The sequence below is a fragment of the Carassius carassius genome, chromosome 42, assembly GCF_963082965.1.
Source record: "Carassius carassius chromosome 42, fCarCar2.1, whole genome shotgun sequence".
NCBI classification, from domain to species: Eukaryota; Metazoa; Chordata; class Actinopteri; order Cypriniformes; family Cyprinidae; genus Carassius; species Carassius carassius.
This window is the reverse complement of record NC_081796.1, coordinates 13,845,405-13,917,493: the sequence shown is the minus strand read 5'-3', so window position 1 is coordinate 13,917,493 and position 72,089 is coordinate 13,845,405. Positions and strand designations below refer to the sequence as shown.

The following is a 72,089-nucleotide window of genomic DNA, read 5'->3' as shown; positions in this document are numbered from 1 at the left end:
AATGAAAATTCATGTAGTTTTATGAAAAGTCAGGGAGCAGCAAGGCTTTGTGATTTATTTAGACAAAGTTATTGACTATGCAAATTTCAAAACGGTCAAAATGATGCCTTGTTTATTCTAGTGTTAAAGATAATTACCATAAGTTTAAATGTTGTGGTTAAAATGACTGCTGGTCGTCGTTCTAGTGTTAAAAGTGCATGATAAGGGAACTCAATTTTCTCCCCATGTTAGGTCAAGAAAACGCTGGAAAAAATAACAATACACAGTTTTAGTTAAACATTCAATGTAGTCAAACCCACTTTGTCAAAATCATGCCTCATTCCAAACAGAGTCAAATGAACCAGCAGCAGCAACTGGTCCGGCTGTCTCCCAACCCCTAACTCCAGCATCCCCTGAATCAGCCTCTGCGCTCCCACATGAAGAAGAAGGTGAGCGGCTATTAATATTGGTTTAATGGCAACACATTAATGTCTGAAAGTGATACACACAAAATATAAGAGGCATCTGTAGAGTGGAAAAGATTGGCTATAGGAAATGCTATATACTTTGTCAGTTCCAGGACCCTCTTCCTGTTTGTCAGGGAGAACTGAGGAAGTGGAGGAAGAGATGGAAGAGGGTACAGATGCAAGTGAGAGACAGATGGCAGAGAGTGAAGATGGAGATGAGAATTCAGATGCCGAGGATGGACTGAATGTTGAGGGATTTGAAAGGGAAGAAAATATTGTGACAAACGACCCTGGTTTGTGGCCAGCAGTTTGTACTGATCAGGATAGGGAGGACATAGTCAGAAAATTGGCTGTGACCATGAGAGAAAAGAAAGTGGAAATGCCATGCGATTCAGGGGGGAAGCCGTTCCCTGAATACTTGAATTATACAAAGTCAGCCAATAAGAGAGAAAAAATTAAGAGAGACTGGCTTACTTTTAGTCAAAGCAATCAGTCACTTTATTCAGTACACTCCAATATACAGAAAAAGCCTTCCTGTAGTGCACTGGCCAGTCAAAATGGGTTTAAAATGTGTCATGTGAAGTGGCGTCACATGAACAATAAACTCCCAATCCATGAGAGGAGTGATGCACACAGAGACTGCTACTTAAGATGGAAAAATCTGCAAAGATCTGTTTTACAAGATAAAGGTCTGTTAAACAGGGAGTTCCAAACAGAAATTGAGAAAAATAGGGCCATCCTGGAGAGACTGTTAGATGTTACCCTACATCTGGCCTCAAGAAACCTGCCTTTCAGAGGCAAATCAAGCGACTTAGATGACGTTCATAATGGCAATTTCCTAGGCACACTGGAGCTTTTGTCACATTATGATCCTCTGCTGAAAGAGCACTTTCAAAAAATCAGGGACAACAAACAAAAACAAAAAGAAGGAAAACAAACCAGGCTAACACATTATCTTAGCTCTGAAAGTCAAAATGAGTTCATCAATTTATGTGGCAGACGAGTTCTGAAAAGAATTCTACAGGAAAGGGAGGATGCCATCTATTATGCAGTCATCGCCGATGCCACACCAGACATTTACCATACAGAGCAAAACGTGGTGGTACTACGGTATGTCAAATATGACAAAGAAAAAGACGAGTGGGAGATCACTGAGAGGTTCCTTGAATACAAGGATTTTTACAAAAAGACAGGGAGTGAGATAGCAAAGATGATTGAGTCTTAGATGTTCTTTGTGAGCATGGGATTGACATCAGTGATTGCAGAGGACAGGGATATGACAATGGGGCAAATATGTCAGGGAAGGTAAAGGGAGTCCAAGCTGAAATACTGAGGAAAAACAAGCTAGCTACTTATTCCCCTTATGCCTCTCATACATTAAATCTTGTCGGCGTACATGCTGCACAATCAAGTCCAGATGTATCCACCTTTTTTGGCTGCATAAACCGCCTGTACACATTTGTAAGTAGTAGCCCAGAGCGCTGGGCAATCTACAAAGAGCGAACAGGTTGCTCATTGCATCAGCTATCTGATACCCGCTGGAGTGCAAGGATTGAGGCTGTTAAACCTGTGGCAAAGCACCTACCTTCTGTCATTAATGCACTTGATAGCATACTAATGACTTGCAGTCTCACCAATGAAGCAAGATTAGATGCTAATGGTCTCAGAAAATACTTCATGTCATTTGATGCTATTCTTCTTCTCACCATCTGGCTGAAAGTACTGCAAAGCATTGATGACAGGAATGTTATTCTCCAGTCAGGGAAAATCTCACTTGACATAGAGACAGCCAATATCAGAGCCTTGACAGAAGAGATGCAGTCTCTGAGAGATGCATGGGGGTCTCTCCTAGCTGAGGCAAAGTTGATAGCTAGAGAAGCTCATGTTACTCCTCAGTTAAGCAAGGAGTGCAGTCGCAAGAAGAAAAGAAAGAGATTCCATGATGAAACCTGTGAAGAGGAGACAACTCAGGAAGATTCAGAAACAGAGTTTCGGAATACTGTGTTTTACACTGCTATGGATAGTATCATCAGTGACTTAGACACTAGGTTCCAGAGAATTGCTGATATTGTGAACGAGTTTTATGCGGTTCTGAAAGTTGGGCAGATTAGTGAGGACAAAATCTCTTCTGTGTGCCAACCACTGATCACTAAGTATTCCAGTGATCTAACTCCTGATTTTGAAAATCAAGTAAGACACCTTAACCGTGTATATGCTTCCAACTTCCCCCCTAACCTGTCACCTCTTGAACTCCTAAATGCTATTTGTAAGCTGCAGCTGCAAAGCATCTTTGGAGAAGTGTGCATTGCTTTGCGTTTATTTAGCACACTGCCAGTGACTGTTGCTGGTGGGGAGAGGGCATTCAGCAAATTAAAACTGATAAAAAACTACTCGAGGTCTACAATGTCTCAAGAAAGGCTTTGCAGTCTTGCTATGCTTTCCATTGAGAGCGAGTTGGCTAGAGAGCTCGACTTCAAAGATCTGATTAATGATTTTGCAGCTGAAAAGGTCAGACGTTGGACTTTTGTTTAGAAATGTTGAGCAAGTACAAGAGATTAGAAATGATGTGTAAAGAGTAACTCAGACTCATCTATGTTATACCTTGGCCATTCTTTGATATAGTATATTATGCAAGTTCTGCTTAAATTATTAGAAATTTTATATGGCCATTTTGTTTTATGGTGGTGTTTTCTTGCTGAGATTTTTTTTCCTGTTTTTTTTTAAATTGAAGAGTTTTTTTTTTTAAATTTCAGTATCAGTGTTGAAGCAAATAAATATAAATACATTTCATTGTATTAAGAGTGCTCAGTATTTCAGTTACATTTAAACTGTCATGTTAAAAATATTAGGTTAGATTAGATTAACTTTATTGTCATTGCCAGTGTACAGTACAAATATGGACAGTACATTCATACAAATATAAATATATGTGAATACACTATATGACACATGTACAGCTATGCACAGTATATACATTATACAGTACTGAAGTAGTGCAGTATTACAGAGGACAAATTACGGGTGTGGACATGGGATGGAGTTCAATTGTCTGATTGACTTAAATATATGAGAATGATAGTCAAAATACCATAAAAGCGCATGATTTTATGTAAATTAATATGAAAAAACTCTCAGCTGTGTTGGGGGCCCTGTCAAGATTCTTTTCATGGGGCCCAAAATCCTTAGCAGCGCCCCTGGCTATATAGTTTCAAACTGCATTTGTAATAAAAATAAAGAAGGCAAATTAGGTAATAAACTTTAACCATAACTTTAAGTCTTTTAAATCATTAAAAGTGGATGGTGAAATCGTCTAAAGGAATTAGGGCATAGGGTCGATAACTCTGAATAGAACATAGCCCAGGTGCGGCGCAATCAACGACGTCGACATCGCAAACTAACACTGAACTCTGCCTCTAACCACAGGTGGAGGGCTGTAACACAAGTTTGCGATGCAATTTGCGAATGTTCGTTTGAACTATGGTTTCGGGAAACACCAAATCGTTGAACTAGGTTGGTAACGACGGAACTTGCGACCATAGTTGGCTAACGATGCTTTCGGGAAACGCACCCCAGTATTATTATTTGCTAAAACTAAAACTATTAAACTGGTTTTCAGTCATTGAAATAAAGCTGAAATCAAAGAAAGCATAAATATTAGAATGAAACTAGATGGATGAAACTTTTTAAACTTAAAAAAAAACGCAATAAAAATGTGAAAATAACAAGTAATACAAATAAAATTAGATGGAGGACTAAAATTAATGAAATAAAAAATAAAGATAAATATACAAAGCACATAGCACATAACAAAATTACTAAAACTTATAATTATCAAAGAATGATAACTTTAAAGATAGTTATAACGATAACTATATTAGCGTCCACATCATAGCACAGTAACGTTCTGTTAAGTGTGTGCACAGTTTTGTCGTCTGCTGCTTTTTTTAAAGTCGGTGGATTTTGATTGACTTTATTGTATATCATCAATGTTTTTACCATTCATCATTCCAAAAATATTGTTCCTTTGTTTAGTTTATAACAATAATAGTTTATAATTCTATAATAATATATATAGATAATACTATAATAACACTGTTGTGTGTTTTACAATCATGAAACCTGCTTTTTAAAGGTCCTGCCCCAAATGGTTAACATTATGTGAACTCTGTCTCAGACTGAAGGTCTGGAATTCATGGCAGCTTTCAACCGACATGTCAAACAACCAATCACAGTTCGTTTTGTTCATCGTCATGTTTTGAGGGATGGAAGGAAATGTCACCACAATATAAGACCAGTGTGTAAAACTCTTAAACATATTTTGAAGAATCTATGCCATGTACTATTTAAATATTTCACATGCTTTTGAAAATCCAGAGTTTAGTTGATCCTAGTCTCGGGTAGGAATTCTTGACAGCTTTCACTGGCCAAGGCCCGCCCATGAGGCCGTTTGACCGACATGTCCTACAACCAATCACAGTTCGTTTCGTTCATCATCACGTTTCAAGGCGTGAAAATTTCGCCACAATAACAGACCAGTGTGTAAAGATTCTATGCCGCGAACTTTAAATATTTCACATACTTTTGAAAATCCAGTGTTTAGTTGATCCTGATAAGCGCTCGTCGTCACAGTTGTAAACTTGACTGCTTTCTTCTTTCATGGGGGGGTTTGGCGCCACAGTATCTTTGTTTCCTGGCAGAATGTTAAAGAACGCGGCAGAGACGTCTTGCGGAAATCCTGTAGAATGCTACCAATCCGATGACGACTTCGACACTCCTGAAGTGTTTCCACTTTTGTGCCCCATATGCATCAGATGTTAAGTCAACTGTTCATGGGCGTGATGTCTGAGGCTGAGACTAGAGCTGGGATAACCCTTGTGTACACATGTCTGTGAAGTCCATAAGTGTGTTCCATTTATTATTTTCTGATTTTGAAAGGTGTTCATGAGTGCTGGCTATCTTCCATTTTGCAAAGCTCACACGGATAGTGACTCTACAGAACATTACATTCCCAAAGTGTGGACTCGAAAGGAGGACTGTGAGGACCTTGGCAGCATTTAGAAGTGGATCAAAAGGTCATTCTGTAGGTCATGGCACCGGATGTAACAGAAAATGATAAAGCATTTTGTATTTACATGAAATGAGTTTGACACTGACATTAGAGTGCAGAAATCATCTTATCTACAGTATATGATTTGAACTTTAAAGTCAATGCTTGTGCATTATTTTCAAAAGCCTTAATTATTGCATAAATTGGATGTTGAGTTCGCATTTGCATGTTTAAGTATCTACTCGGGCATGAGATGGCTTGAGCCACTATAGATCAAAAGCTGTTAGATACTGATGGTCTTGGCATATTTGTCCAGCAAACACATCAGTATTCACAGGCTGGTGAGAGGAGACACAGAAACCTAACTGGAGCATGAGACCAGAAGCACTGGCTTGGCTCAAAGCAGACTCACAATACACAGATTTGAGAGCATTTAAAAAAAAGAATGTCCATCCTACCAGACAAAAACTGGTCTATCATATGAGAGACTATTTTTTACACAATACACTATTATGGTATTATTTTTTACACTTTTTAAAACAAAACAATAATTCACTATACAATGAAACAATACAACGTACAAAACCCTTGTAGTTCCTTCACAAACCCTTAGGGTCATTTTCTTGCCACTGTTTAGTCACATGACTAACCCTTAGGGTCAGTTTCTTGCCACTGTTTAGTCACATGACTAAATTTATGGCTCATGTGATTGGTTCAAAAACACTTTTAAAAAAAAGTGTCCATAAGATTTCTAGTAGGCCTACATTATATGTGGTTATACTCTCATTTAAATGGGAAAATATGTTTTATATGTTAATGGTTTCATTTTTTTTTAAATATCTCGACATTTAAAATATGTAGTATTTCATTGTTTGTGACAGTTTGGACCAAAGCTGTCCAATTCCCAGCTGTGGTTATATTAAGAATTTTGACTCATGTCAACAAGAAAGGACAAAAGCCTGAATATCTACCAACAATGATATGTGGTCCCAAATATATGCTTTATATAACATTTAATTTTCATTATAAAAAAGAACTGGTATTTTAAAACATTGAGGCGGGATCATACAGTCCAAACTGAAGCAATGCTTTTTTTGCAGTGGAGGCAACAAGTTCATTTCTGCACATTCAGAAAATTAATTAAGGGTGTAAAATAAGTTGGTATGCTTCACTTGGCTCAGACAATCTCAGTATGTAGGCTTTACAGTGCAGAGAGCCAGCAGCGATGCCTTGGCTCTCCGGGTATTGCTTGTATTCATGCAGTGCTTGTTTAAACATTTGAGGAGCACATGAACAGATGGATGACTGGTTTCATCAGGAAGTTACGATGTTCAAACTTGCAGGGGGGCCATTCTAACACTCGTGTCAACAGCCCAGGATCCAAGCAGACCAATCAGTCAATATCATAAAGCAGACCCTGAAAGACATTTCGGGAAGGCAGGCTGTTTTCTGAGAATGGCTTTTGATGGGCCAACACATTTGATAGGAATGGTCTTTCTCCTTGAGGATGAGGAGAATGTGTAATGACACCAAACATGACTGCAAAATAATTAATGTGGATAAACAGAGAAAAAGAATCATCAGTTTGATCATCAAAAACATTCCATTAATATAAAAAAAAACAAATTGCAACATTCAATTTAACAATAACACTGATAATTAAATTATGAATTGTACAATTATTACCCCCCCCCCCCTCCCATTATATATTGGCCTTATATAAATTTCTCACTTTGATGGAAGAGGGCGGTGCTAAACCGTCAATCATTTTCCCAGATGTTACCGTTATTATTAAACAACATGACAATCCAATACATTCAAATACAATAAAGTGCAATTAAAATATAATTAAATAATCATTATATAATCACATATTAAAATGTATTCAACTAAACAATTATATAATCTCATATGTAACATTTTAAATACAATGAAAAATATTATTATATAATCGCATATAAAAAATTTAAAAATACAATTAAAAATATAATTGTATAATTTCATGTTAAACAATTTAAATACAAAAATGCATTAATTGCTCGATTGAATATTGCATTTTTAATTTATCTGTTTTTATTAATTGTATTAATGGATTTTTTTTAATATCTTTTTTTATCTAATTAATTGGCTTACTGATTTCTCAGCCCGATTTACTGATTTATCAAATTAAGTATTGTGTGGCTCTTATGGGCCATCATAACACACTGCAATATCAGGAGGCTTTAGTTATTAGTGCACATTAATGATGCTGCAACCATGGCACTGGCAGAAAGAATTACAAAAAAGAGAAGCCAAGTGTTGACAAGGTCACTCTTATGACCTCAGTGTGATACTAATCACCCTTTGGTCTTGGTACATTTGCAAAAGCACTTGGGCAGAAAGTCAGTGCAGTGGTTTGGCCAAAAAGTCCGATTTCACACTAACCGTATGAAAGCCATGACTTAAACACCTGACATCATATTCTGAAAATAGCAGTGGAGAAGGGTGCTGAACGGTGAGTCTATGGTTAGAGCATCAAGCATATATTCATGTGCCAATAACAGACAACAGCCAGAGCCACATAAAGCAATATTTCTAAGGATCTTGCGAAGCACTAAGGAGTGTATATCACACGTGTCCATGGAAACTGGATTTTCTGCCCACCTCTGGTCTGTCTTTTCTTGCACGACACTTGGTCCGCAAATGGACTGAGAAAAAGCACCTTGGAAGTTTCCATCCACCCCACCCATTTGGAGACCGGGATTGCTGGCACTCCACATTGAGCTGTGTGGGACGATATTTATCTTATACCCCAGGCCAAAATCCTCCCTTTCTCCTCCTCAGTTCTCTTTCGTCTAATTACAGTCTGTCTGATCAGAGTTTTTCCTTCTTTGAGGGCAGGGCAAGCTTTTGCTCCTCCTTTAAGATAAGCAGGAGAGATGTTTCAGACATGTCCTGGGCAGTCTATGGAATCAATGTGGCCAAATATTAACCATATTCAGAGATATTTATGAAGCCATTGCAGTCTTGATTACAAGTTTATGAGTCTGGAGTGAATATAAACCACACACATGGTCAGTTCCATGAAAATGATGCCATTTTCAACCTGGTTTACCCGTATAAATTCAACAGTGCTCTAGTATTATGCTTACTTAAAAGCAACTGTTGTGTGAGCAACACAATAGTTCATACAAATTATAGTCAAACAAGTCAAGTGTGTTGTGACACTAAAGAAGTGGTGTTGGATTTCAATGTTGAGATGAAACTAGTCTTGGAATATACACTTAGAATGGGAAATGGTTCAAACAAGCACACCACGTCAGCAAATGTGGCATGCACAAAGCCTGGAGCTTATAAAATACTTGCTAAGACATTTTGTGTATTCATAAACGAGATTCTGCTTTTCCAGATTCATTTGTTTTATGACAACCTAATGGGCCTCAGTGTAAATGTGAACTCTATGAAGTGTGAATCATCCCAATATATCTTACATTTGGCCAGAACACATTAATATGACATCTGTGATATTTATAAGACAGAACCACACCCGACACCAAGTGATTTTAATACCTGAAGAACTGCACTCGAAAGTCATGTCTTAAAGGGGTCATATGATGTTGCTAAAAAGAACAATATTTTGTGTATTTGGTGTAATGCAATGTGTCTATTCAGTTTAAGGTTAAAAAACATTATTTTCCACATACTGTACATTATTGTTGCTCTTCTATACACCGTCTTTCTGAAACAAGTTGTTTTTTACAAAGCTCATCGTTCTGAAAAGCGAGGTTTGCTCTGATTGGCCAGCTATCCAGTGCGTTGTGATTGGCTGAATACCTCAAGCGTGTGACGGAAATGTTATGACCTTACCATACTGTGATGCAGTGTCTCCGTGCGACAAGACAAAACCAATAAAACCCATTACAAACAAGGCATTTGTTGCATCCATTGGGGACATTATTACTGATTATTACTTATACTGTCTTTTTACATGTTGCGTGATACACAGTTTTATGGTTTTATAAGGAAACATAAAACCATGTCTGAATTTGTGATTGGAGAAACGACAAACAACAAGCACTACTCTAGACTGCTCAAAACTTGAGTTTGAATCATCAGTGGCAAATTATTTAAGTAAACGTACTTACAGACTATGAGTCAGAGGCGCCAGACTATCCCTGCAAAGTTGCAGTTGCCCCACTTTATAGAAACAGCCTTTGTGCACAGATGGCATTGTGGTCTACTCTCCCAGGTTCAGGAAACAGTGCTACGAAAAAAGTGCTGCACACATCTGAATATTTGGGTTGAACTGTTCTGGAACAGTGTTGTAAATACAACATAATCACTGATTTCTAGTTGTGTCCTCTTTTAAAAGGCCAAAGTAGTTTTGCTTTCAAAACGAAACACACAGTGTCTCCATGACATGGCAGTCAGCGGCAGCAACAATTCTACAATGAGAATAAAAGTTAAGCTTCTTTCTTTGCGTAAACATTTGGAGCGGCATTATGCGAATCTTCCCACACAGTGACGTAGAGATGTGGTGGCGTGTTTGAATGAGCCGTTTTAGGAGGGCATGGAAGATTCTTAACTTTCATAAAGAACATCTCTTTGGGTTTGAGATTTTAGTCTTTGCAACTTTAGGGATCTTATCTATGCACAGACAGCTTGTAACACTCCAAAGAGAAAGGAAAACTTGAAATTGCATCATAAGACCCCTTTAAATTTTGGAAGAAGATGAAAACTTCATTCAGTAACTGAAAGACACCTGCTGAGATTTAAACAGCTGTAGCAAGATGTCAAGTCCAATCAGATGAGGAATAGCCTTGGGTTACAGTAATATATTTCTTCAGCTTTATCTCAGTCCACTTAGAGGTCACCTTTAACTTCTTATTCTTAAGAGTTACAGAGCAATACTGCCACCTCATGGTAATTGTGGTTCTACACAAAATGCATCAATGACACCATACTTTTTTCAATGCAGAAAGTTTTCTGTCAGGGGTAGGTTTAGAGTTAGGGTTAGGGTAAGTGGATAGAAAATACAGTGTGGAGAGTAAAAAAAAAAAAACATTACGCCAATGGAGAGTCCCCACAAGGATAGCAAAGGATAGTTTGAGTGTTTGTGTGTACATGTTTTTCTATACTGGTGGGGACTGACAACTGAATACACCAACTCATGGGGACTAAATTGAGGTCTCCATGTGTACAAAGGCTTCATCGGGCTTCAAATCATACAGAATGAGGTTTTTTTTGGGGGGGGGGGTTGGGTTGGGTTGAGATTGTAAAAAATGTGTGATGTTGGGGACATCCTCATTCATAAAACTGGTTTAAAATAAAGTTTTTAAACTGTAAAAATGCAGAACGTTTTCTGTAAGGGGTAGGTTTATGTGTAGGGTTGGTGTAAGGCAATAGCACATACAGTTTGTACAAAATAAAAACCATTACACCTATGGAATGTCCCCTTTTAGATAGCTAAGTCACAGATTGATATATAAAACTAGTTATTTAAAGTATATAAGTTGATTTAGTTTGTATTCTAATGTTCCTATAGGCCACTATAGGATAAAGAAATGTATGTAAAAAAAAAAGAAGTATAAAAACTGAATTAAAGTAACTAAATAATAGTCTTAGACACACATTTCTATTACTTTTTCATTAAATCTTAACATACAAAAATATAGAAATACCAAAATAATCTTTCATGATTCTGTTGAAACAATCTGATACAATGCAGTTCAACATCAGTTCAAACTAATTTACTTCAACAATATGAATCTTCCGGACTGCATCATACTTCACTGTTTTGGGAAGATTATTAGCATTGCTGAGATATTTAGTTGGCAGCATCGGTGAAATTGAAACATCGCAGCATATCACATTAAATAGGGGCTATTTCTTCCACAGAAAGTCTGCCTGAAAATATAACATACAGTTTTTAGTATATAATAAAAACAACAAGCCAGTGACCATATTGCTGTTCCCTACCAGCAGAGAGCACTTACGGCAAAAACCTTGACCGAAATATCATTCACACAGGATTCGTTTTTAGGATATGTGTATTTAAATTTATTGACATTCCAAATGTTATCTGTAATGTTTATGGTCTTGTCAGGCAGGATAAGCAAAATATTGAAAAAACTTTTAAGGTTGGTATGTGCTGCACACTGCTGACAAAGTAATTGATCCTACACAAAACGTATGTACAGTAGCCAACGTAATTATGCAGGAAATATGTTAAATCAGTTATTATAGTAAATATTACAAAACAATAAGCCTATGTTAGTATATTACACTATATTGTATTGAAATTCAAAGTTTACCATGCAGGGTTTTGGAAATAAGCTTCATGTCCTTACTGTCTGTAGTTAGTATTATTTCTCTAAATGCATCTCTTTGTGGTTATGAAGATATGAGCAAAAATGTCAAAGTACTTATTATAGCGCCATCTATTGTCCGATCGGGGTGTGCGTCTGCAACTGAGTAGAAGGGGAGATTTGGGACCATCCTGTCAAATTTGATGTTTTTAGTACCTATTGTACGGTTTTGCCTGGGCAGACACATTTAGAGCAGAAAAAGAATCAGAAAATCAGTACAAATAAATTAGGGTTTCAGCACCTTTAATGCTTGGACTCCTAATAAGCAGAGGAATTCCCAACATTAAACAAATAACCATTTACATGCTTAGGACATTTGCATTGTAAGAATGTACAGTGAGACTTAAGATTTAAAAATGTTGACATGTTAGTTGATGGTTTCTCCTTAAAAATTTACAATTTCCTTTAACTCAAAGTTATTCACCGTAGCCTTCTGGGTGGGACAGCGAGCAATGGACCAAAAGCGCAACTCTATGCATTGCACACCTTTGTGAGTGGGACACAGGGCACAGCCTATGTGGCAAAAACAACTTAATATTTTTTGGGAAAGAAAATCCAACCAGTTTGATAAGAAATACAAATGTGAAATTATTGTATTAACTAACTAAAGAAATTAATACATTTGGTTGTTTGTTTAAAAATACAATTAAGATAATAATATCTTATATCATAATAGCAGATACATTTTTTTATGGCAAAATTAATGCACAGATAAATTTTTTATTATAATTGATCAAAAAAAAAAAGAAAAAAAAATCTTTGGCAAATTGGTATTCATTTTGGATTGGGTTCCTAGTTCTGGTGCAGAACTCTGGGCGGGACAGACCACCTATTTGTCCATAGTGCAGTCTGTTATACAGAAATGAGATATTTCGTGAGGTGCCTTCATGTAAAAAAACGCCGCCTGCAAAGTCATTGCCTGATACGACAGCGAGGCAGCAAGTCACCTGTCTAAGTTTTCGGATGCAGGCAGCACTTGTGGAACTGACTCCCTTTTGCAGCCAGCCTCAAGCGTCCAGTCAATGAATTGCAGTTTTAATCACTTCCTTATTGGCCTCACGAGAGAGAGCGGGAGGTTGGCGCTCGCAAAAAATCCATGGTGATTGTGACGAGTGGGGCGGGGCCGGTGGAGTGATTGGGAAATGAGAGACAATTAACGTTTGAAAAAAACAAATTTTGCCTTTATATCAGATTGGTTCCTAGCCCTGGTGCAACACTCTAAATGGGACTGACAAGCTCTATTCCCATAATGCAGTCTTTCAAAGTCTGCATCCAAGAAACCTGTGACTTCCTGCACATTTAGGGCAAGGCTGTCCATTTAATGCACAGAAGCATGGAAGCTCTGGGGTGGGCTGTCTAGCAAAAGACTAAGAGCGCACTCTACACATTGTGCAAGTTGACCACATGAAAAATATGGACAAGGTTGCCAATTCACCCCAAGAAAACACTTGGTATTAGGATCAGTGGTGGACAGTAGCAAAATACTGTACCTAAGTGTAATTTTCAAGTATCTAAATTTTTTATCTGAGTATTTTAATTTCAAGAAACTTTTACTTTACCACATTGTATTGTACTTTTTACTCCACTACATTTCTTAAAATCATGATGTTCCTTGTTATTTTGAACTGAGGAAATTATCTTCCGCTCTGAGACACGATACCGATGTCCAATTCATAAACAAGACAGGCTGCGTTTCTCAAAAGCTCTGTAAGCTTGTCACGCTGTCTGGTCTGTTTCCCTGAGTCTCCACTAGTGGTCTCACTTCCCCATACGCACCTCACCGTAGGCACTACAATTCCCACAAAGCCTTGTCCCTTCATCACAGTAATTGCACTCCTGTTAATTGCACTCTGGTGTCTTCACTTGTTAGTCATTATCCTCCCTATATTAACCAGTCCTTTTCTGTTTGTCTGCATGGAGTCCTTTCTTTCCGTCACCGAGACCGGTGGTGGGTCGCAGGTGTAGCTCATCTCCAATCACTCCACCGGCCTCACTCCTCGTTCCCACGTCCCTCGGCCCCGCCCCACTCGTCACAGACTCCATCAATGTCGAGATCCAGCGGTGTAGGACTTCATACCCGTTCCCCAGCCAGTATGGTGGGACGAAGGGCACGCCAAGTCAAATTGACCACCCTCCGCCAAGAGGGGATTGAGGTGGGTGCTATGGCACAAATGTTCTGGACCCTAGCTGAGGGTATGGGATATAATGATGCGGCCCTAAAGGACACTTTCAACACCGGACTGGATGACCCAGTTCCTCGAAATGAAATGGAGCAGTTGGATGCTTATTTCTGGGAGTTTGTATTCTATTTACGACATCGGTCTCCATGGAATACCCCAGCCACACCTGTCTCAATACCAGAATTGAGCCTAACCAGAATTGCTCTCCTGTTAATTCGATTCCACTGTGGTGGTCTTCTGCACCGCCCGGGTGGGCTCCTGTCTCGACCGCATGGATGGGGTGGTCTTCTGCGCTGCCCGGGTGGGCTTCTGTCTTGACCGGACGGAGGTGGTGGTCTTCTGTCTCGACCGCACAGATGGGGTGGTCTTCTGCGCCGCCCTGGGGGGCTTCTGTCTCGACCGCAGGGCTCCAATTCCACCTTGCTCCTCTCTGGATTCCTGCCCTGTCGGTTCGGCCCTGGGACACTGAACGTTATGTCCTTCCTGGACTTGTGTTTTGTTGTTGTTTTGTTTTTTGCTCCTCTTCTCTCTGTTTCCATCTATGGACCTGGCCCTCCGTCCCTCCCCCTGATCCTCCGCCGGTCCACCTCCCTCCTGGGCTCCTTGTTTTTGTTTTTCTCTCTGTTCCCTCTATGGACCTGGCCCTCCGTCCCTCCCGCTGATCCTCCGCCAGTCCACCTCCATCCTGGGTTCCTTGTTTTTGTTTTTCTCTCTGTTTCCCTCTATGGACATGGCCCTCCGTCCCTCCCCCTGATCCTCCGCTGGTCCACCTCCCTCCTGGGCTCCTTGTTTTTTTGTTTTCTGCACTTCTTGTCTCTGTTTCCCCATTTTACCTGGCCCTCCGTCCCTCCCCCTGGTCCTCCGCCGCTCCACCTCCCTCCTGGTCTCTGTGTTCCTTGGTCTCTTCTTGGGTTCGGGTGGAGCATCTGGTAGCTGCTCTGTGGAGGAGGGGGTAATGTCACACTGTCTGGTCTGTTTCCCTGAGTCTCCACTAGTGGTCTCACTTCCCCATAGGCACCTCACCGTAGGCACTACAATTCCCACAAAGCCTTGTCCCTTCATCACAGTAATTGCACTCCTGTTAATTGCATGCAGGTGTCTTCACTTGTTAGTCATTATCCTCCCTATATTAACCAGTCCTTTTCTGTTTGTCTGCATGGAGTCCTTTTCTTTCCGTCACCCAGTTTCCTCGCCTTCCGGGTTCCTCGTCTTCCGAGTTCCTGTTCCCGTTCCTGTTCCTTCCCTGTTTGTTATTTGTTGGATGGATTTATGGTTTTGACCCCTGCTTGTTGATTTCTCTTTGGATTACCCATTAAAACCCATACTGCGATTGGATCTCTCAGCTCCTGTGTTTCCCTGGGTCTCCGATCGTAACAAAGCTAAGCTGATCCTTGAGACCATTAGTTGCAATGGGTCTATGATCTACTTGGGCTCACGGTGCTTTTGGGAAATCAACATCAGTCTAGGTTTTAGGTAAAAATGAAACATGACTTTAAATCAAATTTGGCGTGATGGCTTCATAGACACAAATCTTTTGACAGTCTGATAATCTCTACTCAGTTGTTTGTAAAATATTTTTTCCTTCCCATATTGCATGTGAACTGTGACTTATTAAAGTGAAATAACCTCAAGTAGGTTTTCCATTTACCCAAGAAGACCTGGCAAACTTCTTAACAAACCTGTCTGAGATTGATACCAGTTTTCTAAAAGATATGAAAACACACACACACAACTATGTAATTACTTGCATCACTGAGAAATATGCTTTATTATATTTAACTTTTATGTGGAGAAATAACTGATGCTTATACAGTAGTGTTGTATATCCTTTGACTTATTGAGTGTCTGAACTGATACATACTAATGTAGAACAGACAAATTCTCATCCTACATGAACATTGTTGTGTTCATGAACTTACGTTGGATTATACAAAATTGATTTAATGAAATCAGAGTTTTGTTTCTGTAATTGATTCTACTGCAATTGTGATCAAACATTAATACAGACATTTTAGCACAAGACAGACTGGTCATAAAGGACCTAGAGCATGAACTGAAGACATTTAGGTTGGTTTAATGACCTTATCAATGAAAAGATGCACTGTGTCGGTTTCTCAAACTGCTTTGCTTCTTATTATGGAAAAAAAGTGCTTCTTGTGCAACAATCATAAAACTGTTACAGTGTATATGAGCCAAATGTGATAATAAACATACCTTATGACCTTATGTTGAGACAGTCCTAACAGCTGTCTCAAGACACGAGAAGTCTCCTTTTAAAATAACTGAAAGCCAGGTAAGTGGCGCCCCCTATCAAGCCAATCAATAAAGAGGCACCAACAAAGGCTGGAGCCTTTTTCTTTGCCACCCTGAATGCTGTGGGCAGCACAGCAGATATTAGGATGTTATTGACATGTCCAAGCACTCTGCGGAAAGTCGGGCGGTTCAGGACACGCTCATAATACGTCTCCAGGTTGACCCGGGTCCCATTTCCCCAGTACCGACGGGACAAACCCAAGAACTTGAGGCGGTGAAGAGTGACAGCGAGAGAGACATCAGCAATGCTAAAGAAGTCGCCACAGAGCCAAGCCTGCTGACTGCCCTCTTCTGGAAAGATGAAAAGATTCCAAAATTTTATTTTGTATAAAACCAGTTATGTTCCAACATCTAACACATTTTACTTGAAAACACTTGAAAACACTTGTACAATGCACCATAAAAAATAAAATGTAGATAAATGTTAAAAATCCAAAGCTAGTTTTAAGGTTCTCTCAAATATTGTTTTATTAATTGAACTAAGTGACCTACTTTTTTTTTGGCAATTTCAATTTGTTCGTTCCTTAAATGCGATATGCCTCATTCAGCCAATACGTGCGTCAACACAACTAATGATTTCTTGCTCCGTAAATTTTCATTTAGTAACAATAAATTAATTTATTTTTTGATAGTGGTTAAGGACATCCAGGATATACTTTTAAATAGTTGAACATACTGTAAGCTTCAATGGTGACAATCAACAAATGTAAAAAGATGAACTCTTTACATATACACTACACTAGTTATTTAAGTTCTGTTGGTCTGTCATGGCTGTTTATGTAGTTTCTAGAAAGTTGTCTTAGTATTTAGGTTTTGTAAATTGTAAAATATGTAGTTGCTTTAAATTAGTGCTGTCAATCGATTAAAAACTTTAACTAGATTAATCACACATTTTTTCTGTGATTAATCGCAATTAATCGCAATAAAAAAAGAAATGTTTTTGTACGTTTTTAATATATTTTTTAATGTAATAATTTCACAGTTAATCAAATTAATGTAGAAACAACATAAAGACAGTATATTTTAAATACTTGTTTAAATGGCATCTTTTTATGAATGAAGGCCAGTATTACTGATATTAATACAGCTACTGATTTTTTTCTATTTTTTTACATTTATTATTAGGCTTCAAAAATATAAAAGTTTTTAATTTAAGTAAACTTAAAACAATGCTAACATAAACCCATAATAAATGTCATGTTTACTCCTGCCCTTCCTGTCTTAACAGTTAGGAAATATACAGAAATTTAATAAAGTTATCAAAGTTATATGCAGTCTGCACTGCATAAACTATAAATTAAATAGTTAATCCTTATTAAAGCTACAAAAGTTATTTAGTCAAGAGCAGCGAGTCATTTTCTCTGTTCCCTTTGTTCTTTAACTTTACTGACAGGAAGCTTTATTGGCTGCTGTCCCTTTAAGAGCAGACAGACACGCGGATCTCACCGTTTATATACTGTCTATGGATCTCGCCTCATTCTCTCACAACTCTTTTTGTTCATTTTAGACTTTATATAAATCATTTAAGATCGCTCCTATGAGGATAATCGACAAAACTGGCACTTTGGGATGTTTATTGTTAGTTCAAGCACTTAAGAGAACTGGATTCTGGAGCCCTGTCTATGCATTGTGTGTGTGTGTGTGTGTGTGTGTGTGTGTGTGTGTGTGTCACATAAGGGCATTCACAGACAGCGCATTCTCTTTTGTCTTGCCGCGCTTGAAATGTTTAAAAGCATTTAAATGAATAAGAGCGTGATCATATAATGTAAAGCTAGCCAACGGATGGCAGAAAATAAAAACAGATACGGATGCTGCGTTAATTGCCTTAAATATTTTGACACGTTAAACCAGACAAAAATTAATCGCATGCGTTAACGCGTTAACGTTGACAGCACTACTTTAAATATATATATTACACAGTATATACATATATATATATATATATATATATATACACACAATTTACTGTTTAACAAAAATTTGTGATGGTCCTCACTGCAGAACACAAGATCCAGGGGGCATGGATGGTTCCAGATCCAACTCCTCCCACCTTACATATACCTAAACCTACCCATCTTAACCCACCTGATCCCAACACCCACCCATCTCCACCCCTAGATGTGGATCCAACCACATCCTCTGGACCTTTGTTCAGCAGTAAGGGGCTACTGAAAAATTCTCCCACCTGGTGTCTCCTCAATCCTCCTCTGCAGCTCGGTCTCAACCTGATCTAGAACATTCTCCAGTTCATCCAGGAGTTTCTTCAGGTATTTCATGTTATAATGGTCAAACAATTTACTCTAGAGAGATTCAAACAAATAATGTTTTGTGACATTTAGCAATCACTTTCTTGGTATTGTAAACAAGCCTGTAATCTAAATGAAGTGCACATACCGGTATTCAGTGAGATCAACTGTGGCCTTAGGTAATGTGCTACAAAGAGCAGATGCCCAGAAGGGTAATAATACAAATAGCTGAAACTGAACACTGCATGAATGTTTACTTACTTTCAGACGCCTCTGTTTTGCAATATAAGCATCTTTAAGATCGGGATTCTCTGCTGCTAGTTTCTTAAGCTCAGATTCCGTGTTTAAAATCTGTGCTATAAGACAGAAATAAGACGCTGTTAAAGGAATAGTTCACCCAAAATTATTATTCTCATAATTTACTCACCCTCAGGCCAGGGGTGTCCAATTCTGCTCTAGGAGGGCCACTGTCCTGCAGAGTTTAGCCCTCCAAGACTGAGTTTAGACAACCCTGCCTTTAGGCCAAACAGGAAGAGTTTGTTTCTTCTTCAGAACAGCTGCATCACTTGCTCACCAATGGATCCTCTGCAGTGAATGGGTGCTGTCTAAACAGTTGATAAAAACATCACAATAATCCACAAGACTCCAATCCATCAATTAGCCTCCTATGTGGTGAAAAGCTGCATATTTTTATCCATAATTATATCCACAATACATCAAAACGTTTTTAATATGCGAATCCTCTATCCATTATATTGCTTTCTCCAATGAAAAAAGCTTTCCCTTTTGAATTGGGAGAGAAATATACAAAAATCAATCACAGTTTACAAGCATAAACAGTCCAAAACATTTGTAAACAAATATGTCTGTAGATTTTGTTCTGAGAGGACTAAAGGAGACTTTGGAAGTCACTGGAGGAAGTGATATTATGGATTATGGACTGGCATTTAGGCCAGAAGGAATATTTTAGAGTTAAAATGCCTGAATGATTTGTTTCTTGTAAACACGCCGCTTTTTTTACTTCACAAGATGTTAATTGATGGAATGGAGTCATGTGGATTACTTGTGGGTTTTTATCAGCTGTTTGGACTTTCATTCTGACGGCACCCACTCACTGCTATGGATCCATTGGTGAGCAAGTGATGTAATGCTAATTTGCTTCAAATCTGTTCTAATGAAAAAAAAAACATCTTAGATGGCTTCAGGGTGAGTACATTTTAAATTTTGTTTCGAGTTATTTAACGCTATTCCTTTAATTCATGGTATTCACAATAAATGTAAGGCTCATTTTAAGTTATTTTGCTCAGTCCCCTTCTTACTGCGAATGTGGGTGGTGGCGTAAGCTGGGATTTGGGAATCTACGGTGATCTCTGGGTGGAGGATGCAGCCATGAGTGTATGCATCCATCTGCAGTGAGTCCAGCAGTTCTCTGTAATGCTGAACTCGATGATAATACGTGCTTCCCTCTTCTGGAATCAGCTTTGGGGTATGCTCTGATTCAAAGAAGGGAACAAAGCACATATACAATATGCATTATAACCCAAAAATGTAGCTGCAATATACATGTGCTGCTCTCCAGGGCAAATATCTTATTTTGACTCACCCTTCTGTGCCTCTCAAGCTATCCAAATTTCTGCACAGACATGCATAACGTAAAATGGTAACAATGGTAACAAATGCAACAAAATGAAAAGAAGATAACAAATGCACTGAAGACAGCAAAAAAAAAAAAAAAAAAAACATAAGCCTGCAGTATCAAATAATTACAGCTATTAACACATTGGAAATCAGCTGAAATCTAATACAGACATCATGAAAATGGAGTGCTGTAAATGCATTTATTAAATGTGTATTCAGGTGCAGGAGTTAATTTGTTTAGTCATGCATTTATTGAACCGTCTGATGCATAATTGTTTAATATTTTTGATAGAAGCCTCTTATACCCTCAATGCTGCATTTATTAGACCAAAAATACAGAAAAAAACAATAATATCATGTTATTTAAGAGAACTGTTTCTTATTTTTATGTATTTAAAAATGGAATTTATTTATGTGACTGTAAAATTTGATTTTTAGCAGCCAATATGCCAGTCTTTTGTGTCACATGGTCCTCCAAAAATCATTCTCATATGCTGTTTTGCTGTGCAATAATATTAATTATTTTTGGCGCTCAGCTATTAATAATGGTTCTTATTATTATCAGTTTTTGCTGCTTCATATGTTTAAAACATGATACTGTGATTTTTTTTTTTCAAAGACTTTTTGATCCATTTGATGCATCCTTGCTGAATAAAAGTATTATTGCAGCAAATCAGCATATTAAAATGATTTCTAAAAGATCACGTGACATTGAAGACTGGAGTAATGACTGTTGAAAATTCTGACATCAGAGGAATAAATTAAATTTTATTTTACATTATAATAATATTTTATAATATTACTGTTTACTGTATTTTGATCAAATAAATACAGCCTTGGTGAGACATTTTCACTAACATTACAAAAATCTTAATTATTTCAAACTTTTGACTGGTAGTCTAGAGATACTTGGTAAGCCATGTTGAACTAACTAAATAAATAAACACAATGACATATACAGTTAAAGGGAAACTTTAAATATATTATTATTATTATTATTATTATTATTGTATGTGACATCACACCGTGAAAGATTAAAAGGATTTGAAAGAAATGTGGTGAATGCCATGCATTAGAGGGTTCATCAACATTATATGCCCTTCAGTACTCTTGTATCTATAGCATTTTACACTGCAGTTCATGCATCCTGTAGTGTAAATATACTGTTTTACACATGACATTAAACCCAAATCCTAAGTGTTTACCATCACAGAAGTTCTGCTCCAAATAGTCCATGATTTGTGTAGGGTCACAGATGACATTGTCATTGTGAACCAGCACAGGAACCTCTCCGGTGGGGTTCAGGCGCATAAACCAGGGCTCATTGTGTTCACTCAGAGGCAGACTCACATCATTCTCATCACACTGAAGACCTTTCTCAGCTATTGCCAGTCTCACCTATGACAGAAACACAACATTCCTTTGTTTGGGTGTTTCATTAGAACATTATACCAAAGAAAGACTGAGACAGCAGTTATTTTGCACTCGTACTCTCATATCGTTTAAGAAAACAACAGCAGGCCATGCTATGTTTTACAATTTTATTATACCGTTGTAATTAAGGCATCTGTGTTATGATTAGAGAAATTCAACACAGCCTGCACGCTTGCATAATTACGCATCATTAATAATGCATAATTTATGAATAATTAACATGCATGCTGTCAATCAGCAATTGTTTCATTGAGACTCCCATATGAAAAGGAATAATCAAAATATCGTATATGTAAATATCACAATCAAAACAAAAGATCAGATGCTGCATCCACCCTGATGCTCTTGGCCTGCCTACACCAGAAATGTTGAATTAAGGGATCTCTTACCTTCTGGGAGCTGAATGACTGAGTCCAGTGATACAAAATCAGTTTAGACTCTTTGTTTTTTGTTCTCTCGTCAACCTCACCGCTGTCCTGTGACAGTGCATCCTTCTTAATAAGGATTTCCTTCTCATCCTGAGATTCACCGATGTTTTCCTCCGCCATTTTATCAGTCAGTGGCTGACTGTCTCTCAAATCTAGTCGCCTTCGACGCCTTCAGTGTATGTTACGCGCGTGCAGCATTCTTGCGCATCAAACGCGCTTGCAGTGTTTATTGAAATGACGGACGCGTGCCCGTGGATATCACTGCGCCTTGAAACTGGTAGTTACACACGTATATGATTTCCACAAATGCTGTCTAGGTAGTCAGCGCACTAGGTTTTGATACACAGCCAGTGTGTTGTACAGCGCAGCCTCCAGTGGTGGTACCAAGGACACACATCCACATTGATAATCACGAAATGTAATATAAATACAAATTAAATATGTATGTTTAGATTTTTTTTTCTATTTCAATAAAGAAAAAAATCTAATTATTATTTTAATAATAGGCTGATATAAAAACAACTGTTTTTTTAATATTAGAAATCAGAAGCGCACTTATTAAATGAGCCAACAGATGTCTCTGTAGTCTTTCTTCTCTATCAAATTACATTACGCCGTTGATTACAAACTGGTGTAACAGGTTGAGATTTGTTTTTGTTTTTTTCTGTTGAAAATTTAGATTATTTAAAAATACCTTTTTTTGCCTAATTTCATAAATACTATAGTATTTTATTAACTATCGACATGTTAAATACACGTAGCCTAAATTATAATTTTATTTATATATTTATAATATTTCTATATTTTATTATGTTATGGTCTTAAAGCCCCCTGTTGTCCAAGAAAATATCCAAAGCTGTTAATATAACTACTCACAATTAGTTTTGTGATTAGAAACATTTATTTAATGGGACACATTAAAATTAGAACAACATTAAATTAACAAATACAATGTCATGTTGTACCTCATAGCAGTTTGTTGCGTTTTAATTAAACGTTAGATTGTTGTCATTTATTATAAAGAAATCTAAATTATCTTTTAGACCCCTTGGAAGAATGCTGAGGCCCCCAAGTGGCCCATGGAGTCTCTCTGTAGAAGAACATAGCCTGATGTCACTAGTTTTAAAATTGAATGGCAGGCAAATCGTCGGAGAGTTGGGAAATTTCAACAATCCATGCAATAACGTTACCTGTATCCTTTTATCACGTCTGCATCCTTTTCAACAACCTGCCAAAGCCTTCAATGCCACACGAACAAGAGGATTTAACACAGCCACATCATTAACAACATAGCTGCCAATAAATTAATAATAATAATAATAATTTTAAAAAAGTTTTCAGCAGTTTTTGTTTTTAGTTTGTTCTGAAAGGTTTGTGTAAAAATACAAACACGCATTTCTATCAAACAGCCATGTTTCCTTTTAATGGGTTTCCAGATCCTTCCAGAATGATCAAATATAAAAACAATGATAAAACAAATGTGAAATTGTTCTTTGACTAGTCCACCAAATTCCCAACTATCCTATATAAAATTAAGTTTAGATCTTTCCAAAACATGTTGAGCTGGATAAATCTTAGTATTTTGTAGGACACTTCTTTTAATTTGGTTATTAATACACAATTTGTTTAGCATTTTCCATGCTTAATTAAAAAAAAAAAAAAAAGACAACCAAAATCCTTCTGTAAAGGAAGAGAGAATTAGAGTAACCTGTGAACTTGCGCCCTCGGTGAGGGTAAAGAAGGCGGGGCTGTGGCGATGACGCGCGACGGTTGTCAGCGTCGTTCTGTGCCGCGCCGCGCCGCGGTCTGCTTGTGTCTGCTCTGCGCAGCGCAGCGCCTGCGAGCGGAGGGAGTCGGCGAAACGTAGCGGCGGTTCCAGCGGGTGCGACTTCGGTAATGATGCACTAAACCTGCCTGCTCATTCATACTCTCACAACCCAAGCAGAAATACCAAACAACAACATCTCCATTGCGATTAATTCTGCCCTGTTTAACCGTCGCGGCTGAACTCGGCTTAGAAAAGAAGGTTTAATGAAAGAGAAAGACAAGAAGAAGCGCACGGCAACGTTACGACTGTTTATATTTTCATCCCATTCTGAATGACGGGCGGACGGTTCGACTTCGACGATGGAGGCACTTTCTGTGGCGGATGGGAGGAAGGGAAAGCCCACGGACACGGCATCTGCACGGGACCCAAGGGTCAAGGCGAGTACGCCGGGTCCTGGTCGCACGGTTTTGAGATAGTCGGGGTGTACACCTGGCCCAGCGGGAATACGTACCAGGGCTACTGGTCGCAGGGCAAACGCCACGGGCTGGGTGTTGAGACCAAGGGAAAATGGGTTTATCGTGGGGAGTGGAGTCACGGGTTCAAGGGTCGCTATGGAGTTCGACAGAGCACCAATACACCTGCTAGATACGACGGGACGTGGAGCAATGGACTACAGGACGGCTATGGAGTCGAAACCTATGGGGATGGTGGTGAGTGCCACTGCAAATGTCATTTGTATGTTTAGGGATGAGAATCGTAAGCAGTTTGATTCCTGTTGTCGATTCCTTAAATTATTTTATTGTTTTTGAGGAAGAAATGTTTGAAATAAGAAATTATGTGATTTAGCCTATCAAATGATCATTATTACAGCCAGGTTTAACAAATCAGGAATAGGCTACATTTTATTCTGTGTTTACATATATTATAATTGCAAGCCTAAACATACCAAAATATGGTAACGTGTTTGGTATTTCATGAATCAATTCATACATACAGCAAAACTCATATATTTGACTACAACGCTTCATATGAACAACCAGTCAGTTACGACGCTGATTTAAGCCTTAAGTACAACAACACTGTAACAGCTGTTGCTTCGTTTCGATTCGGACATGACGAAAGTAATGATTTACGGTTCAGCGAGTCAGATTAAATTCAGTAACCGCTCCGACTGATTCACAATCGTTTTTGATTCACTAATAAGAGCCGACTCATTCGAGTCATTCCTTCGGGAGTCGGACACACTTTGAAAGGACTGAATGTTTTTGATACGCTAAAAAGAATCGGATCAAACGTGTCATTCGTCTGAAAATTTGTATGCTTATAAATACATCTCTGAGAACTTTCTGGACCTGTGACATAAACTAGTCGCATGGGTTTTAGTTTTTTTAAATTCCATTTAAAATAGCCTACTTTGATGGTATGATTGTGTACATAGCTACATGCCAAGCAGTATACACACAAATAATGACAAGAAAATTGAATTTACATTATTATAATGACAACAAAAATAGGATTAAAATAAAGTGATACGTATTGAATAAAATACAATAAAAATAAATCTCTCTTCTGCTCTGTATGTCTATATATATATATATATATATATATAGTATATATATATATATATATATATATACAGTACAGACCAAAAGTTTGGAAACATTACTATTTTTAATGTTTTTGAAAGAAGTTTCTTCTGCTCATCAAGGCTGCATTTATTTGATCAAAAATACAGTATAAATGTAATATTGTGATATATTATTACAATTTAAAATAATTGTTTTTACATTTATTATACTTTAAATCATCATTTATTTCTGTGATGCAAAGCTGAATTTTTATTCAGAAATTATTCTAATATGATGATTCATTATCAAAGTTGGAAACAGTTCTGTTTTTAATATTTTTTTAGAACATGTGATACTTTTTTAGGATACTTTGATGAATAGAAAGTTAAAAAAAGAAAGAAAAAAAAAAGCTATGTTTTTAAAATATAAATATTTTGTAATAACAATATACACAACTGGTCAGTAATTTGGGGTCAGTCATTTTTTTCTTTCTTTTTTTAAATAAAATCAATACTTTTATTCAGCAAGGATGTGTTAAATTGATAAAAAGTGATAGTAAAGAGAATATATTATTAGAATATATATTATTAGAATTTTTTTTTATTTTGAATAAATGCAGTTCTTTTTAACCTTTTATTTATCAAATATATTAGACAGCAGAACTGTTTCCAACACTCATAATAAATCAGAATATTAGAATGATTTCTAAATGATCATGTGATAGACTGGATGTTACATGTGTAATATATATATATATATATATATATATATATCAAAACATTGAGAACAAAAAATACTGTAATAGGAAATGTGTATAGGTAGTTTATGGATATGTTTATTATATATTCTTTAAAAAATAACCCGATCATGAGAGTAATTCACCTCAAGAACTGTACACACACCAGTCTCACTGCATGTTTTTGGTTCACTAATAAGAACAAGCTCATGAGAATCACTTGTTCGGGAATCAGACTGCACTGAACAATGTATGTGTAAAGTTCTTCCCACTGAATACTAGGATTCAATTCCATAAGAATTCAATTTTGAGAATCTTTAACCTAATAGAATGTCATAAAAAAAGGCCACAGGTCATTGCCATTGGGTGTAAATAAATCCCAATCTTTTCAAAGTACACTGAAGAATTGCTGGTGGCATGAGAATGAATATTTGTATTTGTATTTTTTTTGTACATAAATAAACAATATATAATAATTTACACATGATATAATTTGTCCAAGGTTGTTAATTAAACGTTTACCACAGTTTAATCTATGCCTTATGGCATTGCAATGTGACATCCAACATTTACCTTATATTTTACATTTTGGAGCCTACATTAGTTTCCAAATTAGTTTCAGGGTCTGTGTCATTTGTGTCAGTGATTTTAGATTAGGCTGATTCTGATGAACACTGTGAACCTAAAACACATTTGTCATGCATCACTGAAGGGGCGAGAGAATTTAATTATCCTATGTTCATCAGTTTCTCACCGCTGTTTGCTTACTTGATTTACATGAGTTTAATGTTCCTTTCTGTTTCTTAAGGCACGTATCAAGGCCAGTGGATGGGGGGCATGAGGCATGGCTATGGTGTGCGTCAGAGCGTGCCTTATGGAATGGCCACCATCATCCGTTCTCCGCTTCGCACCTCCCTGGCCTCCCTAAGAAGTGTGCAAAGCAATGGCGCTGTTCTGCAGGATGCGGTACCCGATACACCAGTTGGAAGCCGTGGTGGTTTCGTGCTGAATTTTCACAGCGACACCGAAGTCGTCACCGGGAAGAAGAAGGGCCTGTTCCGCCGCGGGTCCCTCTTCGGCAGTCTCCGCCAGCTACGTAAATCTGACTCCAAAACGTCCATCTCTAGCAAACGGAGCACGGCGCGTAGCGACGCCACCATGAGTCGCATCAGCTCCAGCGACGCCAACTCCACCATCAGCTATGGAGACGGAGAGGTGCCTGATGAGTACACCCCCATGGAGGACCATGTGGACGCCACCACCACAGAGTCCTATATGGGCGAGTGGAAGAATGACAAACGCAATGGGTTTGGAGTCAGTGAGCGATCCAATGGGCTGAAGTACGAAGGGGAATGGATGAACAACAAGAGGCATGGATACGGATGCACAATATTCCCAGATGGAACCAAAGAGGAGGGGAAGTATAAAAATAATGTGTTGGTGCGTGGGATAAGGAAGCAGCTTATTCCTCTTAAAAACCATAAAACGAAAGAAAAAGTGGACAGGGCTGTGGAGGGGGCTCGGAGGGCGTCAGCTATCGCCAGGACTAAAGTGGAAATAGCAGTGTCAAGGTAGGGCACCTTCTTTGCTGTAAATTCTTTTGGAAAGCCAAAAAATAATCACTTGATTGAACTCATTTGATTTTCTTCTTCAGTGGAACATAAAAACATAAAAAACATACCAAGTCTTCTGAAGCCAAATTTCAAATCTTCCCCTGTAAATGCAGTGTTTGCCTAAAACTAAAATTATACAAAAAATGTTTGTTGATTAAATAAAACTTGTACAGTATGTACCGTATTATACTCACAAATATTCAGTAAAAAAAAACTTGCCTTTGCGGCTGACTAAAATAAAATAAAAATAAATAAAAGCTAATTAAATAATGAAGAAAAAAATCACTTAAGCACATAACTGACTAAAACTTAAACTAAAAAACAAAAATAAAAGCTATTTCGAAATATTATTAAATACTCATCATATTAAATTAACACTGCTCCACTGTAGCTTTTATATCTCAGTTGCTCTTCCATATTGATATAAATATATAAATACATTCAATACAGAAAGATTTTTGGTCACATTTTGGTCTGCTATCATTTGGTTTTAAAAGATTTTGTTTGTACTTAATGCAGTCATGACTGCTTTCATGATACTTTAATAGTGTGGAGTCTAACAGCATGGATCATATGGCCAGTTCATTCTTCTCCTTTTGTAATCCATGTAAAAAAAAAAGTCAAATGTGTGTTGGAACGAAATGAAGGTGAGTAAATGATGACAGACATAACAAGAATATATGACTCACAACTGTAGAATCATCACAATTTAGTAATATCAGTCATGAGAGGTTGACTTGAAACTGCTGTGATCAAGTGCACCAGCCACATCAAGGCTTCTGTAACATTCCAGAGATTGTTACTGCTTGTACTGTTAAGCTGTGATGTCTGCATGATTCAGTATGGCGTATGGGGCATTTATTTAGATGTCATTTATTAACCATATGTCATATTTTAAGTTGTCTTCCTCAAATAGAGTTCCAAAAGGTTGTGCAAGCAACCTTTTTGAGGATTGGTGTCTATTATTTGGCCATAGCTCAGCTGCACAAGGAGCAGTCATGGGGTCATGCATCTCATGTACTGTACACTATTTTGATGTTTGTTCCCTTGCCAAGAGCCATACTTGACAGACACTTTAATGGATGTGTTCTGTAAACCATTTATTCAAGGCACACAAATTCATAACATCCTTAACAGGTCTTGGGAAACTCATATGCTCATGTTCCTTCCGTTGACCAACCAAACAGATACTTTGCCAAACGTCTTAAATCTTCTTCAGTCTTCAATAGACCAAATTATGTGTGAATATAAACACACACACACGCTGTATGAATATAATCAGTGGACTGGAGATGTTACTTGCAGAAACTTTCAATTAGTGAGTCAATGAAGGATTTTAATATAGTGAAAGCTGGCTGTCCTTATGTGTTCCCACTCTAATGTTGAACCCACTGGATAAGCAAGACCAAGTTCACTTATTATTGGGCTTGCAACTTCTTAATGGGCTTTAATTAGAATTTTGGAAAACATATTTTTCAATTACATAGTAGAATTAAAAGTCAAAATAGCTTTTGCTTAGAAGCAACACTGAATATGATGTGAAGACTTTTCATACAGTTGATTGTATCTTGAATGTTAGTGTATTTTGTCAATGCACTGGCAGATTTTTCTTCAACTTGTTTTTAACTGGTTTATGTTTTTAAAAAGGGGGGTAAATCTTGCAGTGTAGCAAGCCAAAATAGTATGGGGTTTTGCTTAAGTAAATTAAATGTTTGTGATATTCTAAATATTTGAAAAATACTGCAGTATTGCAGAGTATGTCCAGCTCAGGTGATCAGATACAGTGAAATGAATGAGTTTTCATGTATAATAGATAAAAAAAAAAAAAAAAAAAAACTTTTATTGAACAAGGACACCTAAATTGATCAAAAGTGAATATAATTCTATTTCAAATAAATGCTGAAATATTCTAAAACAAATAAATCCTGATTAAAACCCTATTTTCGACGTTGGTAATAATAAGAAATGTTTCTTGATCACCAAATCAGCATATTAGAATGATTTCTGAAGGATCATGTGACACTGAAGACCAGAGTAATGATGCTGAAAATTCAGCTTTGCATCACAGGAATAAATTACGTTTTAATATATTTAAATAGAAAATGTGTATTTTAAATTGTAATAATATATCATTTCACAATATTACAATTTTTACTAGCCTATTTCAAATAAATGAAACCTTTGTGAGCAATGCATAAGATACTTCTTTTCCAATAACATTAAAAATCTTACAGACCACAAATTTTTGAATGGTTCTGCAAATAATTTCTACATTTTCAGTCCGAATGGAAGACAACATAGAAACTAGGTGATCAGTATAAAGTAACAGAGCATGGATTCTTAGTTCCTGTGTCTCTCAAACTTGGGACTGAACCTGTTTGTGACCTTTAACCCTACCAGGCCCCGGTTGATATATTATTTTATGGCCACCAATAGAAGTGAATGATTGTTGGTATGTGTATATGTGCACGTCTGCCTCATATGTCTGATGACCCTGATGTTCTGACCTCATGTTAGTGATCAGCCAATCAATAAATAAATAACATGACGCAGAATATAGGCTGCACTTTTCTGCTAGTGTTCAAAGGGGTCATACAGGTTATACAGTTGGTTTGAGTGACTCTTTCAGGCTATTTACAGTTTCTTTATTTATTTTAACATGGAGTAAGCCACATACCACATGCTGGGCACCATTAGCCGAGTATCTGGCATTTGTCCCTCTCAGGAGTGGTCTGTCTTCTGTGGTTACCTCTCCCTCAGCGAGCAGTGGGTCATGGTTACAAGACTTACACTCCAGGGTCATTACCAGTGCTATGAAATTAAAGTAAAGCCATTCTTACTATGCATTACTTGCATTTCGTTACAGCTGAGTAAGAGTATTAGATGGCTAGCAGTGCATTAAAAGATTGATATAGTAATACTCCTCACTATCTTCACTCCACCCTAGAGTATATTCCCTTCAAAGGGCCGTAAATATAATCCCACAGGTCGGGGGCAGGGGCAGGACTTTTGCTGCGGTCAACAGAATCTGCTGTTTTAGGAGGTAGTGTGAAAGGTTAACTAGGGTACTTGGCCTCACTGTGAAAGGAAACATGACAGATTCAGTGTCAGGACAACTACAGAATATAACAAGTTCACTTCAGGTGTTAGCAAAGAAAATCAATGACAAGAGTGAGCTTTAACTTAGTTTAGACCTACTATTCGATCTACAAATTTATCAGAGGCTAATGGTAATGCTAGCAGATTGTATTGCTGTAATGCCCAGGTCATATTTATTTCATTAGCTTCATATTCATATTATATTTATTTCATATTACATATAATAAGGTAGTTCAACATGTGACACATTATGAATAAATACTTTAACATTTTCATTTAGGAGAATTAGGGCAGAAATTCTTGAAAATGAAGTTGTTTTGTTTGTTTTTTTAATCATAAAGATGCTAAAAACTGTTTCATTTTCTTTAAGAAGAATAAAAACATTTAGTGTTTTGCTTTCGGTTTTGACATAAAATATGACCCTAGCAATGATTTGAAAAATGTGAGGGCGCATTAATATTTATTAACTCTCAAAAACGTTGGGTGGCACGAACATAGTAATTCATATAAGTTTCTTAATGTGGCAGAATTATGTACAAGCCCTTGCTTCCTGATTTATAATGACAGCTTTGCCTCTGGTTATGCTAGTGATTTTGAATGAGAGAATGAGCGAGGTAAAAAAAAAAAAAAAATCGGTTTTCCTCCCACATTTTCTCACCCTCTTCACCCTCGGCTCCATTTGATATTAGTCATTAACCATAAAAAGGAGGGAGTAGAGGAGCGTTTAATTGTTCAGTCAACCTACAGCACTGTGCTCTCTCTCTTCCTCTCTGTCTCTCTCTCTCTCTCTCTCTCTCTCTCCTCTTATGCTCACTGGTGTGTCAGCAGCAGAGAACTCAAGCTGACTAAATAAGGCAAGGATGGAGTCAACTTATCAGCTCTGGACAGAAATACATAAGCCAGTAGCAGTTGATACAGTAGACCATCACTGCCTGGATGTCATCTGCCCTATGTGCCAATAGACTTCACAAATGTTTATCGTCAGATGCAACAATGACTTCATCCACATTTGTCTGTTACCCACATGCAAGCACACAGATATAAACACAGTGACACACACACTTCGATCCAGTTATTTAGCAAAGAAAAACAAAAAATGATATGAAATGAATGAAAAAATGATAATTAAATAGAAAGATAATAGGTTCGGCTGATATTTCTTACTATTATTCATGCTGCCCTCAACTAAAGATTTTTCTGGTCAACTAGTAGTTGTCCATTTTAAGCAATAGTCAATTATTAGTTGCACTTTTATTACTAAATCATATAAATCATAATAATGAGCCTTTAATTGCCTACATAGGCTAATAAGCGCTCAAGCACACTCAAAAAAGGCTGACCACAGCGCACCGGCAAATATTATATGAATGTGTTAGGGAAAAACAGAAAGTACACTGTATTAAAGTTTTAATTATTTATTGATACACTAGTGCTTTCTGTTTTCGGTTTAAGAGATGGAGTCTGCCACACTGACTCGTCATCTCCACAGTATGCGCCTGTATGCATGTTTCATAAGGACTACATAATCTGAGAATATTTGTTTTCTGTTTGAATTTGTTAATTTAAAAGTTTAGATCCTGTAGATCTCCATAAATATATTTTTCATGTCTGTAATAAGGGAAGGAGTTTAGAAGTGACGCGCTCAAGTTCACAGCGTCTGAGACGGTAGAAAGCACATCCTATTTGCTTCAATTATTTTACAAAAGCACAACATTTTGTTGTTATTCTGAGTACACACGAATAAACATAGAATCTTTACAGATACAAAAGATGCATTACTCTTATCTGTATGACAAAAAATGACTTTAAGAGCAAATGATCGCACCGTAGCCTCCATCTGTCCTGCAGTAGCCCAACATGCTGTTCAGCTTCCACCCTCCGCACAGACACTGAGAACAGCGCACTTTTTTCTAGGCTAACATTAGATTGAGCTGCCATGTAAAGTTGCTACTACCTACATATTTCAGATGATTAGCCCTATTTGAGGTCTGTCAATTTTAGGTGAGCGTATGTCCTGCCCGATGGTACTATATTACCACACAGGTGCCATCCTTAGGAGGGTACAACTGGCGCGCCCGCAACAGGCCCCGCGCTGATTTCTAGTTCTGCTTCTTTTGGAAGGCCAAATAAAGTAGTTTAGCTTTCGCAACGAAACACACAGCATCTCTACGACACAATACTACAGCGAGAATTAAAGTTACGCATTCTTTCTTTGTGCATACATTTGGGTGGGTTTGTGCAACTCTTCCCACAAAGTGACTAGATATGTGGGGGCAGGTTTGAATGGGGCATTTTAGAAAGGCGCTGAGTGTTCACTTTTATAAAGAATATCTCTTTGGGTTTTAGACTTTAATCTTTGCAACTTCATGGATCTTATGTTGGCACGAACAGCTATTAACACTCCAAAGACAAAGGAAAACATGAAATCACATCATATGACCAATTTAATACTTGAAAACAAGTATTAAAGTATTAAGCAGCTTCCATCTACAACAGTGAGCACAAGCTACATTAAAGTGATTATTATGTTTTGAATATGGATATTTTTCTTACAAAAATGCATCGATTCGCTTTGTTCACCCCCCAGAGCTGTGTGAGACAATTTTCTTTTTTTTTTATGGAGGGGTGCTTTTTATTTAACTTCTTTTGGACTGATACACCTTCTAAGTGGCATTAAACAGCTTGAAAGATTAAAGACAATTTTTAATATAACTCAGATTGGATTCGTCTGAAAGAAGAAAGTAATATACACCTAGGATTAGAGCTGTAATCAGGCCTTAAAAGTTAGGCCCGACAGGACCCAAGCCCGACAGGTTTCGGCGCGAGCCCGACAAGTACATTTTGATTGACAGCTTTTTAAAGCCCGAACCCGTTTACAGCCTGACATTATTTAAATGTGCGCACGCACACAACTCTTTTGACTTTTGTCAATAATGAGTCATTTATACATGTTTTAACATAATTTATTCATAACTAACGTAGACTAGACCACTTGGAAGTTGGAATAAAGAAATAAAATAAGTCCTCTGTGACATCGTAACATCTCAGCATTCTAGACTTAGGCTCATTTAGCCTATAAATAGACCAATGCACCAATAAAAACGAGTCATTTTTAACAAATTAAATTAAGATAAATTTTAAATTAAGATGGGTATTTGGCAATAACGAAATTAAGATAAAGGCTCCGCCGGATTTGCTTCGCACTAGCAGATAATATTTAATAAAAGAATAATGCCAACATTATCGTAAATACTCTGTCCACATTATGCATTTAAGACTCAATTAATATTTAGTTATCATTTGAAAAACCATTACTCACAGAGATTAGGCTAAGATGACATGTTTTGTGGAGAAAAATGATGGAATCCACTGTAGATGACTTCAGCGCGTTCCTGCACTCACTGATGGTGCGTCATTATTCACTCAATATTCTCATTATAAACATGGTCAAAACTTTTCCACACCTCAGACTTTGCTTTAGTTGCTGGTTCAACCAAAACGTAATCGCCAGAGGAAAGCCTCCGTTACACCTACTCAGCATTCATTTTCACATCTTTCTCGCGCTAATCGAAACACATCACATGATCGCTCGTTTACCTCGCAAACCAGAGCGCAAGCCCAAGCCCGACCCGAGCCCGCGTAAGATGATATAAATTAAGCCCGAACCCGACCGAAGATCTTCTTCGGGCAAAGATCTTCAGCTCTACCTAGGATGACTTCAGGGTGAGGAATTTATGGGCTATATTCATTTTTGGCTGAAATAACCCTTTAATATCAGTTATCACATACATGACTGTTCAAATGTTTATGGATGGTAAGATTTTCTTGTGTTTTTAAAAGATATCTCTCATGCTCACCTATTTTATATAATTTTGTAAAATATCTGCTTTTTGCTTTAATATATTTTAAAATGTATTTTTTTTTTCAATTAATACAAAGCTAAATTTTCAGCATTATTACTCCAGTCTTCAGTGTCACGAGATTCTTCAGAAATCATCCTGATATTCTGATTTGCTGAACAATATACATTTCTTCTTATCATCAATTTGGAAACAAATTGTATTTTTTGTGGAAACCATGATACATTATTTTCAGGATTCTTTGAGGAATAAAAGGTTAAAAAAACAGCATTTTTATGAAATAGAAACCTTTTGTTACATTATAAAAATATTTTCTGTGACCTTTAATCAAGTTAATGTTTCCTAATCAAAAATATTTATTGAAAAAGTCATAAGGATCCCAAGATATTGAACTGTAGTGTACTTAACAAAAATAATCTAGATTTGTATTATAAATAAATAAATATTAAATATATATATTATACATAATATATATATTATGTATTGGACGCCGATATTTATTGGCCAATTTTTCCTCAACTCACAACCATCGGTATATCGGCTATACATATATATATATATATATATATATATATATATATATATATATATATATATATATATATATATATAGCGTCCAGCAAACCACTAGCTTGCTTCAAGCAGTTCCTTATTTACTACTTCTTGCACGTTTTATGGTGGATTGTGTTACTTATTTATGGAACATAATTACTGTTTACTGTCTGTCGCTGGTTCTGTCGACAAGGACAGCTCCCGTAAACGTAAGCGTACAGGCCAACCAAAAGAAACCAAGAAGAGTTTGGGACAAGAGGAGAGAAAGAGCGAGGATTAATATCGGTGTTGCATTTTCTAGTTGGAGAGAGCTTTGCGACAAACTTCAACTAGAAAGAGATGCCGATCTCACTTGTGTTTTACTCGACAGGTGAGTTGTTTGATTCATATCTTTACAGAAAACGTATGCTATTATAACGATCAACAAGATAATTATTATGGGGCATACATGCCAAACGCAGGCCATCGCGTCACTAGACCAGCGCGAGGATGCGTCTGATCCATAGTCTGATCGTGTCTTTGCATTGAATTTGTTTGTAATCTACTTGCGCAAATTGTTGAACTCGCGTTTGAAAATTATGACATCAAACACAACATTTATAAAACTTTACCTCATCCATTAAATCCATGATTTATCTTTCCGTCTGATCCTTCAGCAGTTGGGTAGAAGACAACAAATCCCATCATTCCACGCTCCTTCTTAGCGTCATCAAACCACGCGATTGTTATTTTTTTGGTAGTCCCCCCTCTCGTGGCAGGTCCTACAACCTGTACCTTTAAGTGTAGCGGACCTCATCTGAATGATGACCAAAACTTTACTGATGTTTTATTAAGTTTATTGCGTCATTTTTCACTCCAAAAAACACTTCACTTAACAAAACACAGCATGTGAAGTTCACATTAAACTCTCTCTCTCGATTGCATTATCATCAACATTTAGTGAATTACACAAAACACTTATTACTAACTAGTAAACAACAGTAAACAAATCTCATGCCTTTTGGGGGGGTGCTTAATTAACTGACAGACTTTAAATCTGAAGAACTGCATGCTTTCATTATCCATATACTGTAGCTCTGGGGACTAAAAGCCCTGTCAAAATAAGTGTCCCACCTTAGAAAAGGACATCTCATACATATTTATACTTAAACTATTCAAAAATAAAATAATAATCAAATGTATACAAAAAAAATTAAAGGATTACCGTATTTTCCGGACTATAAGTCACACTTATTTTCATAGTTTGGCTGGTCCTGCGACTTATAGTCAGGTGTGACTTATTTATCTAAATTAATTTGACATGAACCGAGAGAAATGAACCAAGAGAAAACATTACTTTCTCCAGCCGCGAGAGGGTGCTCTATGCTGCTCAGTGCTCCTGTAGTCTACACTGAAGACTAGGGCTGCAACTAACGATTATTTTGATAATCGATTAATCTGTCGATTATTTTTACGATTAATCGGTTTATGTACTTATATTTTAGTTTTTTCCATTTTTTCCCCAAGTAAATTATTAATAAATGGTCTTTATCCTTCAGCATAGATTTTTAAGAGATTTTAACCATTTTGCACTGTCATATCCTAATCAAAAATATACCTGGAGTTGTTTTATTGTGTTAGTAATCCTTTGTCGAACTCTTCTGCAATCAGAACACTGACCCATACTCTAGCAAATTTCACAAGGAGATTTAAAATAATGTTTTCACCATGGCAGTCCTTAGAGCTCCTAAAGTAGTTTAACATCCCGAACGAAGCTTATTAAGGAATCTTTCAGAACATATTTTCACGAAGAATAAGGATAAAACAGAATAAAATTGCAGTGCATTGTATTTTATTATTTACTGGGAAACAGCTTTATAGCTTATGCTGTGAAATTGTAAACAATCCTTCGAATAAAGTGCCAGTGGCATGAAACCTGAATGGAACTCACAATTTAAAGTAAAATCCATCAGAAGGTTGTCCAGAAAAAAAAATTGGACAGTCACACACAAAAAACCTGCTGTGTGAAAAAGAGCAGTGAATACTTAGAAAAAAAGTGCATTTCAAATATCTTTAAACATTTACCTCTCTCATTCAGTCATAATTAGGCTGCACGACTGAATTTTGAACTGGTAAACGACAAACTGATCACAGAACATGTTTGTAAAGCTTTAAATATTAACTGTTAAAAAGCAATGTTATCAGCTTTTACGACTAAACATTTGCAAACAACATTGTACTGGAGAATCTGCACAAATAAAAGTCTTAGGGGCCGTTCACATATCGTGCCTAAAAATGCGTGGAAAACGCTAGGCGCACCGCTTTCTCCTTCTTTCCAAAGCGCCCCTGAGGCGTCTGCCTTTGATAAGCAACCATGACGTGCTCTCTCCTTGAAGACGCGGAAATTTCAGCAAAGGATAAATGGATTTGCAGCTCAAAAATCGCTTGCAGTAGCTCTGCTACTAAATTTATTTCAAAATGGAAATCCATATACAACTATGATCAGCTGTTCCTTTCATCTTGACTGAGCTTTTAACGTTGTTACGGGAAAGGATGAAGCTGATTGGTTAGTTCTTGTCACATGACCCGCGATGCGCTTGCAGCAGACATGGGGACTTGTGACTTGGTGACTTGGACTCGAGTCGACTCGAGTCGCTATTTTTAGGACTTGTGACTTGACTTGACAAAAAATAAAATACTTGAGACTTGACTCGGACTTGGAAGTTAAAGACTCGGGACTTGACTTGACTTGAGACAGGATGACTTGAATGACTTGAGTGTTAATCACATCATGTTTTCAGTTTGAATATAAAATATATAAATTATTTTTAAAAATAAATTTGATTACTCAGCTGGAGCGCAGGCTGAGAATCGTGTTGTCATGACTGGATCAGGACACTATCATCAGTCATGCCCTCTCTACCTTACGCACACCACGCCCACTTAGATCAGATAACACATCACATCAACATCTCAGCTTGAGGGGTACCGAGGGTCATCGCTTTTGTCGTCAATAATTCGCGCCTAAAAACGCGTGGAAATCGCTAGGCGCGCCGCTTTCTCCTTGTTTCCAAAGCGCTCGAGCAGTTGCGCCCCTGAGGCGTCTGCCGTTGCTAAGCAACCATGACGCGCTCTCTCCATGAAGAGCAAAGGATAAATGGATTTGCAGCACTAAAAATCGCTTGCAGTAGCTCTGCTACTAAATTTATTTAAAAATGGCAATCCATATACAGCTATGATCAACTGTTCCTTCATCTTGGCTGAGCTTTCAACGTTGTTACGGGAAAGGATGAAGCTGCTTGATTGGTTCTTGTCACATGACCAGCGGTGCCCTTGCGGCTCTCTGAAAAGTTGAGATGTTTTTAACCCGATGCGATGCGGACGCGATTGGAAAACACGAGCGTGTCGCACCGCGTGTGCATCGCGACCGCGTTGCTTCCATTATGAGCGCGCATACCGGTGGCGCATAAATGGTGGGATAGGCCACATCGTGCTCGGCTTGCAGACAAGACTCTCGAATCTTATGTTTTGCAAGTGCAATACCTTGTAATAGAGGTAATGACTTACGGATATACTCTGAGAGAGAGATGTGTGTGTGTGTGTGTGTGTGTGTGTGTGTGTGTGTGTGTGTGTGTGTGTGTGTGTGTGTGTGTGTGTGTGTGAGAGAGAGAGAGAGAAACACACTCGTGCTTTACCTGATGAAGGAAACCCAAACTGAGTCTGACTCCAATCACAACCCCAACATTCAGAAACTAATTGACAAAAATCTGAAGTATAATTAAGATGAAAAATGAAAAAATGAATTTGAGCTCCAAACCAAACTCCAGTGTTATTCGGCCCCAAACAGAACCACAAAACTGGCAAATTACTTGTCACTAAAGCCATTAAAAGAAAGACAAATCCTTTCAAAATATCGACTCAGTGATCATGATTTGGAAATAGAGATTGGTAGACATAAAAGATCCTGGCTACCGAGAGAAGCGAGACTGTGCAAACACTGTGAGCTGAATCAAACAGAGGATGAGAAACACTTCCTTCTTGTCTGTCCCAAATACAGCACTACAAGAGAAACATTCTTCCCACAGTTTGAAGCTTTGAATCGTTCATTCTTGTCTCTAAATGACTCAGAGAAACTACTCTATATACTTGGAGAGAATGAGACGGCAGTCACAATAGCTGCTAAATATTTATACACCATACACACCATACGAAAGGGATAATTTATTGTATTCAACTGTTTTATTTTATATTCTTAATTGTATATAATTACTATTATTAATATTAGAAATATTATCTGCTGATGCTATTTTGATTGAATTGTATTTTATTGTAATCATATTTTATATTTTATTCTGGATCTAAATGCTTTGGCAATACTGTAACTCAAATGTCATGCCAATAAAGCAACTTGAACTTGAGAGAGAGAGAGAGAGAGAGAGAGAGGAGAAATGTAAGAAAGTTTAATGTTGTATGTAAACTGTGTTTGAGGGGAAGTTGTGGCCTAATGGTTAGAGAGTCAGACTTGCAATCGAAGGGTTGTGAGTTCGAGTCTCGGGCTGGCAGGAATTGTGGGTGGGGGGAGTGCATGTACAGTGCTCTCTCCCTCAATACCACGACTGAGGAGCCCTTGAGCAAGGCATCGAACCCCCAACTGCTCCCCGGGCGCCACAGCATAAATGGCTGCCCACTGCTCCGGGTGTGTGCTCACAGTGTGTGTGTGTGTGTTCACTGCTCTGTGTGTGTGCACTTTGGATGGGTTAAATGCAGAGCACAAATTCTGAGTATGGGTCACCATACTTGGCTGTATGTCATGTCAGTCGTGTTACAGAGAGAAAGAGAGAGAGGAGTCTGTTGGATGTTTAGCTGTTATTTGTTTTATGGATTCAATGTTGAAAATGTAAAACATTTCAAACACTGTTGGCAGAAGTGAAAAATAAATAATTTTATGAAGTTACAATTTTGTTTGATTCCATGTTTACTGAACATGAGTATTTACAATGCAAATCCAAATTATTTTAATTTACTGACAGTTACTTATATCTTGTCTTTTAACTTTATTAAGATCAGATTTTGCAGGTAAAATTACAATAATAAGGTGACTTGACTTGGACTTGACTTGACTTACTACAGGACTTGACTTGACTTGACTTGACATAACTTGTGACTTGACTTGACTTGACTTGCCCAAGAAAAAAATACTTGGGACTTACTTGAGACTTGAAGGTTAAGACTTGAGACTTACTTGAGACTTGCACATGTGTGACTTGGTCCCATCTCTGGCTTGCAGCATTCTGAAAAGTTGAGATGTTTTTAACTGGATGCGGTGCGGTGTTGGAAATAACGAACTTGAGCGCGCAAAAGACGCGATATATGAACGTCCCCTTAAACAGTTCAGTAGTGCAGAGTTTACAGGTTACTCTTCTTTTTTGAAGGCTCAAAGTAAAGTACTCCCAGTCTCCCACATCCCGCTAAATGCTGCAGAGACGCTGTTCGGGAAGCACGTGACATAAAACGAGGCCAGCTATTGGCTATTCGCTACTTCTCCTGCTGTACTGGCTGAGTAAAACCTCCGGTGGCTCATTACTGCCACACTTTGGTCACCGCAGATTTGAAATATGCACGAAATGAGCCGCTTACGGCAAATAAAAGTTATTTAGCAACGAATCGATGACTAAATTAGTTGACAACTATTTTAATAATCGATTTTTATCGATTAAATCGATTCGATGTTTCAGCTCTACTGAAGACATAGAACGCCCTCTCGCGGCTGGAGACGGTAATGTTTTCTCTTGGTACTTGGTTCTAAATAAATGCGACTTAAAGTCCAGTGCAACTTATATATGTTTTTTTCCTCATCATGACGTATTTTTGGACTGATGCGACTTATACTCAGGTGCGACTTATAGTCTGAAAAATACGCTAATATGCATTTAATTTATACAGTGAAGTGTTATTTTACATTAGTTTACTTCATTCTGTACCTGAAAACTGTTAAACCTACCTAAAAAGCAGTGTTTATTTAATATTTATCTTTATTCTGTTGTATTCATGTAGGCCTGCTGAATGTTAAATGGATCCAATCCATGTTCATTAGAAATTATTTGAAGATGCAGCAATAAAACTACTAGTATAAATTAATGCAGGGTTTTTTAACTTTGCTGATTTAAAGCCAGGGCTCGGAACCGGTTCAAGGAATGAAAACCGGAAACGAACAAAATTTTGACAGGAACAGAAACAGAAACGAAATCAAATTTTATAGTTCCGAACAGAATCGAAAAATTGAAATGGCCATTAACCAGTTAATAACATTATTTTATCATTCCATTTAATATTTAAAATTTGCTGTCAACCAATAACGAATTCCAGCAGTACGGCATATGCAAATGTGCTGAAGCCAACGAGTGAAATGTCCGTTCAGCTGTGAACTCATCATAGGTAAGTCGCAATGGCAATGCACCGCCTTCAGGGCCGGATTAAGACCAAATTAGGCCTGATGACGCAGCGCAAAAAAGGCCTATTTTTTTCTCTGCGTTGGTGCATGTGCATTAGACACTCAAGCTTCACGTGCTTAGCCTTTCCTGCCCAACTGAGGACCGCGGCTCTCTTCTGATTATTCCCAACTTTGAGAAGCTCCGTTCGCCGGGGGCATTGGACATCATCATGCACAGATAGATGCGCAACCCAATTTTGACATTTCGAAACGTCTGAGAAAGATTTAACGATGACAAAAGCTTGTACAAGCTCTGCTGATTCGTTCACAGTCACCGGTTTCTGAGTGCATGAATGCAGCAAACTGTATCAGCTAATTTTGACCGATTAATAATCAGTTAAACCAGGGGTGCCCAACCCTGCTCCTGGCGATCGACTGTCCTGCAAAGTTTGGCTCCAACCCTAATCAAACACACCTGCCTTTAATTTTTAAGTGAGCTTGAAGACCTTAATTAGTTGCTTCAGGTGTGTTTGATTAGGATTAGAGCTAAACTTTGCAGGACAGTCGATCGCCAGGAGCAGCATTGGGCACCTCTGAGTTAAACGGTTTAAAAAGTCATTTATTTATTTTCAGTAAATTATCAATTATCAATGTTTCCTGCATGGTTAATATACGCTACGCGTATGTATATATATATATGTGTGTGTATGTGTGTGTCTATTTCTGAATGAAATAATCTTTTTTTCTCTCTAAAAAAAGTATGTTTGTTTATATATATATATATATATATATATATATATATATATATAGAGAGAGATTTCTATTTTTTTTCTTTTTGAGTAAAGAAAACACTATACTTTATTATTATTGTATTATTATTATTATTATTATTATTATCATTAGGCAAATTATAGGCAAATAATATATATATTTTTTAAATAACATTATTAACGGGTTTTTCTTCCACCTGAACCGGTTTCGGAACGGTAATAATATCAGAGGAACGCAGAACAGAAACATTAAAATATCGATTCTGCTCAGAGTGAACCGATTGAATTTTTTTTTTCGTTTTCAAGCCCTGTTTAAAACATGATCAAAATACTATCTGTTTTGATGCCAAAATTTTGAATAAGAGAGGAAGTGACAAATATCGGTATCGGAATGGGCCAATAAGTGATTGTTAGAATCGGTATTGGTATCGCACCCCCAAAAAATCCATTCGGTGCATCCCTAATATATAAATATATATGTTGGTCAATCTTTCCAAACAAGTCTAAGAAATAAACAAGACTCAAAGTTTGCATGAGCCAATGTTCCAACAATTATATATAATATAATGTGGACTTTAATGTTAGGATGTGCTTTTGGAGAAGGCACATAACCATCTCTGAAAGCAGTTTTACTGTGTGTGAAAAATCCACTTACCGGAAAGAACAAACACTGATTGGTTCAAGAAGCCGTTCATTACCTGAGCTACCCAATCCCTCTCAAAATGCTGTGAAGGGATTACTTCATGTTGACAGGATATGAGTGAAGAGCCTTTCCACATCCAGCTCAACGCAGGCCCACGTGAGAGCCACCGTACCCTCCAGCACAGCGCAATCACTAAAATTAAATATGCTGATGCTGATGCTGAACTCCAGACAAGTCTTCTGACTAGAGCTTAATATGAGCAACACATAAAAAGAATGATAGACGCAGCCATCGTATTTTTAATCAATGTGTTCTGGAATGAGGACACATAAATTAAAGCTGTGGTGAAAATGGAAAGCATGCGCAATCCCATCTCAGTTTCACTCAAAATGCTGCCATAATTAGTTTGTACAGTCGCAAAGTCCATTACAGGAAAAGTAGAATGACAGTTCTAATTTAATTTAGGCACATTTTTAAAAATGGAAGTGAAATGTGATTATTAAAGCACTTGCATAATTTATGTTAATATCTAATGATCCACAGCTGTAGTGATTGATATTAGCAATTGTGTTTAAAGCCAAGATGAGTTCATCACTGTCATGTAAAAAAATTGTCATGCGGCCTAACCCTACCCTTTCGAACCATCACATGGTATTAATAACTGAAAGATTTCTGTTTACAGTAAATATTAGGGACTGGACAACCCCATGTCAAAGACCTTTGTTTTTGTTAGTATCCATGAGCCTCACAATATCTGGCTGTTTACTAATCACAATGTATCTCTCTTTAATTCCCAGTGCTATATCTCAGGCCTTTGCTCAGTGCCACCACCATTTCCTAAGCTTATATTTAATTCAGAAGATTTTAAATCTTTCGCTCTCATCAGAGAGCTTATGGAACTCTATATGATCCAGTATGGATATAAGAATTGTTATAGTGCCATACTGCAAAACAATCAGTATCTTACTCCTTGCAAGGCGGTAGAAATATTTAAATGTCCTCAAAATGAGCGGGGGGGTTTTTTCCTCTTCTTTAAAAAAAAAAAAATGATAAAAAAAAGTATGTATATAGTTTACAATGTAATTTATTCCTGTGATGGCAGAACTGAAAATCAGTACTTTGGGCTGCTGTTGGAGTTGTCCGTTTTGGCCAAATGGATTTGTTTGCATGTGAATAAAAACAGTGAAGTGGGAGACGTGCCCACTTCACCTGCTTCTTTCGACTGCACGCTCGTGAATGGAAGGAGAGGAAGCAGAGGGCAGAAAACAGTTTTGCCCTAATTAAAATTGCAGCTGGAGCTCAATGCAGTCTGTTGCCAGGTGATGTGACCTTTCCTCTAACAGGGTGCCGCGAATGCTGTACAAGAGACGTCAAGTGATTGTGGTTTTTCATGATTGTGTGTGTTTAAGCTCCCAAAGCTTTCGCTTGAATTTACGATGTGTAATACATCCCACCCTGCTGGAAGAAGCATGTTTGTATTCTCCAGTATTTGATCCTGTATGCGTGCCATAGCCGTATTCCGTAAGTCCTTATTCCGCTTGGTTTGTAAAGCTCTTGCTATTTGTTAACACAGGGCCAGATGATGTGTAGAAGTACCTGCCTGAGTGCTGTAGGGTTGCCATGGCGATTGCATCCAGTCATCCTGTCAGCCATGCACTGCTTTTTTCTGCAGTAGAAGTGTTACTGTGAGGGAGGCAGATGGTTTGCTTCTACTTCCTGTATATTTATTTATCTCATTAATTTAATAAAGAGCGAAAATTAGATGGCTGTGTGACCATTGTGTAATGATCACAAGATAAAAAACGGGATGCAGATCTCACTGAACGGATGCAGAGGTTTCAAGATCTTGCTAAAACATGGCAGATATAAATAGGGTTCGCTAACGGATGAACACGTGGACTTCTTTGATATTCACTGATACGTTCTCAACCTTAAAGATTCCATGAAATTAAAATAAATTTAAAAAATTCCAGTGGAGCGCTGCAGTGATGGCATATATATATTTTAAGCAAAACCAGAAATTAGCATCACCCTGCCTCCCTTAACAGAAACCCAATGGGACTTTGGTTTTTGGATTATTGCAAAAAAATAAATTCTTTGACAAATAAAGGTTTATGATTCTTATACATTTTGTTCATCAGGATAATCTTCACAAATGAACAAATACAGTCGCTGGAAGTTAAAAGATAAATGTAGGCTATAAACAAATGACATCATGGTCACATGACTTCATCAGCATGACCATTGAGCCTCAGAAAACTCTTTGAGTCTTTATTTAAAAATAAAATAAATAAAAAATCCCTGAAAGTTTTCCTTTCGGCATGATGAAGTTTAATGTCCCTGACGATCTCTGTAGTCTCATTGAGCCATTTAGCAACTGTCTTTTTCAAGACCAGTAAAAAAAACTTTTTAAAAAGCACTCCATGTACATTTTACTATACCTTGAAGCCATAGTAGAGAATTTGTGAATAGCGGTGAAGCAACTCAACTGATGCTTTTGGTTACATAACAATGACAAATGTAGTATGACCAGATTACATTTATACTAAATAGAAGGAACTTTTTAACAGTCACAAGTAATGTAAGTAATGAGCAGAAAATGGAAAATCATATTCAAAATAGAATACTTGCTGCACAATATAAACTGCACAATGAATAAGTGATTAATGTTTTGATGCAAATATCTTAAAGGGATACTCCACCTCAAAATGAAAATGTTGTCATTAATCACTTATCCCCATGTTGTTCCAAAGCAATAAAAGCTTTGTTCATATTCAGAACACAATTTAAGATATTTTGGATGAAAACCTGGAGGCTTGAGATTGTCCCATAGACTGCCAAGTAAGTTACACCGTCAAAGTCCAGAAAAATATGAAAAGTTCCGAAGACGAACAAAGCTTTTACGGGTTTGGAACGACATGGGGGTAAGTGATTAATGACAAAATGTTTATTTTGGGGTGGAGTATCCCTTTAACATGTGGCAGCCTGAGTAAGTGAATCAAGATGAAGAAAAGATATTCATTTTGCCGTTGACATTACTTCCGGTTCATCACATGTAAATGGAAGATCAAGTCAAGCACATTGCATTATACAATACACTATTCCACCCAGTCAGCTCTTTTTTGGCATAATATAAAAGCTCTTCTGCGTTATTCTGTCCATAAAGGAAATGTGTGTACTGTGCAAATTATATACATACCATCTACTGCAGATGTAGCAAAAGCACAGACTGGTGTTATGCTTTTTCAAACATAGCTCATGCATTATGGTTATGACGAAGCTAAAGACTATTAACTATTCATCAAGTGACTTTAAGGGCTTTTTAAGGAGATCAAATAATGCTCACTTTAGTGGATGTATTTGTGAAGTGATGTGCTGAAATGCCTCTAGACCACTCAGGACAGCAGCCTATACGCACGAAAGCAATCATTTTTACAGTGTAGCTTCTTTGATTTTGTGAATATGTGAATATTTTGTTCTGGGCATTATTTTCAAAGAAAACTACATGTTCTAAAGATTCTACAGATGTCAAAAAAACAATAAGCTACTCCCACTTTCTCATATTAACACGTAGAATATCAGTTGAGGTTTGCTTCGAGTAAAATCTCAAGTAATATTCGTCTTATGTGGCTTTTTTGGGCTTTGATGTCACATTAATACTCAGACAAGCACAAGTATCCATGATGATTGTGAGCAGGTGATATCTGGAATACTTGAAATTGTCAATGACTGCCACTCTAAGTATGTCAAAAAGAGATTAAAAATCTAATCCAGGCAGAAATGCCCATGCACTGGGTATTTTCTATTTAATCAAAGCTGATTTTGACTATTCTCACTGCCAAGCATCTGTCTATGTTTTAGTAATGGATGCTGAAGTGCAGTGTTCCCTCTAAGCTGCGCACTTCTTACATCGCAACTCAGAAGAAGAATGCCGCGCACAGGACAGACACAAAAAACCAAGTTGGGAAAGCCATTTGATTGAATTCTAGTAAATGCGAAATAATTGCAATGCTCGGGCAAACTGATATAGATCTGGTGTCATAGAAAGAGAATGATGTGCGTCAAATGAAACGTTATTAGAAATCGAATACTTTAATGGCTGCAGATCAAATAGCTTAACACGAGAGCAAATGCAATGATGTGAAATAAAACGTCATCATGTTTGAAAGAAGAATGGTTTGATTAAGTGGTGGAAATAGTGGATGATTGGCGCAGAACGGTTGCAAGACATTTACAGTCACACAAGTGTAGTAGTGTGCAAACTCTACTCTAAACTTTACTTCGATAACTATATAAAAATTTTCCTTTTTTTGTTGAAAATATTTAGCATACAGATCTCAGTTTAAATGCTTCAGTTGGTTTCCTATTCTATTATATTCTATTATAATCTTTCTATCAGTTTAAATGCTTCAGTTTTTTTCTATGTTATATTATATACCTAATAAATAATTGACCTCAAAATGGGCAAAATTTCAATTAATTAATATCTGCTTAATTTTTTGTTTTTATATTATTTTATTTCAAAGAATTGAACTGTTCTGATTTTTTAAATGATTGTTTTTTATTTTTTAAATAGAATTTATTGCTAAAAGCACCTTAAAAAGTTTTCTCAGGTAAGCTAAAATGTGCATTATTTATTTACATCAAGGGTCAAATCAAATATAAATAGTACATTATAGTTAAAAGTAACACATTTTTTGTGTGTGCAGTACAGGTCTGGTATAATGATTAGTTTTTTGTTTTTTTTGTTTTTTGCTGAAGTGGCCGAAATTAGAGGGAACATTGCTGAACAGATGTTGCCTCTTTAGACTTTTTGGTATATCTACGCATTAAACAGCTCAGTATCCTGAGTATGAACTTGCCTGCAACTGAAAACCAGGTGTCTTTTCTTATTTCAGCTGTGTCAGAAATTCTGAAATGTGCAAATTTATTCCGCCCCTGTATCAGAATTTGAGTGACAATTTGGATGAGATAGAATATGTGAATCACACTTGTTTTTTTTTTTGTTTTTTTTGCTCACTAAAGTATGCCTACACCAAGAACGTTTCTCTGCATAAATTATTATTGTAAACCTAGTGTAGATTTCTTTGCAAATGTTGAAAGATGATCTATATTAAAAAACCTTCGAGTGGATCAATGCAGTGATGTCAAGAGTGTGTCTCTTCTTTGGTTGTGCCAACTATCTGCTTTTTTCAAGTATAAAGCACAGCTTCGTGTTTGTATTGCTCGATGCCAATGCCTTCATCACATCCCTAAAGTCTTCTCTCATTTTATACTAGAGAAATATTAGGGTCTGTTTTTGTGCTGCTTTAGATCTTTTTCTAGCTTGAATATCCTCACATTTTGTTATTTGACCTAGAATCAGTAAGATAACTGAATACCACAGCATTATCATCTTCATGATTACAATGGCTGGCTGTATTTTTGTCATCATTGTTTTATGTACGTTGCTGGGCTTATGTTCAACATACCATTTTGTTCCTCAACTCATTTGCAGATCAACACAGCTTGGATAAATGATTATGCTTTGTTGTTTATTTTAGCAAGCCATTAATTATGTCAGCGTAATTCCACATTCCCACCTGCTGGCAGTCCGGCATTAGACATTGCATGCATGTAAAAGCATTGTTATAATTGTATACAATTTAAAGCATGCTAAACGATACCTTTAAACGGACTGATTATTTGAAGTGACTTGAAGAGGATGAATAAGTATTTCAATGATTTTTATATTTGTGAACTATCCCTTTTATGTACTGTTTATCCAATGCTCCATCAGCCCTTTACATAGACTAAAGCATTTGTTATTCAAAGTGATGTAACCAAAACCTTCTCTTTATTAGCTATTCAAATGCACAATACTCAAGTTTTTGTTATGATTCATCTCTGAGACCCAGAGTTTGATTTATGTCTCTGTACTACGTAAACATCTTAGAGGGCAGATTTTGGCTTGTTTTATAAAATGCAAATATCTCCTGTATAACTGAGGAAATGTGGGAAGGAGAAGGTCACTAAGAGAGAGAGGGAGAGAGAGGCGGGCACATATTCCACAAATAGCTCCGGGTTCAAATGGACCTTTTGCTGTGATCTGGAGGCAGCCTGTGCTACCAGAATCCTAATCTTAAGAATTATATGAAAACTTGCAAAACTGATCCCAGATATATTCTCGATGTAGGCCAATGGCCTGAAGGGGGACCAGCCGATCCCACAGGCATGTAGACGCTCATTTGTCTCGGCCCTGGCCTGAAAGGAGGTCACAGAGAGGGGGTGAAATTCAAGTGCACCATCAAAATTAGAGGGGTGCAGAGATGCATACCAGGGTTTTAAATACCCAGAGGTCTTGAACTAGGTACACACAGAAACTAATGCATTTTGATGAGGTGGAGTAGATATAGAGATAGATTTTTAGTTGTTAGTCTCTCATTCATATTTTATAATGCTTCATATGTTGTTGTATATACATTATAAACCTTTGAGACAACACAGAAAATCTGGGATTTAAATGAGCAAATAATACAATTAATATGATATAAATGGTAATATAAAAAAACTGATAAAAGTAATATAAAAATGATAAACCTAAGTTTTAGTTTTTTATAAAATGTAAAACAAAGAAGCATTAAGATTCTTAAATGTACACCAAATACCCAAAATAATTCAGTTAATTTATGCTGATGTGGAAAATTTTATTAAATTCTTCAATAAATGTGAAATAGAAGCAGTTTTACTAGCAGTGTGAGACTTTTGTACTCCATTATAAACTACATTCAAACGTTAAGTTTGGTCATTGATGCTGCATTTATTTGATTCATTTATTTATTTTGAAACAAACAAAATACAGTAAAAATACTAGGGATGCACCGGTTGACGGTCATAAATCGGAACCGGCCGGTTTTTGCTTAAAATATGCGATCGGCAGTCGGCCGGTTTTTGGTCTTTTTTTCGGCTGATTTTTCCGGAAGTGCACCCGCGTGCACAGACTACATTGTAATCATTCGCTATGCCATTTGTGTGGAAGTATTTCGAAATATGTGCGCAGGACACGGACAGCCCATCAGCTCTGGAAATGCAGAGATACACGTCCGAGGCACAGATAGCAGGAAGCAGTGTTGCCAGATTGGAAATGTCCAAGTATCGTACCAGAAGTTCAAAATTATCGTATTTGGAAGAAAATTATCGTACACGAGTCAAAAGTGTTATTTATCTATTCTAAACCAAGAACATTTTGACATGACCTGCAAATTACCAGAATAGATAACAAGGCGTATTGTTGGACAGAAGCAGTGAGAAAAAATACATACCATTATTTGCAGTGACTGTCTGCGTCGCGGCGCATATTAAAACATATTAAAATGATTTTTAACCCTTGCTTTGTCGCGTCCAGTGAAGAAAGAATTTAGCTGTTGCTGCGTGGTGCAGTTAACTCCACATCTGAGCCGCTGTCATCGGAATCCTGCGTGTTGCCAGATGTTGATGTTCATGGACCGCAACTAGTTCTCATTGGCTTTAAAGCAGGGCACTCTCCTACATTCTTAACACACCCTCAGGTGCACATGAACGCATTTATAGTGTCTGTAATGAGCCAATTTCTTGTATGAGTAAAGAAGCCCTATGACTGCAACTACTATCATTACAATTTTCACAAAATTCTAAAATTATCGTACATTACGGGATTTTTTTCATTATTGATCGTACATCGTACAGAGGTAAAAATTATCGTACAAATACGATAATTATCGTACGTCTGGCAACACTGGCAGGAAGTGATCAGCCGTTGTTGTACTGGCGCACAAATAAGAGTCCCTTTCCTGCTCGAGCATACTATACCTGTCCCTCCACAAGGGGAGAGAGTGAAGCGATGTTCAGCTCAACTTCTCGCGTGTTGGATGAGAAACGAAACGGACTAAACTGCGCCAAAACTGAATTATTATTTTATTTTATTTTTTTTAAGTAAAACTTGCATACACGTTTGAAAAGCCAGAAGTAAACATCAGTTCTGTATAGGATGATTAATTTAATTTTACCTTAAAAATACATCGACTTAATTTGATTTAAAATCACCTGCTGTAGCACACTGAAAAAAGTGTTTTGTTCATCCAATTAAAACATTTTTAGGGTAATGATTCACATCTATATTCTTTTTACTTGAGACAATAAGTTATTTATTTTACATTGGCTCAAGTACAAAAATATAGATGTGAATCATTACCCTATTTTAATTTATTTTATAATTGGATGAATTAAACACTTTTCATCTTTGTTTTATTCGCACCAACATTATTTGATTTTAACATTTTGTAATAATTTGTTTATATAACATAGCCCTCTTTTTTATTCTCACTAGTAAAACTTTTTTTTTATTTAAAACCAAATTTAAAAACTAAAACAAATACTGCATGCTGATTAAGAAACATCTTATTGAATGTATGTTGTTTGGATTGTAGAACTATACAGTTATTGCCTTTAATTTCACATGGTTACAGTTAATCTTTTCATTTAAGGCCAGTTCTATGTAGTTTCAACCCAATTCAAAAACAAAAGCTAAATGCTGATGTCTGTACCATCTATGTTTGTATTAAATCTAGGCTACTTTATTGTTAGGTTATTGTTTTCAATAGCCAAAAGCCATTTTGGCCTATTAAATACCAAATAAACATCATTGTTTATGCATACTTTCCTTCTTTCTTATTTGTTGCTTAAAAAAAAAAAAAAAACGGAAATCGGAATCGGCCAATTTGCTTGTGTAAGAAAATCGGTATCGGAATCGGCCATGAAAAATCATGATCGTGCATCCCTAAAAAATACAGTAATACTGTGAAATATTTAACTGTGATTGAGATAAAAACTACAGCAAAAACAATAATATCATGATATATCATCACAATTTCAATTAACTGTCTTCTATTTAAATACATTTTAAAATGAAAGTGACATGACATGGCCAAATATGGTGTCCAAAACTTGGAATTTGTGCTCTGCATTCATCCCATCCAAGTGCACACACAGAGTACAGAGTACTTGCTACCTTATAAATATCTTTATTGTCACTTTTGATCAATTTAAAACATTCTTGCTGAATGATATTATTAATTCCTTTTAAAATTAAAAAACTTGAGTCCATACTTTTGTAAATATACAGTATTTCAGGCACCGTTAAAATGTTATTCTTAAGAGTAAAAAAAAAAAGGTTTAATGGCTCTGTTTATTGAGTCATAGTGGGCTGTAAGGTTATACCAGGGACTCACTGACTGGCCTTCACAACCCCACAGTCTGTCTTGTACCCCAAATAGATGCGTCTAGAACTTCCTCACACTTCATCACTTCCTTTGCACGCTTTTGCATGAGGATTCTACAATGATCGTGATTATGTGACTATCAGAAATTGAGGCCCGTATGTGTCAGAATCCGAAGCTGGGCAGAAAGTACTTCTTTGTCCCTTAATGATGGGCTATTTTTAAACTGGCAGCCAGACTTTCCCAAAGCATCTGGCCTCTTGCATTTAAATATGGTTAATGATTAAAACAGATGTCCACTTTGTCTAAGAAGGGTTTAATGGAGCCGTAAACATCTCGATCCGTCATAGTCACAGGAAGGAACTGATTGATACTTTATAGTGAACTAAAAGCTTTAATTTCTATGCAAAGCACTTTAAGATTCCTTTCAGACATCACATTCTTCTGGTGCATCTTGATTTGACTCGTATTTGGAGGTAGCTGAAGCACCAAGTTGGACTAATCTGAGTGTTTATCTTGTGCTTTTTATGCTAGGTTGCATAATGGTTATAGTAATAACACTTAACTGACAGGAAAAATCCCTGACGCCTAATGCATACAGACTCAATCTGGCTGTTCTGTGAGAAGATGTAAACAGTGTGTGTTGCAGCGCGTCAGGGGTTTTGAAGGGATTTGAGAAGCAGGTCACCTCTTGATTCCTGTCCACAAGCTTGTGTTTCAGTATGATGCAGGCTTCATTAAAGTCACCCAGAGGCCAAGCTTATCATGATCCATTCCCAACACACCATAAACCTTCCTCTTCTTTTTTTGTGATGTAAACTAGCACATAAAAAGTAAAATTTCATGATAATTCCCTGTGTTCATGATTATTTCTCCTTGAGACATTTGGAGACTTTTGCTTTTGCTCTTGAGAAAAAGACCTTAGTAATCTTACGTGTTTTCACCAGAATTTCAAATATCAACGTCACATGCTGTGCACAGCAATAATGTCCAAAGCATACAGTATACAGATAGAAAATATGATTTATTTTATGGATTCATATATTATATTATATTATATAATATATTATTTTAATATCAAGTTAATTTTTATTGAAATTTAAAAATATGAAATCTAAATATATATTATAAAAATAATAAAATATGGTATATGTATGGAATTTTATAAATACCATATTGTGTAAATATTGTGAGCAAATTATATTTTACTAGTTTAATGTAATAATATTTTAGTATTTTAAATTAGTTTTGTTTTCCAGCAGTGATAAAAAATAATGAAGCAGAGGCAGGGATACATAGTCTAGAAGTGGGACCCCCCCCCCCCCCCCCCCTTTATATTATTTGTATGTTAAAAAATATTTAAATAAAAGCAATGTTGGTTTTTGTAACAAAGATTTGATAAAATACTTCAATTAAAATGAAAATAAAGTACAGATAAATATTATACTATTTATGTAAATATAATATTTATCTATATATAATATTAAAAGGCAGATCTTACATTCTTTCAGAAATTAGATTCTGAAAGCCCCATCTTGCAAGCTTATGTTTTCTTAACAGCAGTAGGACTGGGAAGTGACACTACATCTGTACATAATATGTATAATACATTTTTCCAAAAGAGCAATATATTTTTATTTGAATACGGGTCTTAGTTTTCTCGCCATGCATGTTTTCTGCTGAGTAAGAGGGATGTGCCCCCTGACCGGATTAAATGCTCTGTCCCCATCCATTTGTAAAAGCAGGATTTGGATTTGACAAAAACAGGGGATCAGCACACCCTATAGTACGATTTAGGCATCTCCTCCACCCTCCATATACACACATGCATCGAGCACACATGTGCACATACATACAGATCCCCTCTCCCCTCCTCCTCCTCCTCCTCCTCCTCCATATACACAGCTAAAGGCAGGCCACATCAATACATACGTTAATGCATCATCGTTTCAATAACTCAAGCACAAGCATTCAGTAAAGCATTTAACAAAGAATTTCATGACCTTAATTAGAATGTATTTACATTTATATCTATTTATATTTCAGAATTTAAAATATACATAGCACAAGCGCTTTCACAGCATAACACTTCTTTAAATTTATTTAAATGATCATGTTTGATATCACTTTCCCTGTCGTGTGTGTACAGGACGTCCCACGCAAGGACTAAGAGTGAAGCAGCAGACCAGGCCGCACTTGCAGCATGTCAGGAATCAGACTTAGCCAGAGCTGTGGCTCATGAACTATCTCCAAACTTCCATCAGCCAGGTAAGTTATAGAAGAAAGTTTACCTTGCCCACACACACACACACACACACACACACACACACACACACACACCCTGAAAATAAGACTTAAATACCCATGATAAAAGCCACCAGATTATAACCACACACCTCATTTACATTCCAGGCAACAAATACCTTCTCTCCACAAAAACCTAGCTCAGTGGAGCTTTGCTGAAGGTACAGGACAGAAAGACATGAATGATTTTCCCCTGGCTAATAAAGTTGATTTAGGTTTTTTCCAGGCTCTCTCTCACCCTTTGTTTATCAGGCTGTTTTGCTGCTGTACCTTTAGGTTTTCTGACCTCTGTCATTATTGTTTGACCTCTGCATGTCAGCATCATTTTCACTTTCATTTTTCAATAATGAAATTATTTGTGAAAAGGGAAAGTCGCAACATTTGCCAACTATGGTAGCCCATACTCGGAATTGGTGCTCTGCATTTAACACATCCAAGTGCACACTCACAGCAGTGAGAAGTGAACACACAGTGCACACACACCAGGAGCAGTGGGCAGATATAGATCCAGCTCCCGTTGAGCAACTGGGGGTTCAGTGCCTTGCTCAATGGCACTTCAGCCATGGGTATTAAGGGTGGAAGAGAGCGCTGTTCATTCACCCCCTCCCACCTACAACTCCTGGCAGCACCGAGACTCGCCATGACAGATTCGCTATTTACATGGTGGAATTTGCAAGCGGAAAAAAACTTTTCTTTTGAGGGAACGGATCTGCTTGAGCGTGAAAGCCTTGTTTTGCCCTCCATGTGGGTGCTCCTGTAAGGGTGTGACGTCATGTGAAAACTGAATTCTATTCAATTCTATTATTCGACCGATATATCACCAATGCCGATAAGTTTGTCTGCTTGGCCGATGTGTTTGAGGCAGGAATTTTTATTTGACGGCACTGAGAAAAGCAGAGCCTGTCATACAGTGCTCACACTCTCCCTCTTGTGGTTCGCTGTCGTCAACAGTTGATCAAATAGAACGATTTAACAAAGGAATTAATAGGTATTATAACAATAGTTTTTATATTATTATTAATACAAAGGCAAACATTATAATACTTATCGTTTGCTGTCACCATTAAGCAAATATATGGATTTATGTCATTTAATCAAATCTTTGAATGACTAATGAACATTTAATATCACAAACCTTGCAAACTAATCAAATCCAGCTGTGAGATCTTGTGAAGTGTGGATTTTTATGCAGCATGATCGCGTGTTCTCTGTGTTACGGTCGGTGAGTGTTATTTGAATGCTTTGAACTTTAAACTCATTTCAAATTATGCTGCGCTTTATGCATTTGCCCACTGTCATATTCATGTCATTTTCTCTGTGTGCTGTATGTAAAATATGTGTTACCCTGGCTTTATTTGAAAAATATGATTCCCAATGCACACAAACCTCCCAGTGTTCACTTCCTTTTTAATTATATTTGTATTAAATATATATTTATTTGTGAAAAATACTTTGTCATCTGAAGTATAAGTATGTTTATTTTACACATTATTTTTTTATCCATTGTAAAATGATTTCAGATTTCTTAAATATAAATTAAAATGTAAATAAAAAATTACATCGGCTATCGGCCCCCCTGCTTTCCAAGATATCGGCATCAGCATCGGCTGTATAAAAAAAAACATATCTGTCGACCAATATTCAATTCTATTCAGTTCAATTCTATTTGTTGATTGGATTCTATCAGATTAAATGCTTCAGTTTGTGTTTATATTATATTATATAAATAATTGAACTGTTCTGTGTGAATTTTTTTTTTAAATATATAATTTTTTATAGAATTTATTGATAACACAACACTGTAAAAATGTTTTCTCAGGTTACCTACAATGTGCATAATTTAGTTACACTTTTTTGTGTCCGCCCAGTACAGGTCTCATATAAAGAATCATGTTTTTGCTAAAGTGACAAAAAGCAAGAAAAAAAAAAAAAACATTTTGCGCAGCAAGAAAAAAAAATAGAATATTGTACGTATCTATTTAAAATGTTTATCTATAAATAACATTTAATTATTTATATTTATTTTTAGTTTTGTGAATTTGGTAAATATCATAAGATCTCTACGTGATACATATAAAAAAAAATTCATTACATTTATGCATTTGTCAGACAGTTTTATCTGAAGGAACTTCCATTTTGTTTGTTCATGTTTTAAGCTACAGGAATGTGTTTTCCTCAAATCTAACCCTTTAAACTTTGCACTTGCAGATTCACATATAATTCTAATGCTGATGTTATAGCGGATTAGAAACAGTTTTTTATGTTTATAAATAATTGAACTGTTCTGTGTGAATTTTTTTTAAAATATATTATTTTATAATAATATATTTGGAGTGCAGATACTGATACCGATATTAGGGAGTAAAAAAAGGCTGATACCGATATATCGGCCTATATTCTTTGTGTATATTATAGTAAAGTACCATTCAAAAGTTTGTACAGTATATACATAAACAGAATATATTTTTTACAATGATCACTCCACTCCTATATATTTATGTTTATAATAATTTTTATCATTAATTGTGCACAATGAGCATATTACTCTCCACAAAATTACTTTCTTACTCAGTATTTTTTATTTGTTTTACACTAATATTTAAACTTTTTAAATCAAGATACATTTACTTGAGAAGTAACAGTACTTAAGTCTGGTTTTCTAAACAAATGACCAAAATTAAGTGAGTTTATAATTATACAATATATGAAAGTGGGGTAAGAAAAATTAAATGCAAAGGTAAAACAATTTTTTTTTTCTTATCCCATTGGCAAAATATTTGTTGTTTGAGGCTTAATGTCATTTTATTTACATTTATTTTTCAGAAAACAACATTATATATTTTTTAGGTAATTTTGCTTTTTAATGTATCGTGATTTTAACAATTTAAAAAATAAGACAAAAATACTTATTTTATGCAGTGTACATTGACCGTCCTTTTTAAAACAAATGAAGTTTATTGCTCAAAATTACAAAGCAGAAGTATTAGTAGTCTTTTCCTCTGTGATTGTTCCAGTTCCCTTTGGAAATACTGACAGCAGCCAAAGAATGTCGTCCATATCAAACCGAGAATGTTCTCTGGATGAGGAATGTTAGGCTTGTTGAGTGTGTTGTGCATATGGCACATTGCTCTCAGTAAGCAGATTCAGATAAGAAGTAGGCATGTCAAGTTACAGCTCTATTGTGCCGCTCACCTCTCATGGAAAAGGTTCCAGAAACACTTCTCAGTTTTCAGAAGCAAACCCCACCCAAACTACACTCTAAACTCCTGCCAGCTGAGCACAGGGAGGTCAAGGGAGAAAGGTCGAACTCACAAGGGGCTTGGTACATAACCTTCAGCAGATCTATAACTGGAAATCACTTTCAAAAGGAGACAGTCATGTTGGACAGGATATAACTGTGCAAATGAATCATGTCTTACAGATACTTGTGAAATCTTAGTTAGAGCTGCTAGGGAGATAAAATCTTAAATAAACGAAGCTGTTGCGGGAGAACTGTTGCTCTGATTTGCTTAGAACTCACTTTTTTCCTACCATTTGTTTTTACTCTCTTAGTGACCTGATTTACCCTTTTGTCTAAACTCCATTATTTGTGAAATCTAATGCCATATTGTTTAACACTACCTCATTCCGGCTTGTTCAGTGATGAAGCAAAACTGGTTTTGTAAGAATTTGTAATGTAAGAGTGTGCCTATTTAAGACAAACTGCACTGAAAATACAAAGAGAACACTTACATTACTGTTACGTTTGGGGTTGGTAAGATTTTGTTAATGTTTTTGAAGTCTTTTATGCTCATCAATTCTGCATTTATAATGAAAAATACAGTCAAACAGTAATATTGTCAAATTTAGTTACAATTTAATTTTCTATTTTTCTATATTTTAAAATGTAATTTATAGTGCCCGACCAATATGGTTTTTGGGGGGCAGATACTGATACCGATATTAGGGAGTAAAAAAAAGCTGATACCGATATATCGGCCTATATTCTTTGTGTATATTATAGTACTGTACCATTCAAAAGTTTATACAGTATATACATAAACAGAATATATATATATATATACATAAACAAATTTTTTGCAATGATCACTCCAATGTGGTGATCAAACACTTATAATGTGACAGAGATATGTAATGTAATTCAAATTTAATTCAATTCAATTTCATTCAACTTTATTCCATTGAAGGTTTTTCTTTTCGGGACATTCATTCACGGATTTGTTTTAACAAACAAAATTATTTTACCATAGTAAAATCTAAATTCTGGTATTAAAAAAATAATAATCTTAATTTTTAATATTCATTTAAAATTATACAAATCTGCTATTATGACATTAGCGATGTAATTTACACTATTTACCTTCATTTTCATGAAAAACAGCTAGAAACAGGTGAATAAAGACTGAAAGTCAATTTTTAATGTTAAGAAATTATTATTTTAAGACATGTAAAGCATTTTTGTTCATTTATATGGGCCATCCCAAGCATTTGTTGTCAAACTCCAAAATCAGTTTATTTTTAATTAATAAAAAATGCCATTATTTTATTTGACAAAATATATATATATATATATATATTAACAAAATATTTTAGTATGCCTTGTATATTTTTATCATTCGATCAGATACGTTTTAAGCTGTCATTAGGTCAATTTACAACGTGCCCCTCAGATGTTACAATGTACTCCACCCACAGGGCTTGTTATCACATTTAACTTCCTTTTTTTGAGGGTAAAAGAAAAACGTATACACTGTAATTATGAAACAAAGTGACATATTTGTACTAGTCAAGTGTAAAATTACTGTGGATAAAAATATTCTGAACCCCATGTGGATTTACACAAACTGAGTAAGTCAAAAATGTATTACTTTGTGCCTCACTTTCCCCTATCACTGTAAATAAATACAATATAAATTCACATCTTGCGCTGCGCACTTTAATTCCCTTTGAATGTAACGAGTATTTTTCCTTGGAACTGGAATCATGGTGCTATTTCATGTGGAGTCCACTTCGCAGGGCACTTACGGTGGAATAAGACAACGCTTGAATGCTGGCGCCTGAATAAGAGACCGCCTTACTGAAGTGAAAGTGTTGACTGGTGTAACTGTCTTGCGAATGCGCCAGCGGAGACCTTAAGGAGCCATCCCGAACGCCACCCTACGAGCGTCGGTAGCCCCCGGGATCGGTAGATCGGTCGGCGCCGGACTGTGAATTTAACCACCTGCAACTCCTGAATCCCAGAGGCTAATGTTGCAGGGGTGGTCTCATTCAAAAGAGGGCCTCTAGATGTACACTCAATATGCATTTGAGAGGGTTCCTCAAGCTGAAGGGAGTCCCCGAATTTGGTGTGGATTCCCCACGCCGTTACGGAGATATGGCTGTTCAAAGTTTCAGTGGTTTTCCATAGACATAGCTTTAAAGCATTTCATCCAGGTCGCCAGTAGCAAGCAATGGAGCGCACTCTGCTGGACAAACCAAGTAATTACACCATTTCAAGCATTTTATCTGCATTATATGTTCTGTAAAAAAAAAAAATAATAATTCATATCGGCGGCATGTCGGCATCATATTCACCGATACCGAAATATCGGCGACAGGCTCATATCGGCCGATAATATCGGCAACAGGCTCGTATCGGCCGATAATATCGGCAAAACGATATATCGGTCGGGCTCTAGTAATTTATTCCTGTGATGGCAAAGCTGAATTTTCAGCACCCATTACTCTAGTCTTCAGTGTCACACAATCTTTCAAAAATCATCTTAATATCCTGAGTTGGTGCTGAATAAAAAGTTTAAAAGAACAGCATTTATTTGAAATATTTTATAACATTACAAAATGTCTTAACTGTCAAGTTTGGTAATTAAATGCATACTGAATGCTGAATTTCTTAAAAAAAAAAAATTTACTGATCCCATTTGAATGGTAGTATATATGCATTTGAAATAATAGTACAGTTTTGTTGATAAATTGGATTCAGTGGGCATGATGTGTCATTCAAATAGACTCATTTTGATAGTAGTCCTTCTGATGGTTCAGATTAATCCAAGGGAGGATATCATTTGTTAATGAGAATATAATTAGTGCCACTAGATTTAATGACTAACACACTTGAGGCCACAACTGCCATGTGATTATTTAATATGATACATTTTCAGTACATACCCTGCATGCTAAAACTGGCCAGACATTCACATTTCAAGTGTTAGCATTTCTCTGTTTATTTATTTAGGCAAGGTTTTTTTTACTGGACTCACATGCAATATGCTGTCCATATGTTTCTATGTTAATTAGAAATTCCGAGTCATTTCCTGCTCCCGTTCGCTCATTTGCAATGCCTAGACATTGTTTAACGAAAGCAATAGCCCTCATATCATGATCTTCTTTCCAAATAGTAACAGCTGCACACAGAGTCTGTTTGAACAAACACTGCAACCAGTTAAGCAACACTTTCAGTGTCATGTGACACTGAAGTCTGGAGTAGTGGCTGCTGAAAATTCAGCTTTGCCATCAGAAGAATAAATTACATTTTAAAATGTATTCAAAACAAGTGTTTTTGTTTTATGTAATGATGTTTTCAAAGCAGAAATAAACCTACTTCAATTTGAAGTGTCGTATGAAAACAAAGTGGCTTTCTGAAATGATCTGGCCTGATCCCCAGTGTTGCCTGGTTCTCCCACTAGCTCTCAAACGTTGCGTTCAGAGGAGTAAACACTAGCACTCATAATTGCCATTTCTGGCTTATGGCAGATTAGTGCAGAGGTGTAGTATGCCTTTGTAACACATCAGGAAAAAAACGCTGCACTGTCGCCATGGTTGTCTTTAGGCCCTATTTGAAATGGTCTACCCGACGAGGTTTATAGAGTGACGTTAATTGTGCTATATTTGGAGCGAGTGTGTCCTTTACAGGGAGCTAACGGAGGGATAGTTGGAATGGCAGGACAGCGAGCAGGGCTCTAACTGCAGCTGTCCATTCCTTCAGTCAGACATTTTGAACCCTGCCTGCACCTCCTCTTCCCTCCTCCCTTTAAATCACTCAGTCACTGCAACTCCTCAATGCAAGGTGCACAGAGACCAGGTGATGTCCTGACCTTATGATCCCCAACAATTCATCTCTCCTTTTCTCTCTTTATTTAAGCCGTTTCAGTACAACCTTGATGGCTCAGATTTTGACATCTATAATTATAAATAATGTGTAATCTATTAATTTATCTTACAATTGAGACTGTTTGTTTTATGTAAACAAGTATACACACACACACACACACACACACACAACTACACATTCTTACTACGTTGTATTTATTTACTTTTGTGTATAAACATAAACACATACATAGTCACAATTAAGACAATTAAATACACACATGTATATATTTTTATTATTATAATTAAAGAAGGCCAAGAACATGTATTTAGAAGTAAATAAATGATTAATATATGTATTAATTTTCTTGTGTATATGCACATATTTACTAACGCATTTTCTTAATAGTCACAATTACTTAAAATCACAGTTGTGAATAATTTTATTATTCTCACAGTTACAACTGATTCTCGTAACAAACAAACAATACAAACAAAATATATTATTTTATTTTAATATATATAAATGTATTTTTTTTATTTTTTTTATTTAATTGCAAAAGGTCAGTATAGACAGACCGATAGTAAAATGGTGGAGAGAGGGAAAGGACTTCGAGGCCGGACTCAAACTCCATTCGCCAGAGGTACAACTAATTAATTATTATTTTTATTTTAGAAGAAAACTCAATACACATTGTGTATTGAGAAAGTACATAGATTGACTATAAGTCAGTTATTATTATTCCATCAGAATGTATGAAATACATTTTGGCATGTTTCATAAATACCCACGAGACTCCACTGGCATGAATTTATGAAGTGCTTAATAAATATCACATTCACCTTATATTAGGTTAGGGAGCCTATTAATATTCTTCACAATGTAGATAATAAACCAAAGGTTGATTGCACAGACCGAATGTGTATGTTTGTCATGCCTCTGGTTGGCTGTGTTGTAGCGTCTCTGAATTTGATCTGTTGCATGTTCAGACAATGCTACCGCTTCAGTGCCATCCGCCTTCATGTCAGGGGAAATTGAGTTGTGTCTCTTAACTGTGGGTGAAAAGATTTCCTAATCCTTCTCATGTCATAAGAGAAGCCTTTGGATCTTTGTCAAATGCCTTATGCTGACTGTGAGGTTGTGTAGCCACCATTTATATTTGGAGTTGAATTTCACATGACAACATGACAGTTCTGATTATACATCTTGATGCCTCATCATGTTGTGAGATCTTCTTTTAAGGTAACTAGTATTTTCCAGTATTTTGTTATTTAATTACTAAGTAGCATTGGTTTTTGTGTTGTTACACAAAAACGATAAAAATTGTTTTCTAATTTTTTTCCCTTTGTCTTTTGTTAAAAAATAATTCACTTAAGATAGACTTATATTCCGAGAACTGTATTGTTGATTTTTAAGTTTAGTTTAGTTTTATGCTTTTTAATAATTCATGTTAATGTTTCGAGAAATTCATTCAAGATATCTTCTTTGAAAACAAGTCTTATTTAATGAGGTTTAGATTATTTAGTTTATTATTATTATTGAAAATTTGATTAAGAAAATGATTTTTTCATAGACTCACAGACTGAAGGTCTGGAATTCATGGCAGCTTTCATTCGCCAAGGCCCGCCCATGAGGTCGTTTGACTGACATGTCATACAACCAATCACAGTTTGTTTCATTCATCATCACGTTTCGAGGCGTGGAAATGTCACCACAATAACAGACCGGTGTGTAAAACTCTCGGATATATAAAAAAAGTTATGTGCCACAAACTTTAGTTATTTCACATACTTTTGAAATTCCAGCGTTTAGTTGATCCTGATAAGCGCTTGTCATTTAGGGGAAGTCGTGGCCTAATGGTTAGAGAGTCGGACTCCCAATCGAAAGGTTGTGAGTTCGAGTCCCGGGCCGGCAGGAATTGTAGGTGGGGGGAGTGCATGTACAGTTCTCTCTCCACCTTCAATACCACGACTTAGGTGCCCTTGAGCAAGGCATCGAACCCCCAACTGCTCCCCGGGCGCCGCAGCATAAATGGCTGCCCACTGCTCCGGGTGTGTGTTCACAGTGTGTGTGTGTGTGTTCACTGCTCTGTGTGTGTGCATTTCGGATGGGTTAAATGCAGAGCACAAATTCTGAGTATGGGTCACCATACTTGGCTGAATGTCACTTCACTTTCACTTCACTTTCACTTTTTTTTTTCACTTATCACAGTTGTAAACATGGCGGCTTTCTAATTTCGTGAGGGGGTTTGGCTCAACAGTATTCTTGTTTCCAGGCAGAACGTTAAAAAACGTGACACACACGTCTCGCAGAAATCCGATGACGACTTTGACACTCCTGAAGTGTTCCCACTTTTGTGTCCCATATGCATCAGACATTTAGCCAACGGTCCGTAGGTGTAACGTCTGAGGCTGAGACTTATTTTTTTCATAAATGCGTCACACATGTGCCATAATCTAAACCACAAAGGATATAATTGAGTAACTCTGGCACAACCTTAGAAAATGAGGCCTTTTTGTCGCAACAACTATCAAATGAATACCTCTCTCGTTATTGGCACTCGGGTCAAATTTAAGGTCGGCGAGGGTGTAATGCTCCAGAGGACTTAAACAGATCCACATAGGCCTGTCTAGTGGTGCTGGAATATAGCCAGGATTATCCTTTATAACCGTCATGGATAATACAAGAAACACATTATCCTTACTAACCTATGTAGATTTTATATTACACTTCATTACTTCATTACACAGTTTCCCTACATTCTGTGCTTGTAATTCACTTGTAGTGATTTGGTGTATGCATTCATTATGAATATAATGTTGATATATAACAATATTCCCCATTCACAGAAAATGCAGAACCCTATGCTTATGCATTCAGTATATTACTGTTGTGCCATCCCAGGGTAGCAGTCTTCCACTTGAGGATTACAGGGAGATCAAAGCAATCTTAGAGCATTATGTGGACTTTATTTTTAAGTTGCTCCGCAGCTACAAGATTAACAGTTCTTGCCAGTGGTTAGAGAAGAACACTCTACACAAAGGCTTGTAACATTAAACATCATATGATCAAAATGACTTAACTTAGTTAATAGCAGGTCACATAAGTATGTAAGTGTCTTCTGTAAATGATAGAACAGGCTTGGGCGTTTGGCAGTGAATTATGCCTGAGCTAACGTGTTCCCTTTAGACCAGTAAAACACACAAACAATGCCGGGAACTTGTGACAGGAGTTCTGTTCAGACAGAAAGAAACAGAATGGATCCTCCATAAAGCATGAGCTCTTATCAAGTTATTATGAGAAATTATCTTCAGAGGATACTTTAAGCCATTTGAACATTAAGAATGTCGTCGCACTCTTTGAAGTCGGTCATCATGGATGCCAGAGATGTCAAGTGAATTAAACTGCAGTTAAATTGTTTGGGCTCAAGCCAGTTGGAGCCGTATGATTTTCCCGGAAAGCTCTATTATGCAGACTCAGCACTGCGTCATTCATGGTTTTGCCATTTATACCCTTTACAGAGTTTTGCTAGAGTTAATTGATCTTGAATGGACAGAGAGTTTTCATTGACCGGGCAAACCATGTTTTTCGAGAATTACAACAATTTACAAAAAGTGTCTTTTATTTTACAGATTAGACTTGAGAAGGTTTCCACTGGAAACACGAAGTTGCATTTAAGTAACAATATTCCTTTAAGAACCAGAGTGACATAGGTCTGTTACAGCTTGGTGAAATTACATTTATCTTTATTTTTTAAATCTTCTACATTTATACATAATTTCACTGAGTAAAATGTTTTTGTGTGTGTGTGTATATATATATATATATATATATATATATATATATATATATATATATATATATATGAAATATATAAAAATGAAATATATAAACATAAAATTAAATTAATATAGTATAGTAATAAGCATAATTTGATAAATATTTTACACAAATAATATAAAAAATATTTGTTAGATATTCATTTTTATATTAATTTATTATATATTTGAATGCATGTATATATTTATTATATTTACTTTATATTATTTTATATTTACAGTATATATAAATTGTGTTTTATAGACAAACAAAAATAATTCTCTTTTAATCTATAGCTCTGATGACCTGTGATTTGGCTACAGTGTATGAAGTTTATTGTATCTTATGAAAGATAAGATAGATAGATAGATAGATAGATAGATAGATAGATAGATAGATAGATAGATAGATAGATAGATAGATAGATAGATAGATAGATAGATAGATAGATTCTTCGTTCTTGTGTTTGGCAGACCTGTGTTGGGCTACCTTTTGTGGTTTTGTCATTTCTGTGATGTACTCCAACATTTGATCCCTTTCTTACAGGGCTTGACTACATCAAACAAAAGTTCAACGATTCGGTGGAGGAGATTAAGGAGGAAGCACCGAAAAAGGAGGAGGAGAAGGAGAAGGAAAAGGAGAAGCCTTCTGGCAGCCCTTTCTATCGGCGCGGCACGACTCCAAGCCACTCTCCTGCCCAAAGCCCGACCCCATCACCTCCTCTCTCCCCTCATCAGAGCCAGCCACCCAACCCCAGCGCCAGCCGGAAGATAAGCAAAGACAACAGCAGCGTAGCTCGAAAGATAAGCAAGGACAGTAGTAGTGTCGCTCGAAAGATAAGCAAAGAAGAGAGAGCCACGACTGTGGCAGAGATCACCAAAGTATCCACCCCTCCTCCTGTACCGGCCATGAAGCTACAGGACGTGCCCCCACCGAAGCCCCCCAAAGCCCCTGAAGCCCAGCACAAACCTGCCAGCACAGGTAATGGACAGCTACACGCTGCTTATCACAGTTACTATGTGAAGCCGACGAGGAAGTTGCCTCCACCAGAGGAAACAGAAGATGAAGAGCCTGAGATGACACAGTCTAGCCTGGCCAGGATGCCTCTACCACCCAAACTGGTCAGGACGTCCACTCCCAAACCAGAGCCCAAGATCAGGAAACAAGAGTCTATCAAACCAAAGAGCTTCGCTGAAACCAAGAAAGCCAGCATGGATTTGGCCAATGAAACTGTAGCCGAAGAATCTGTAAGTGCTTTGGTGCTTAAATGTTTCGTTTATACTTTCTGATGTGTGTTTTATGGACTGTTGCTGGAATTGTTACATCCTGTGTCTCTTTACCCAGGGTCCTAACTCAATTTTGGTTGCCATGGTGATGCTTTTGAATATTGGATTGGCAATTATTTTTGTCCATTTCCTTACATGAAACACTACCATCTCGGGTAAGCTTATTTATCTTTATACGTTATACTTGAGTTTTCAAAGTTGTAAATGAAAAAAAAAACATTTAGATTTAATTAGAAAACACTATTTCAGTTTTTCTACTTCAAAATGTTGTTTAATTCAACCCTTTACTTCATGTGTAATTTACAAGCAGTTTCTGAGTGAAAATAGTTTTTTTATTTTATTTTTTTTGGGGAGGGGGGTTATTTAATTATATTAAATGATAAATTCGATCAAAGATACATTAATAGCAAAAGTTTTCTATCTTAAATAAATGCTGTTCTTTCTTATCATCAAAGAATCCTGGAAAAAAAAATTATAATGCTTTCCACAAATTATTAAGCAACACAACTGTTTTAAACGTTGATAATAATAAGAAATGTTTCTTGAGCAGCAAATCTGCATATTAGAATGATTTCTGAAGGATCATGTGACACTGAAGACTGGAGGAATGATGCTGAAAATTCTGCTTTACACCATAGGAATAAATTACATTTTAAAATATATAAAATAGAAAACACTGATTTTGAGTTGTAATTTAACAAAATTACAGTTTTTACTGTATTTTGGATCAAATAAATGCAGCCTTAGTGAACATAAGAGACTTTTTTTAGAAACATTTTTAAAATCTTACTGACCCCAAACTTTCGAACAGTAAATATAGTTAAAATATGTTAATAGCAACATCAGTTGTCACTAGAAACATGTTTCATCTCCATAAAATGAAATATTTCTGAGTGAAACAAGATATTCAACCAAGAAAAATGAGAATGGGACTGGAGTCTGATATTATCATGTTGCAGTAAATGACTCGCGAAACATATAATTATTGGGTGAAATCAGGTTTTTGGGTAGAATTGTTGTGCATGTGCATAAATATACTCAACTCCTTTTTTTGGGAGGGGGGTGTAAGTTGTCAGAGCCCGGTGTCAAACAGCCTACTATAGACTTTTAAGCAAAAAAATTAAAAATAAATAAATAAAATTCACAAATCAACAAAATAGGGTTGATATAGTTTGCCTACAGCAATAAAATTAAATATTTAAAAGCAAAATAAAAATGTGATCAATTTTACCTGAAATACTCTTTTACCAAAAATACTTATTTCTAAGTTCAACCTTTGAGTTGAAATCTGCCTTCATTATATAGTTCTTTATTTTCATTTTTTAGCCAACAGCTATTACGAATATTGGAAAATATATATTTTTTTTAAATTGTAAACTTAAAGGCAGGGTAGGATATCTGGTTTAAAATCATTTTGTGTTAAGCTGGTTGGTCCCTTCACATCCTGATAGCAATCACTAAGTTAAGAGGTCTAAATGTGTTTTTATATTTATATCGCCTGCGGAAGTCGTAGGACCATTAAATGATTGTCCAATCATATCTCTTGGTCCCAGGACTACAATAGACTGTCTGACCTGCCTGTCAATGTATGTATTTGCATACCTCGTTTGCACAGATATGATACATCATCCAGTACACTATTGCAGGCCGAGCGAGAAATGAAAGGTGTTATTATTAAATTATGCGCTTTTTCCTGTATCTTTTTCTCACTATAAGTTGACCTTAATTGTTTATGTCTACTTTCTACATTCCATAGAATTTTTTTTTACAGTGGTTTACAGTTTTGTTTGAAGCCAACATCCAAAACAGCTGCTAGGTACAGCCTTCGTGACAACTAGCCCCTTCTGCATTTTTTTATGGATATACAGTAACTTTTAACGTATATGTATTACTGTATTACGTTTCTTCCTTTTAGTGTTGGATGGCGACCCACACAGTGTCAATGACCTTTCTGAAATCCACATGGCACCAGGCAGTGTCCAGAGGGCAGAGGGAGCTGAAGAATCAACATATGGGAGTTTGAAACCCAGAGCATCATCCTTGAGAATGGCGTGGTCTAATATCATGCAGCTCTGCCAAAAGAGAAGAAAATAGTAATAGAGGGGAAAAATTTAAGTACCATTGAAATGGAAACCGAAGAAGGGAATGCAGTGTAACGTGACTCTTACCTGCTGACAGAAAGCCTTAATATCAGCCACTCCATAGGTTTCTGGCAGAGACTTAACTAGAAATGTTTGATGATGCACTTTTGCATGATGGGCAAGAGCAGCTGCCTTACTCATTTACCATCTGACGTGTAACTGGGAGATGTGCTCGCAGTGCCAGAGGAATGCGTTCAGGGGGCTTTGCTGCAGCCAGCCTGGCCCAAGGCAGCCGAACGCGCACACCAGTCTTACACCCTTTACCGACCCACTGCAGTTCTTTTCGGAAGCTCTTGAATCGATGCTCCCCTACTGTTCTCATCACCTTTCATTTTTTGTTTTCATGTACCGTTCTTTCTTTCCTTTACATTTGTTAACTACTGTATTTTCCGGACTATAAGTCGCACTTTTTTTCATAGTTTGGCTGGTCCTGTGACTTATAGTCAGGTGCGACTTATTTATCAAAATTAATTTGACATGAACCAAGAGAAATGAACCAAGAGAAAACATTACCGTCTACAGCCGCGAGAGGGCGCTCTATGCTGCTCAGTGCTCCTGTAGTCTACACTGAAATCATAGAGCGCCCTCTCGCGGCTGTAAACGGTAATGTTTTCTCCTGGTTCTAAATAAATGCGACTTATAGTGCAGTGCGACTTATATATGTTTTTTTCCTCACCATGACGTATTTTTGGACTGATGCGACTTATACTCAGGTGCGACTTATAGTCCGAAAAATTCGCTACATTGAAAATCGTGTTTGAATTTAATGCAAAGCAAAATCACTCCTACTTTTTTGTGAGTGTTTCTAATCCAGACGAGGGAAAATGTTCTATTATTTATTGAAAATGTGCAATATGATTTATTTTTACACTTACAGAGTTTAATTGCTCATCAATCAGGGACACTGTAGTTGTGTCCCATTTATTCTAGTATTTAAAGGAAGGAAAAAATTTAAAAGAATTGATACGTTTAGAGTTACAGGGACACGTGGTTTCCCACTTGCTGATCACGTCCACTCAAATCATGGTAAAAGCAATCAAAAAGTCTTATAAAGTGTGTTGTTTATTGGCTATTTGTCGTGTTTTGTAAATTAAGCCTATGCCATTGTGCATGTGATGTTGTGCAAGAGTTACTGTGCTCCAGATGTCAGGTTTGACATGTGACAGCAGCTAAGATGTTTTGAAAGAAAAAAAAGGCTTGCTTGCATGTTTGTGACCTTGGATGCTTTCGGTATCAAAAGTCAGGTAGTGCCACAGTCGAGTGGTGCTAGAGGAAGTAGGACATTGCCTTTAAGAGTCTTTAACACTACTTCAATTTACCTCAAACAACATAGAAATATAAAAAAAGCCTCGTAAGAGATGAAGTCTTTGTCTTAAATCTGTAGTATACAAATTCCGACTGAAAGAGTCATTGGGAATTCATTTGAAATGTGCCACTAAAGTGCAGAATTAGTTTTTTGGTACATCCTGAAATGTTACTTTTATTTATTATTCTAATGTGCAGTTTCCCTCTTCAGAAGGTTTATTTATGATATATATATATATATATATATATATATATATATATATATATATAATTCTAGATATTGTTTCTAGTGTTTGGTGAGTGTTAAAGGGCTTGGAAAACTCAGTGTCTCTCCTTTAAACCCTCATTTGCTTTTAGTTTTTGTTTGCATGTGGTCTTTAAATGCATTAACGCCTGTATATTTGAATCAAAACAACTAGTCTGAGGTCAAATATGTTTAAGGCATAATAATGTACTCTTGAAGGACTTGTTTCATTTGGTTGGATTTTTGTGCAACAATGCAGTGCAATGTGTACGGCTCTTTTATATGTTTTCTGGAGAGTTATGATAACAGGGCAGGACATGGAATTATTTTTCTAAAAACAAATGTTGCACAAACAGAAAAAAAAACATTTATATACTATATAAGGTTTATTCTATTTATAAGCATTTTTACAGAGCACAGCCATTACGATATGAATTCTAAGATATTTTTCTATAGAAATGCACAGTTGTATTTTGTCAAAAGTAGAATAGCTCCTTTATTTCAAGCATTGCATCTCACACATCATCAGGTTTAAGACTCGAAACCTATATATGATTCAATGTGATTTGAAATGCTGTGGATGCAGGAATCCTTTTTGAACCCTTGAATGCAAAAAAAAAAACTCATCTCTTTCGTTTCAAGCCCATAGAGCCCCACGTATTTCTGTCATTTGAAAAGTTATGGTATTTATCTGCATAATAAAATATTATGCCTTGTAAGTCTGATTTCTCCATGATTCTTTACTGATTCTAGGACTGGTTATTGATTCACTGATTCTGAATTGTCCATTCTGTTTTCCCTTTATTTAGTCGGGAAATATTGGACGATACGAATTATTTCCATGTTATGTCAGAAAACCGATAAATGGCTAATATTACATTTCTAACAAATGAATAAAACAAGACACTCAAACCTACAATCAAATGTTTTAAATGTGTCTTAAACTATTTTGTTTTTAAATGTTAACATTACAAATAGCCAACATAGAGAAAATTAGCATGAACAATTAAATATCCGATATCGCAAATAAAGCATTAAGCGCTATTTTACTATACATTTATCCACTTTTGTTGGGTTATTCTGCACTAGGCAGTATAGTAATACAGTGCATGTTGCTCTGAACCCTCTGACCGTTTAAAATACTTCCAGCGTTTCACTTTTGCATGACTAAATGTAGACATGCATAGCGTAAGCACTGTGCTCCACACTAAAGAATCAGTTTCACATGTGTAATCTTAAACGTCTTCAGAGGCCAAAGCTCTTCCAGCTTCTAAACCATGAATGTAAAGTGTTGCTGAAATTGGATTAAGACTAGTAAGCAGTGAAGGGATATGGCTAGTTGTGTGTTTTCTTAAAACAGTGTCACTAAGACGTTAACGTAAGCAAAATTATATTTCTGTGTATAGCTTAGCCCCACTGGAATAACCAGCATCTACTTAGTAGACAATATAAAGGATTATACATAGTAAATCACTCTTGCGCCCTTAGTTGTAAGCACTTTAAGAAAATCAACATCTGAGTGTAGCGTACTTGGTAAATGACTCGCATACTGGTAGTCTAAACAAACCTGGGC

General features: G+C 36.6%; 2 protein-coding genes across 2 annotated transcripts; one reads left to right on the top strand and one right to left on the bottom strand.

Annotated features, from left to right (window-relative positions):
• Positions 1 to 15,975: 15,975 nt before the first annotated feature.
• Positions 15,976 to 22,436, bottom strand: gdap1 (ganglioside induced differentiation associated protein 1). The gene is made up of 6 exons (XM_059535096.1): positions 22,041 to 22,436; positions 21,423 to 21,615; positions 19,899 to 20,072; positions 18,841 to 18,935; positions 18,519 to 18,633; positions 15,976 to 16,624 (listed from the first exon to the last, which is right to left on the bottom strand). Exons 1-6 carry the CDS (start codon positions 22,197 to 22,199, stop codon positions 16,272 to 16,274), a joined length of 1,089 nt encoding a protein of 362 aa, XP_059391079.1. The 5' UTR covers positions 22,200 to 22,436; the 3' UTR covers positions 15,976 to 16,271.
• Positions 22,437 to 23,865: 1,429 nt separating this feature from the next.
• On the top strand, positions 23,866 to 71,235 carry LOC132123795 (junctophilin-1-like). The gene is made up of 6 exons (XM_059534442.1): positions 23,866 to 24,557; positions 26,960 to 27,722; positions 54,480 to 54,598; positions 66,087 to 66,787; positions 66,885 to 66,981; positions 68,742 to 71,235. Exons 1-5 carry the CDS (start codon positions 24,179 to 24,181, stop codon positions 66,963 to 66,965), a joined length of 2,043 nt encoding a protein of 680 aa, XP_059390425.1. The 5' UTR covers positions 23,866 to 24,178; the 3' UTR covers positions 66,966 to 66,981; positions 68,742 to 71,235.
• The last annotated feature ends 854 nt before the right edge of the window (positions 71,236 to 72,089 follow it).

Coding starts and splice junctions, on each gene's coding strand:
- gdap1 (XM_059535096.1), bottom strand. CDS start 22,199: ATGGCGGAGGAAAACATCGGTGAATCTCAGGATGAGAAGGAAATCCTT. Junction 20,073..21,422: donor GGAGCAGAACTTCTGTGATG/GTAAACACTTAG, acceptor TCTTTGAATCAG/AGCATACCCCAAAGCTGATT. Junction 18,936..19,898: donor CGCCACCACCCACATTCGCA/GTAAGAAGGGGA, acceptor TCTGTCTTATAG/CACAGATTTTAAACACGGAA.
- LOC132123795 (XM_059534442.1), top strand. CDS start 24,179: ATGACGGGCGGACGGTTCGACTTCGACGATGGAGGCACTTTCTGTGGC. Junction 27,723..54,479: donor GTGGAAATAGCAGTGTCAAG/GTAGGGCACCTT, acceptor GTGTGTGTACAG/GACGTCCCACGCAAGGACTA. Junction 54,599..66,086: donor TCCAAACTTCCATCAGCCAG/GTAAGTTATAGA, acceptor CCTTTCTTACAG/GGCTTGACTACATCAAACAA.